The 65,724-nt window shown below is 49.0% G+C and overlaps 3 protein-coding genes across 4 annotated transcripts; 2 read left to right on the forward strand and 1 right to left on the reverse strand.

Annotated features, from left to right (window-relative positions):
- Positions 1-13,112: 13,112 nt before the first annotated feature.
- TRIB3 (tribbles pseudokinase 3) lies at positions 13,113-21,713 on the forward strand. The gene is made up of 3 exons (XM_016200575.2): positions 13,113-13,403; positions 16,642-16,934; positions 20,586-21,713. The coding sequence occupies exons 1-3, from the start codon at positions 13,113-13,115 to the stop codon at positions 21,076-21,078; spliced, it is 1,077 nt and encodes a 358-aa protein (XP_016056061.2). The 3' UTR covers positions 21,079-21,713.
- A 1,403-nt stretch (positions 21,714-23,116) lies between these two features.
- RBCK1 (RANBP2-type and C3HC4-type zinc finger containing 1) lies at positions 23,117-38,272 on the forward strand. Of its 2 annotated transcripts, XM_087818824.1 has the most exons (12): positions 23,117-23,198; positions 24,245-24,389; positions 27,631-27,724; positions 27,832-28,030; positions 29,154-29,278; positions 29,362-29,535; positions 30,649-30,809; positions 31,817-31,928; positions 34,630-34,809; positions 35,433-35,531; positions 35,874-36,017; positions 36,964-38,272. In XM_087818824.1, exons 1-12 carry the CDS (start codon positions 23,177-23,179, stop codon positions 37,042-37,044), a joined length of 1,536 nt encoding a protein of 511 aa, XP_087674950.1. In that variant the 5' UTR covers positions 23,117-23,176; the 3' UTR covers positions 37,045-38,272. The 2 variants fall into 2 exon arrangements, with proteins under 2 accessions (XP_087674950.1, XP_087674951.1); XM_087818825.1 differs by lacking the exons at positions 23,117-23,198; positions 24,245-24,389; positions 27,631-27,724; positions 30,649-30,809 and having other exon boundaries at positions 27,838-28,030.
- Positions 38,273-40,957: 2,685 nt separating this feature from the next.
- TBC1D20 (TBC1 domain family member 20) lies at positions 40,958-57,507 on the reverse strand. Its single transcript, XM_087818826.1, has 8 exons — positions 57,402-57,507; positions 50,746-50,931; positions 48,275-48,355; positions 46,783-46,969; positions 46,515-46,616; positions 45,272-45,413; positions 44,252-44,439; positions 40,958-43,961 (listed from the first exon to the last, which is right to left on the reverse strand). The coding sequence occupies exons 1-8, from the start codon at positions 57,469-57,471 to the stop codon at positions 43,706-43,708; spliced, it is 1,212 nt and encodes a 403-aa protein (XP_087674952.1). The 5' UTR covers positions 57,472-57,507; the 3' UTR covers positions 40,958-43,705.
- Positions 57,508-65,724: the final 8,217 nt, after the last annotated feature.

Raw genomic sequence — 65,724 nt, forward strand, 5'->3', positions numbered from 1 at the left:
ACAGTGCCTGGCACATAGAAGTGCCCTATAAATGCTAGCTATTGTTATGATGGAGAAATCTGAGGTTCCGAATTAGCAGGCAGTACACAGGTTATAATGAAGGATGACTCAGACATGGCCCTGACCTCCAGGGACTCCCAGTCTAGTGAAAAGGACAGTCCGGTAGAGACAATGGCGATATAATAGGGTGAGAGCTGTAATAGGAGGTCATGTCATATATCACAGAGGACAGAGGTTTAGCACTTGTCTGTGCAGGGCTCTGTAGTCAGTGCTCTTCATATAAACTAGTTCTGTTAGTCTTCAGACCACCATAAGGTGGTTATCATTATCTCCAATTCACAGAATAAGAATTGAGCACAGAATATTTAAGCATCCTGCCAAAGGTTGCATAGGTGAGATTTGAACCCAAACAATCCAGGTTCAGAATGCCCCATACCCCTGGCATCCATAGGTACAGAGGAGATGCGCATCCCCACAGATTCTGCCAACTAACCAACCTGATAAGGGATGGGGTCGCACTCATTCCCCTCACACAGGTTCACGCAGACAGGCAAGCATGTGCATGTCTACCCAGAAAAACACCAATTCCTGCCCAAGACAAGAGCTCAGAAAATCCTCTGGAAAACCACCCTACTAGTGTGATTGTTGGAAAAAAGTAATCAGCCCAAACGGCCTCACAGACACATGCATCCGTATGTAAATTGGTGGGCCCATATACAAGTCCTTGAATAAGCATGTTACATGCATAGGTGTGTGCCAATATAAACTCATATGCACACCAACAGGGGTGTAAATTATGATGATGATGTATGTCTATAGACATACTGATAACTGTGTTTTAGCACTTACTCTGCTATTGATTTTCTTATCGGCTACGTCGGAGCATTTATTATGTGCAAGTAAGTAAAGATAAGGCTCAGAGAAGTGAGGTGGCTTGCCCAATGTCACACAGCTGGTAAATAGGTGGGCTTCAAACCCTGGCCCTGCGACATTAGGAAGTGGAGTCGGTCTCATTGCTGTGTAGTTGTGTTCATGAGTGAACAGATGTGCCACTGTTAGATTTCCACATTGACATTCCCTGTAACCTTGGACACATCACATCCTCTTCGGGGCCACATGCTCACATGTCTGTTCACAGGTGTGCTCCGTGGGTTTGTGGTGATGAAACCAGTGACTCTGGCCACGTTCCAACTCAGCTTGGGTTAGTGTCACTGAGGGCTCTGAGCTTCCTGTCCCAGCCCTGCCAAGCCCCAGAGCACATGACTCAGAGCCAAGCCCTTGTGGCACCGGGCCACCAGGAGCCTGGTGATGTTAGAACTCATAGGATTTCATAAGCATCTGGCCCAGGACATGTAGTCAGAGCAGGGAGAAGAAGGGAGGAAACAGGATGTCCACTGGGGTGTGCACCTGGCAGGATCCAGGAACCAGGTTTGGCAGGGGAAGGGCTGCCAAGACCTGGCATCAAATGGGGCACTCAGCAGATGCAAGCTGTGTGAGGAGGGGAGGGGGGAGAGGGAGGGCTGGGCTGACTGCAGCATTGCCCCATGCTGCTCCTGGAGGCCCTGAGCGAGTGAGAGAGAGAGGAGGGGGTAATACAGTAACGATGGGTAAAGGAAGCGCGTGAATTTTTCTTCTCCATAGATCTTGAGTGCTGCTCTCAGCTCGCCCTGGGCTGGGCTCTGTGGAAGCCTGGTGAGCAGGGTGGACACAGCCCTGCCTTTGCAAATCTGAGAGCTCAAGCGGCGCCAGTGAGGCCGGCTGCAAAATGACTCAGCCAGTGTGAGCAGTCATCACCATGTCTGGGGGATCAAGAGTGTGCAAGGGAGGTCTGTGTGTGCACGCGTGTCCAAACAGCCTGGTGTCTGCCAGTGTGTGTCCCCATGAACACAGGCACAACCTCCTCCTTCCCCGTCCCAGTTTTGGCATTTCAACCTGGACTTGAACCCCTGCTTAGCTTCTAATCAGCAGTGTGACACTGGGCCCGTCACCCTCAGCGAGCATCAGTTCTCGTCTATAAAGTTGGAATGATAATCACGGAGCTGCCTCCTGCCAGCCTTGCCGAGTCATCTCCTTCCACGTTCACCCCATCCCTCGGTTCTAGTCCTTGAACAAACCAAATCCTTCCTGCCCCAGGGCCTTGGCCCTTCCTGTTCCATCTGCCTGGAACTTTTCCTACATCTTCCCAGACTCCTCCTCCTCTTTCAGGTCTCAGGTCAAATGTCACCTCCAGGCTGCCACAGACACACACCTGAGCGATACACACGAATATATGCGCATCAGCACACACTCTGCACGCTGACCCACAGTGAGGGGGTGTGGGCCTGACAGGCACTGAGTGTCAGACTAGCAGAAACAGCCTAAGATTCTGACATTTTCCCTGGTGTCTCAAGAGGCCATATAGGAGGGCCAGATGTCACCTTAGCCCAGCCTTCCAGAAGCTCTGGGCCAAGGGAACTTTAAATGGCACGAAGAGGAAAATGGCCTCCTAAAGATGGGGGTGGGACTCTGGAGTGGCCTGCGGGGCTGCAGAGATGGGGGAGATGACAGCCCATGCGCACATCTGGGAGGAGAGGGCAAGCCAAGAACAGAGGAAGCAGAGCTGCTCTCAGAGGCATAGCCCCTGCCAGGCCAGCCACCTGGCCTCCTCTTACCTCTGCTGAGTCACCTCCCAAGATGGGCTGCTCACTGCCCCCAGGCAGCCTGGGTGGTGCTGACCTTGAGAAGTTCCTCTTCCCCATCTGTCTTCGTGCCTGTAAAATGTGAAAAGATTCATCCATCACAAGAGAAACATATAAAAGCTGCATGGAGACACTTTCGTTTTCCAAATCAGATTAAGAAAGATAAAAAACACTGGAGATATACTGTGAGCCAAACTGGCAGGTGCCCGCCCTAAGGGAGCTTACAGTTTAGTGGGGGAGACAGATACGTATATGTATAATATATGTAATTATATATTATTAATATATAATAATTACATATAATTAAATACATATATAATTGCTAATTATAATGTGTGCTATGAAGGGAAAGGGCAAGGTACTCCTAGAGAGAATCATGGATGAGCGATGGAAAATGGGTGGTAAATGGGTAGATGGAGGTGAGTCGGACTTGAGCTGGGCTGCTTTACCCTAATGGTCTTGCCTGCCACATGCAGCATCCATTTGCAGATCTGGGGGTGCCTCCTCAAGCCCCACCTGCAGCTCCAACCTCAGAGAGACTGTCCTCTGTCCTTGCCCTAACTCAGCACTGCCCTGGCCCATCCCCAGTGGCCCTGGCTGACTCCATACCCAGCTCCCACCCTGCTGAGTCACAGTGTGGGGCTGGTCAGAGGACAGCTCATGGGGCCTCCCCATTCAAACCAGCCCCCTAGCCGTCCTCAACCTGGGAGTGGGTAAAACGACAAGGAGGGAAGCCAGCAGGTGCCAAGCTCTTAACGCCTGTGCCCAAGCACAGCTCTCCTGATTTGTGAGCATAGGGCTGGGGTCAAGGTTAATGAATTAGAACAGTGATTTTCAACCTTTTTCATCCCACAGCACACATAAACTAATTACTGAAATTCTGTGGCACACCAAAAAATATATTTTTTGCCAGTCTGACAAAAAAAAAGGTATAATTTTGATTCATTCACACCTGGCAGCTGTTGCTGTGCTGGCTGTTGTCATCTTTATTTGACAATCTGAGGGAAAAGAGGGCAGTGCCCCTGACTAAATAGTTAGGTGTCACGTGCTTTAAAAATTCTTGCAGCACACCAGGGAAAATCGCTGAATTAGAGCTAAGCGTGTCTGCAGGATTGTAACTCAGCCGGGAACTGGAACTGGACTTTAGGTCAGGGGCCAGCATGGGAAAGGCGTGTGCCCAGGCAGCGACCAAGTCAGCGCTCAGGCTGGGCACAGGGGTCAGGATTTAGCCATGGCTAGGGGCAGTGATCAGGGCTCAGCGGCCAAGCTGTGTCCAAGGTTTCAGGTGAGAGACCAGTTGGAGTCCAAAATCAGGGAATAAGGCTCAGTCTGTGCCAAGTCAAGGATCAAGGCTCAGGCAGTGTCCAGAGCACCGGCCTGGCCTCCTCTTTCCCTGGAGCGGGACTGAGCCGGTGGGTTGAGTCTGGACTCCTTGACGAGCACCTTTCAGCCTAAAGTTCTGTCCCCCAAGCAGATGAGCAGCACCTGCCCCAAACCCTCTCCCCCATCCCCTGGCCATCCCCAGGCCACTCCCTGAGGACCAGGCCTGGGTCGGTGTTCCCTACAAGGCCTAACAGTCCCTACTCTGGTATCTCAGGGGACCAGGGTGGGGGCGAGGGCTATGGGGCGCCTTGCGCAAGGTGTTCTGATGCAACTGACTGCTGGCTGAACACCTCGGCACCCCCTCCTACTCCCTACCCCACCCTGCAGTCTTTTCTCAGAAAGGGAAGGGCTGGGCAGTGGCCTGGAGTGAACCACAGAATCCCTTTCCTTCCCTAGCCCAAAGGAGTTCAGAACCCCCAGGAGGCAGGCAGGAAGGAAGGGATCAGATGACAGCAATTCAGGGCAAGGCCCCTATTAGGAGGGGGTGGATCTGAGGCTCCCTCCTCCTCCCAGCTGGAAGGTAACAAGAGAATCAGGACCCCTGGAAGTTTGGAGAGCCCCACCCCTGACACACATAGCAGTAATTGTGTGGGTGAGGCCAGGGAGGGACTGGTGGCTGCCCAAGGTCACCCAACTGTCAGAGGCAAGGTCAGAACCAACTCTCCTCTCACGTGCGGTTTCTAGCTGCTCCCACCACAGGTTAGGAGAGGGTCCCTCACGATGAGCACTGCCCTGGCCCATCCCCAGTGGCCCTGGCTGATGCCATACCCAGCTCCCACCCTGCTGAGTCACAGTGTGGGGCTGGTCAGAGGACAGCTCATGGGGCCTCCCCATTCAAACCAGCCCCCTAGCCGTCCTCAACCTGGGAGTGGGTAAAACGACAAGGAGGGAAGCCAGCAGGTGCCAAGCTCTTGATGCCTGTGCCCAAGCATAGCTCTCCTGATTTGTGAGCATATCTCTGAGCAGGCCTAGGCTAGAGTTGGCCCTGACCTCCAGGGACTCCCATGAGGAGGGCATGGGGTCAAGGGGAGAGGTGGAAGCCTGGGCTCTGTGGAAATAAGATTAGCCACGTATCATCAGTTGTTTACCACATACTAGGGACTTTTCTAAACACTTTGCCTGTATTAACTCATTTAACTTCCATGTAATCCAGTAACAGTTACGAATAACAATAAGCAGTTCAATAACCCTATCAGGAGGATACCGTTCTCAATCCCATTTTACAGATGTAGGCTCTGGGTCTCAGGGTAGCTGAGTGACTTGCTCAGCGTCATACAACTAGTTCAGGTCAAGGAGGTGGCATAAAGCAGTAGGCAAAGACCACCCAGGCTTTGAGCCAGACCGACTGGCTTCTACTCTCACTGCCCCCCTTCCTCCTTAGAGCAGTGATGCCACCTCTCTGAGCCCCAGTTTCCTCATCTTCCTCCAGGGGTGAAAACAACAACTCAGTGGGGAGGCTGGGGGATGCAGTGGGATGATGTAAGGGAAGCACCCACACAGGGCCATGCTCCATCCAAAGGCAGAAGAATTATGTTCTTTGCAAAGAAAACCCGGGCTTACTGGGCAGACAGAGCAAGATCACCCAGCAGGGCTGTGGCTGCCACTGAGTTGATGCTGCCCGGGCACTGGCCTGCTGTCTTTCCCGGGGCCCAGCCTGAGCCAGGTTCAGGTGATGAAGGATTTCTGCAAAGCCCCTGGGAGACCCAGAGAAGGCGTGGTGCCCAGTCTCCCATTAAGGGCTCCCCAAGAGGAGCACAAGCTAAAGCTGTAGCTCTTGAAACACCCACCATCTTTCCCAAGTCGACTGGCCCAAATCCATTTATTAGTTCTATAATGTTTTTCTTTCAATCAACACATTTTTTAAAAGTTTATTTAAAATGGAAAAGTACTGCCCGGCCAGGCTTGGCTCAGCTGTTGAGCATCGACCTAGGATCCAGGAGATCGTCGTTTGTTCGATTCCTGGTCAGGGCACAGGCCAGGGTTGTGGGCTCGATCCCCAGTCGGGGGAGTGCAGGAGGCAGTGGATCAATGCCTCTCTCATCATTGATGTTTCTCTCCCTCTCCCTTCCTCTCTCTGAAATCAATGAAGATATATTTAAAATAAATAAATAACAAAATAAAATGGAAAAGTACTGACCTCGAATGGAAAGCCACTATCATTTACCATGAAGGTGAAGCAACCTTCAAATTAAATACCAGGAAAACAGCAAGATTTTAAAATTCTAGTTAAATCCCATTTCTTGCTGACAGCTCTGAGCTGAGTCCTGCTTTCTCTTCCTTAACAAGTGAAGCATTAAGACACAGGAACTGTTAAATGGGATTTCCTGCCCCAGGAACTGGAGGGTTAGGGAGAAACCAAAGGGAAATGTGTGTGTTATGGTATGACTCCCTGTTATGTAGTAACAGCTGGAGACCCCAAAACAGCCTGGCATCCACCATTGCTGTGCTTACCGTATTTCAGAACACACTGAGCGAATCCAGCTCTCTCTTCCTGTTTTACAGATGAGAAAACTAAGGGCCCAAAAATAGAGACGATTTTCCCAGGATCTCACAGGGCCACTGGTTTCAGCCAGATCTAACACCTAACCAGAACTCTTTCCAAGGCATCATTTTGCTTTAGCGGGGAGAACTCATAAAGATGCAAGTTTAAGGACACCAGTGGTGGGATTTCAGGCATCTAGCAGTCAGTAGCGACACCTGAGTGGAATGGAAGGAGGCAGGCGTGGCTCTATCCTAGCAGTTCAGAGGCCCCCACCCCCATCCCCACCCCCACCCCCACCCTCCCCTGCGGTGCAGCCCTCCCGCTTCCTGCCCTCACCCTGGAGGGTCAGAGTCTGGGCTCATGAGAACTACAGCAAATAGAAATGAAGCTACGTGGCTCCGACACCTGGGTAGAGGGTGTTCTAAGCCCAGAGAGAATCGAATTTATGAAAGCAGAACTCTCTCTCCAAGAAAGTGCACATTTTTGCATTTAATTTTTGTGTGTGTTGGGGGGTTGTTGGTCACCATTTATTTTCTCACTTTTTAGCAAATGCTTATATAGCATTTATATTCAGGCACTTCAGAAATATCAAGTCATTTAATACACATGACAAACCAATGAAGTAGGCACTATTCCTATCCCCGTTTTACAGATAAGGAAACAGAAACACAGAGAGCTTAATTAATTTACCCAAAATAACACCACTTGGAATGGGTAAGATTTGAACCCAGGAAATGTGGTTCAACTGTAACACTCAGCTGCCTCAATGCATTTCATCCTTAGGACTAATGCAAAGGAGGTATAATTAACTGCATTTTATGGATGCAGAAACTGTGGCTCAAGGCTATTTGGCATTTAAGTTGCAGATTCAACAGACTGTTTACTTCTTTGCTATGCACCCTGGATCATGTGTCAGGAATTCTTGGTCTAGGGTTGTACTACTCAATATGGCACATGTGGCTATTGCACACTGAAAATTTGACTAATGTGACCAAGGAACTGAATTTTACATTCTATTGGATTTTACTTTTACAACAGGTAAAATATTTTTTCCAATTAATACAACTAAATTGTTTTGGTAGGACAGCATTTCATTTTAACCACTGACAATTTAGCTTCCATGCTGGTTCGTGTCCAAGCTAAGTGTAAAATACACACCAAAATGTGAAGACATTAGTATGAAAAATTAGATTATCTTATTATTTTTATTATCTGTTGAACTGGTAATATGCTTAGATATATTGAGTTAAGTAGAATATATTATTAAAATTAATTTCACCTGTTTCTTTTTAGTCTTCTTTAATGCATGACTAGAAAATTCGAAACTACATATGTGGTTCATGTTATGTTCTATTGGCAAGTGCCAATCCAGAGAATTGGGACTTGACCCCCCCAACTGTGACATTGGCCTCAAACTTGGGAGCCAAGCCCAGGGTGTTCCAGAGAACATACCCACAAGTGTGGTGGAGGCTGCTGGTTTGCAAAGATTGTGAAATGCCCCTTGCCAGTGTGGGCACTGCAGTCAGCAGCTCCAGCTTCAAATCTAAATCCACCTCATAAAATGAGCTAAGTGGTCTTGGGTAAGTCCCTCACCTTGACTCATCTGTAGAATGGAGGTGATAGCACCCATTTCACAGTTCCTTAAATGCCTCAGGACCTTTGCACTTACTTTTTCCTGTCTCCCCCTCACATCTTTTCACTGTCATCCCTTTTCTTCCTTAAGGTCCTACTTTAAGCACACCATCCTGATGATTCCTACTGAAAATATCTACTCCTCAGCCATATCTAATAGAAAACAAATCTATCCAATTCTATTCAAGAAAATACTTATAATCTATTTTAAATTATCTTAGTTTATTGACTTTATTTTCTTGATAATGGTCTGTCTCCCCACTGATTTATAGAATCTGTGAGGACGGATAGGTCAGTCTTGTCACTGATAAGTCCCCTGCATTCAGAACATGACACAGCATGAAACAAAGTTGGGAATGCATGAATTAACCCAGCAGAGTGCTGGCTTCATAGATGTGCTCAGAAGACAACCGTCCTGCCTTTCTTTGCCCCTTATAGCTGTGGGGCCTTCCAATCTGAGTCTAGGTGTCCTGGTGTAGGAAGTGAATTTATTTATCCCTCCCAGGCAGGGGAAGTCTCCAGGGTTAAATGAGATCCCTGAATCCCCCACTGTGCCCTGAAGGCTCTGAGACACTGGAGAGCTGATCCCTGAGGTTCTGGAACCAGGGAAACAAAGGTGACTCCCTTCACCTCCCATTCAACCTCTGCCTGGGGAGTTGTTTTTGACACTGCTATATTCTGACATCAATACCTAAAAAGGACTTCCACTGAAAGGTGCTGGATGCTGGGCACAGGAATGCTTCACCAAACAGCAAGTGCCGCTGGGGCCTGCCAGGCTAGGGGCGCAAAACCTATTATAGGTGCCTTCCCCTCTCTGAGCCTCCATTGTGTCCACTCTTCCTATTGAGCATCTTTCTATTGAGCACCTGCGGAGTGCCACACTATTCTAAGCATTTTACATATTAATTTAATTCAAGCAACAGCCCTGTGAAGTAAGTGCTGAACTATTTATAAGCTCATTCTATAGAGGAGGAAACTGAAGGAGGGTTTTTAATTTTACTTTTTACGATTTTTTATTGATTATTAGAGAGAGAGGAAGGGAGAGGAAGAGAAACTTCTATTGGCTGCTTCCTGCACACAGGCTGAGGGCGACGGAGCCGGCAACCAAGGCCATGCTCTGACTGGGAGTCCAACCAGCAACCTTTCAGTGCACCCGGGCCACGCCCAACCCACTGAGCACCCCTGCCAGGGCTGAAGCGGGTTTTAAATAGCTTTCCTGAGGTAGCACAGTGGGTCTGGGCAGCGGTGGGCGCACTCTCAGGCAGGCTGCTTTGAGGTGCTTGCTCTTAACCACGAGGCTGCGCTGCCTCTAGCAAATGACTGCTGTGAAGCCCACCCAACTTCAGGCCTCTCCAGGGCACACCGGGGCCCTTTTGAGCCTGGAATCAGCTCCTATAAGCCTGGTTTTGCAAAGTTCCTGGGCCGCTTTCCCCTGGCTGCGCCTCCAGCTGCACCTCAGGAGAATGGGGATCCGGGAGCTTCCTGCCCGCCGCGGGTTCTCTAAAGGCGTAATAACGCAGTGGTGGGAAAGCGCTTTATAAACGGGAAGCACCCGGGAGACTGTCAGGATTTGCTCTTTTCTCCTCAGCACCATCTTGAGAAGCAAAGACGTTCTGTCCATTTCACAGAGGGGGAAACTGAGGCTCAGAAAAGCAAAAATGCGTTTTCTGAGATAACAGGGAGAGTCAGTGCTGGTGTCTACACTCAAACTTAAGGCGCGGGGCGGGGGCGAAGGGGCTGGCGACGAGACACCCTGAAAGGTCGCCCAGGCTGGTGGAGCCCAGGCCGGTGCGGGAGTGGGGGGGCGGGGCGTGCTCGCGCTTGACCCCGGGGGGCGGAGCACCCGGGGTGGATGGTGCAATACCCAGCCCGAGCGCATCAGGCGGCGGCCGATTAGCTCAGGTTTACATCACCCGGGCGGAGCGCAGCCGGGCGCCCCGCGTCTCCGAGACACTTGCAGCGGCGGCGGCAGCGGCTCCGCGCGCGTGGGGCTGTGGGGGCCCGAGGCCAGAGCTCCAGCGGACCCGGAGCGCAGCGGAGCGGACCCCAGTCCACCCGGGCTGCCCAGGCGACTCTGAGCTCGGGCGGCGGCCGGGGCCCGCGCGCGAGGGCAAGGTGCCCGGCGGAGGGCCAGGGTAGGTTGGAGGGGCCACCCGGTGGGGGCTGCGGGCCGCCGCGCGTTAGACAGACAGACAGACACACACACACACTCACCTTTTAACAAACCCGCCGTCGGAGGTGGGAGGGTGACCTGGGTCGAGTGTCCCCGCGGGGCTTGAGGTCGCTAGAGTGTGGGCAACTCCGACGGGGGAGAGGGTGCGTCCCCCGCCCCGCGTGCGGCAGCTGTGCCCCGGGGACGGAGGGAGCCGGGCACGGAGGTGTCCGAGTGTCGCCCGGAGAGAGGTGCTCGGTTGTGTGTGTTTTGGGTGAGTGTGGGGCGGGAGAGTCGTGTGGTCTGGTGCGGGGCGGTCTGTGTGTGAGGGACGGGGGGGGCACGGGGGGCTGGGGGACTGTGTAGGGTCTGTGTCACTGTGGGGTTCGCTTGAGCCTGTGGGGTCTTGAGTGGGGCTGTGTCTCGGGGCTCTGTCTCCGTGGACGGTGCGCGCTGCGATGGCCGAGCACCTGGTGGCAGGAGTTGGCTGTGCGGGGACACGGCCGGGGCTGGGCTGCCTTGGGGGTCGCGGGACCCGTGCAGGGCGCGTGGGAGCGCGGGTGCAGCACTGGTTGAGTGCGGGGCGTCGCCGCAGGCGCGTGCCCAGAGGTGCGGCCCCCGCTCGCCCGCGCCCTGTGCGCGGTGTGTCCTGTTCCTACAGAATGTGCGCGTTGTACCTACAGACTCGGGGGGAGACCAGGGCTAGGCCGCCCCCTCCCCCAGCCCTGGGGCCCAGTCTCCTTCCCTTTGCCTGCTCCGGGCGGGGTCTCCCCGCTTCCGCCGGCCAGCAGCCCCTCGGTTTCCTGGAAACCTGTTGCCCCGGGACACCCGCGGCCGCCGCTTCCGCTCCCGGGGGAGGAGCCCCGCTGCGGGAGGCGGGCCCGGGGGCGGGGCGGGCGGACTGCGGCCTTTGGGTGTCGGCGGTGCAGTCGTGAGTGTGCCAGGTGGGAGAGCTGTGTGTGTGTGTGTCCGTGGGGGCAGACGTGTGTGTCACTTAATGATGTGTGTGCCCCTCTCGCTGTGGATGTGTGTCTGGGCTGGCTGGCTTGGACAGTGTGTTTTTGAGGGGCATGTGCACACCTGCCTGTAAGTGTGTGTTTGGTATGACCCGTGCTTATCCCCCACCCCAGGGTGTCAGGGATTAAGGGCTGCCCCCATCCGACAGCGGAGATCCCTCATTGTTGCCTGCAAAATCCCTTGTTCATCTATAGACTCAGATACTGCCTTCCAATGGGATGGGGTGTCCCAGGCCCCACCTGGCTCTGAGGCATGGATAGGGTCAAATAAGCCTGAAGGCAGCCCATTCCCGGTGGGAGCAGGATGATTGGAGAGGTGGACTGCACTCTGAGAACTGACTCTGAGTGATGTTTCCCCATTAACGGTGCCTCAGGCTGTTGGGAAGGTGTTTAATCGGGCTGAAGTCCCTCCCCCTCTAACCTCATACCTGGGCCTTCTTGTCCCTCATTCAGGAATCTGAATGGGTGGGCAGAGGGGCTCTGGAGAGACCCTTTCTGCCCTGACATGCCATTGCATGTTCCTCCACCCACTACACACAGTGACACAGCTGCAAGAGTGGTGGCTCCCTCCACCTCTGAATGAATGAAATCTTGAGCCTTTGAGAGACCTCCCCTCCCTGCCTCACTTCTCACCTAATGATGAAAATGAGCTGGCAGTGGATGAACAGTGTGTGTGGACCCTGTGATTCTGGTAGCTCTTCGGCTATCAGGCAATCGTAGGTAAAGTTCACAATTGGAAAAAAGCAATCCACTCTATCTGTTTTGAAGTACTCAAGCAATAAATGAATATAGAATCTTTACTTTAAAATATTGAAATAAAAAATTTACTTGCCTCATGACCAAATCCCTTCTTCTCCTAGAGGTCTCCCAGGAGGCCAGGAGCTACTGTGTGGCCAGTTTAGTCTGGGCCCTTCCAGACCTTTCCTGTGCATTTCCACATCTGTATCTATGTAAATATGGAGATATATCATAGTATATGCTGCTGGGGTATTTTACAGAACTGAGATCATCTTAGGTGTATTGTTTGGCAGCTCGCTTTCTTCACTTGACAATATATCCATTCCATACCTCATTCATATGTACATACCTCATTCATTCACCAACCTTCATCATCCTTCCTTCTTCCCTCTCTTTCATAGGTACTAGCTGCCTACCCTATAATACTCAGTAGATACCCTGCAAAGTCTCTCTTCCTCTCACCAACTACCAAGTCCATCTTTCCACTTTACTTTTGTTTTTCACCTAATAATTCACTCTGGAGATCTTTTTAATTAGCAATAAGGAGTTTTCTCAATCTTTTAAATAGATACAATTGTTCCATGTATGGATGAAATATCATTTATGTAACCAGTTCCCTAATAATGGACATTCAATTGTTCCTATCACATGGGCTGCAGGAATAACCTTGTACTTGTATCATTACATCAGTCCTTTTTCAGAACTGTGTAGTATTCCACTATATGGCTATACCATGCTGTTTTAACCAGCCCACTACTGCTGGACATTTGGGAGTGTTTTCTGCCTTTTGCTCTTAGACACGAAGTTCTGATGAGAAGAGTTTTACATATTTAATTTTTTGGGGAGCATTTTAATTGGAGCATAAATCCCCAAAGTGGGACACCCAGACCAGGGTGTGTGCAGCTGTCAGTTTAATGCACACTGCCAAATCACCCTCTGTACAGGTTGTGCCCATGTGCCCTCCCACCAGCAGGGGAAGACAGGGGTCCCCAGACAGTCTCACTTTGGTGCCTTTCTCTCCTCCTTTCTAGATGCGATCCACCCCTCTGGCAGCTCCTGTGGGTACTCCCTCCAGGAAGAAGCAGTTGAAGTTGGATGATGACCTAGATACCGAGTGTCCCACCCGGAAACAAGCTCGAAGTGGACCCCAGCCCAGGCTGCCCCCCTGCCCTCTGTCCCTGAGACCAGCCCCTGCTCCAGTCCGTGCCCCTGCTGTGACCACTGCCTCCCAGCTTGGGCCCTATGTCCTCCTGGAGCCTGAGGAGGGTGGCAAGGGCTACCGGGCCCTGCACTGCCCCACAGGCACTGAATACACCTGCCAGGTATGTGCCCCAGGGGCCCTCCTCCAGCATCACAGGGGACCTGGAAAGAGCCCTGCCTGCAGAGGATTGCCCGTTGAGCAGTCCTTATATTAATTTAGTCTTGTGTTTACTAGGGAAGCAGCCAGTGAGCCCCCCAACTCTCTGTCAAGACCCAGGCTGGACTGAGACCACAGAAGTAAACCAGGTGGTCCAGACCTGGGGAATTCATAGCTTTGACCCCCATAGTGGGTACATGATGCAGGGTTGGAGCTTAGGGACCATGAGAGCAGAGGGGAGAAGCCTCTAATGTATTCAAGGGGGTGTCAGAAAAGACTGAGGGATTAGCCAGGGAGGAGCAGGAAAAGGGAGGTCCAGGCAGGGAAACAGCTGTGCAGAGAGGCCTAGAGGAATGAAAGCATGGCACTTCAGAGAATTAACAGCACTTCACAATGGCCCAGTGGAGAGGGTGTGCAGCCAGGGGCAGGAGATAGGGGCTGACAGCCACTGGGCATGAAAGCACTAGAAAGGACCTCCACTAAGCTGTGGGGAGCCACTGAAGATGTTCACACAAAATAAGGATGAGATATGGTAGGAAGCAGAACCCCTGGGATCCTGGAGGTCATTGTGCCCAACCTATGGCCATTTTACAAATACAAAGACTGAGGTCAAGAGAGGAGGAGGGTTTATGCATGAATCCATGACCCCTGGCTTCCTAGGGCAAGGTCCAAGGTTCTTGGCCAAGATCAGGAACTGGGCAGGGCCAAGGCCCCTGAGGGTCAGGCCCACACAGGACATTGGCAGGTCACAGCCCAAAGGGACAGAGATGAGAAAGTATAAAACAGGTATTTAGTATGCAGATGGTTTAGTGTGCATAATCTCTTCTAATCCTCACATGATCTATGAGATAGTTGCTATTATTGGGCCCATTTTATAGATAAAGGACACTGAGGCTCAAAAAAATGTGGTTGCTTATCACATCACAGAGCCAGAAGGTGTCAGAGCTGAGAACGGGCCCTGGCAGGCTGAGTCCAGAGCTGATGCCCCATGCTGGGACAAGTGGTTCAGATACAGGCAGGGTAGATTTGCTCCTGGTAGGCAGGGGTATGGAAGATAGAAGAGACCCAGGTACATAAGGGAGGGGCAAAAGGGGGCCTGGATTCCTTGGGAATGCTCAAGAAGCGAAAGGACTTAAGCCTGCAACTGGAAACAGCAGCAGCTGGCTCTGGCTTCTGCTGATGGGGGTGCCGTGGACAGGGACACAGATCTGGACATGTGGTCCAGCCATCAGCTTTACCAGGGCTCTGAGCTGCCTGATGCAGGTGCCCAGTGCTCTGCCCCAGATATTCTAAGGAACCCCTGAACTGGGGGTCCCCTTCCTGCAGTATCACAGGTTTTTGACTGTTCCCACTGTGGAGAAAGTCCATGCTGAGGGGAGTGACCAAAGTAAGCTGAGATGAGAAGCTGCATGCTTTCACATGGCCCAATTATTTAAAAACATTTATGGGAGTCTTCTAATGTGCTTGCCCCCATACCAGCATGAACTCTGGGGCCTGACCTGTCATTTCCACTTGTTTTTGGTCAGTGTGTAGAAAGATCACCAACCTGTCTTTGTAGATTATCGCCTAATTCATTAATAAACAAACCAGTGAGCACCTTCGAGCACCAAGCTGTGGTTCAAAAATAGACAAAGTTCTGCTTTTATCAAGCTGACCCTCTAGTGAGGGACACGGACAATAAACAAGCGAATAAATAAAATTTATGTCAGGGGATCGTAAGGGCTATGGTCAAAAGGTTGGGACCTGGGGAAGGGGAAGAGGGAGGGTAGCAGGTGCAGGTGATTTTAGCTAGGGAGGTCCTGGAAGACCTCTTTGAGGAGATGACATTTGAGCAGTGACTGTATAAGTTGGGGGAGCCAGCCCTGTGGGTATCCTAGGGAAGAGCATCCAGGCAGCGGAAAGGCAAGTGCAAATGCACAGAGGCAGGGATGTGCTTACCCTGACTTTAAAAAGTCTCTGTGGGTTATTTCCTCCATGCCACTCAACTTTATTTTTTAAGACATAGGCTTACATTTTTTTCCTGATGGATTAGATATGTATATGCTTTATTTATTTTTATCTTCTGTGTGGCATAGCTAAAATAACATGCAAAGGGTTTAAAGTCAGATGAACCAAAGGGAGTATACCAGCTTGTCTGCCGACTAGCTATATGACTTCCAACAAGCCACCTTCCTTCTCTGAACATCTGAGGCTTCCATCTGATGTCCATAAAGCCTCTAGCACATTTCCTGACAAGCTCAGCCACTTTCACCATGATTCTCCCTTCCAGCCATGCTGATCTTTGGGTGTGTTTCTAGAGCTGATCCAGCTCTTTTGTGTCTCAGGGCCTTTTCACTGTCTGTGCCCCCCACCTGGAAAACTTATCACATGGTCATTTCTGAGTCTTTCAGGTTACTTCCCCAGAGTCCCTTTTGGACCACACTTTATAAAATAGGTGCCCCCTTCCAAAATATTCCATATTCCAACATCCTTCTTAGTTCCTTTGCAACACTTATCAGAATTGTGTTGATTGCTTAGTGTGCATAAATATTTAGCTTTTGGCCTTGTTTTTCAGCTACTGTCTCCTGTGTTGGACTGTGGGCACCAGGAGGGCAGGGACCATGGCTGTCAGTCAAGTTAGATACTCAGTGGCTGGCATACATCAGAATGAATGAAAGGGTGGGCCAGTGTGATTCCTTTTTAAAAAAATATATATATCTTTATTGATTTAAGAGAGAGGAAGGAAGAGGGAAAGAGATAGAAACATTCATGATGAGAGAGTCATCACTGATCAGCTGCCTCCTGCACACCCCAACTGGGCATGTGCCCTGACCGGGAATTGAACTGCAATGTCCTGGATCCTAGGTCAGTGCTCAACCCCCGAGCCACGCCCTGCCTGGCCGGCGGGTGTGATTCTAGAGAATGGAAGTTATGATGATGATGATGATGGTGGTGGGCATAAAGTTACTTCTGCATCATTTCCTCTTTTGGATTTCCCTGCTTTCAGGGTTATTTTTGTTTGGGTTTTTCAATTATCTTAAGATTAAGCCTATATAAAGGTAGCAAGCAGGTTAGGAGCACTAATGGCTGTGTGGCCTCTCAGCTTTGTCGGGGTTGTGTGGCTAGCACCTCGCAGTGCCTAAAGGGTCAGCTGTGACTGTTTGCAAGGCCAGCCTGGGCTCCATGCGGTCCCCACCTGTGCCCACGCCATGCTCTGCCCACAGGTGTACCCAGTCTGCGAGACCCAGGCGGTGCTGGAGCCCTACTTGCGGCTGCCCCCCCACAGACACGTGGCGCGGCCCGCGGAGGTGCTGGCGGGCACACACCACCTTTACGCCTTTTTCCCGCGGCTCCACGGGGACATGCACAGCCTGGTGCGCCGCCGTCGTCGCCTGCCCGAGCCTGAGGCCGCCGGGCTCTTCCGCCAGATGGCAGCCGCTGTGGCGCATTGTCACCAGCATGGTCTAGTCCTGCGAGACCTCAAGCTGCGACGCTTTGTCTTCACCGACCCTGAGAGGTGAGTGTGGCAACAGAGAACCCACCCATAGACACACCCAAGAAGTGGGCCATAATGGGGAAACTGAGGCTTAGGACAGCAAAGTAGCCTGCACAAAAAGTGCAGAAGACTGGACTAGTACCTCTGCCTGGCGCCCAGGAAGGTGGCTCAGTCCTGTTGGAAGCCCCTTGGGGTGGAGCATTGCCTTTGTGACAAGCGCCGGTGATGAAAAGCGTAGCTGCTCCGTGTGACTTGGCCTGGATTCTTACAAATATGAGGTGGACACTGTTATTGTCCCCATATGGCAGATGAGGAAACTGAGACCCAGAGAGGTCAGTAATGCCTAAGACCCCACAGCTGAATAAATAGTAGAGCTGGGATTTGAACCCAGATGTGACACCAGAGCCAGGGTCCTAACTCCCTCTGAACCTGAGAGGTGGGAGGCCTGGCTGGGTTACTTGCTGACTCTGGGTGACCCAGTGTCTCTGGACCTGTTTCCCTGTAAGGATGGGAAAGAACTAGATTGTCAAGATATTTCCAGGATTTCAAATCCACTGGCAACAGCCAAAATATGCCCTGAGTTCCCCACACAGGAACCTTTTCCTGTAAAACTGTAAAGCAGTGGTTTTTAGAGGGGGGGGACAGAAAGGGACCTGGTATCCTGTCCCCTCCCCAAATCCTGGGAGTATGCAGGATGTTTCAGAGAGCTCACCAAGCCTCCAGGTTCATGTGAACATCCATAAAGAACATTAATTTCATGTCAGGATTTTTTTTGGGGGGGAGGGAGGAGGGTGACCCCATTGAACTTTTAAAAAACTTTTTATTTTCAAATACTTTTAGACTTTCAGAAAAGTTGCAAAAGATAGTTCAAAGAGTTTCCATATTTCCTTCACCCAGGTTCCCCTAAGGTTAATGTCTTACATGACCATAGTATAACTACCAAAACCAAGACATTAACCTTGGTTTCATACTACTAACTAAACCACAGATAGGTTCAGATTTCACTAGTTGCCCACTATGTTCTTCATCTGTCCAGGATTCAATCCAGGTCCCCACCCTGCATTCACCAGTCATGTCTCCTTAGTGTCCTCCAGTCTGACACAGGTCTTCAGTCTTTTCTTGTCTTTTTCTTTTTTAAATTAAATTTATTGGGGTAGCATTGGTTAATATGATCATATAGGTTTCAGGTTTGGGTTTCTGTGTTATAAGATCTGTTTATTGCACTGTGTGCCCACCACCCAAAGTCAAATCTTCTCCTGTTACCATATATTAGGACCCCCTTCACCCTCCAGTCCCTTCCCTCTGGCAACCACCACACTGCTGTTTGTGTTCAAGTTTCAGTTTTATATCCCACATATGAGTGAACTCTTAATGTTAACTTTTTCTGACTGACTTATTTCACTTAGCACAATATTCTCAAGGTCCATCCATGCTGTCGCAAATGGCAGTATCTCACCCTTTCTGTAACTGAGTAGTGTTCCATCGTGTACATGTACCACATCTCCTTTATCCAGTTTCCTTGTCTTTCTTGACCTTGGTGCTTTTGAAGAGTACTAGACAGTTATTTTCCAGAACACCCTCAATTAGGATTCAGCTGATGTTTTTATCATGGTTACACTGAGTTTATACGTCTTTGGCAAGAATATCACAGAAGCCCTGGCTAGGTGGCTCAGTTGGTTGGAGTGTCGTCCTGTACACCAAAAGGTTGCAGGTTTGATTTCTGGTCAGGGCATATACCTAGTTTTGGGTTTGATCCCTGATCAATGTTTCTCTCTTCCTTCCTTCCTCTCTAAAAATCAATAAATATATCCTCAGGTGAGGATTTCAAAAAAAAGAATATCACAGAGGTGATAGGCCCTTCTCAGTGTGTGATTTCAGGAAGCACATGACAGTGGTGTGTATTACTGTGATTTTAACTTTGATCGTTGGCTAGCGTGGCATCTGCCAAGTGCTTTCACTGTAAGGTTCCCAATTTACTCTTTGTAATTAATAAATGCCTTGAGTAATACCTTGTCATTAATAAGTACCTCCAGGTGCTTTGAGGCTATGTGTGTAAATATACTGTTTCTCCTCAAACTTTTGCCCACTAATTTTAGTAGCTGTCTTCCTTGTAGCAGTTATAGTGTGATGTTTGTCTAAGGGTGACTTTGTATTTCCTCCTGTTTTTTTTTTAAAACATATCTTTATTGATTTCAGAGAGAGGAAAAGAGGGGGAGAGAGAGTGATAGAAACATCAATGCTGAGAGAGTCATTGATCAGCTGCCTAGCCCGCAACGTGGGCATGTGCCCTGATCGGGAATCGAACCCTGATCGCCTGGATCCTAGGTTGATGCTCAACCGCTGTTCCATGTGTGGCCGGGCTCCTTCTCTGTTTTATACTAAAAAAAAATGTCTTTATTAAGAAGTGGAATATAAAATTTGTAATGATTTTTAAGCTAATGCACAACTTCAATCATTTGGAGCTTAGGGTAGATACAACACACACCTGTGACCTCCCAGAGGCGAGAAAGCGCTCCTTTCTCTTTTCAAGGCAATAGTTTGAGAAGTACTGTTGGTAGAAGAGGGGCGGTGGAGTCAGACCTGGGTTCAAATCCTGATTCTACTTTTTAACCTGTTCTTTGGCCTTGAGCAATGGCTTCACCTGCCTAAGCCTTGATTTCTGCAGCTGTAAAACGGACCAGTAATGCTGACACTAACCCCCACACCCCCGTGCTGTAAGTCACAGGATTGATCAACGTTGGTGAAATGCCAGCAGGCACCCAGGACGTGGCGCCATAGGATAAGATGAATAGCAGTGGGAACAGAATGGTTATTGTGAAAATAATCTAGAATGCTCCGTGGGAGTTGTTTAAAGCAGAAGTTGTAAATGGAGGGCTTCATAGTTGTTGTTTTTTTGGCTCCCACATACAGGTTAGTTTTCAACTGAAATAGGTTGCTGACATTTCAAAAACGGACTTTTTTGTTGAAATATGATTTCTGGCTTCTCTTGGAGAAAAATGAGAATTTTTCTCAGGCTTGCGGGCATCCTGCTCAGGCAAGGTGGTGGGTGCCTGGAGCCTGGGCGTGGCACTCTTCACCACATGGGGCCCCTTGGGAGCTGTGCGAACAGTTCCTAGCACTGGCAGTGGTGGGTGAGAGCCAGGGTTCACATCCCAGCCCCATGCCCTGTGGATGTGAAATGGTGTCCTTCTCACAGGTTGTATGAGGATGCAATGAGATGCATCAGGTACCGAGCTTAGCTCAGGGCCGGACACCCGGTGGACAGTTCATAAATATTGACTGTACTGTTGTTAATGTTACCTTTTTAGGCAGGGTTTGTGCTGAGATATTTGGCACAAAATGTTTCTCTCATTTTATTATCTGCCTGGACCCTAAGTTTGCATCTGTTTTACGAGAGGCCTATGCCCTCAGTCCCCTCCCTCAGGGACTGTTGGAAAATGTGCCCTACTTAAAACTTAATTGCTCTGTGACCTTGAGCAATTGCTTAACCTCTCTGAGCCTGGGCTTCCTCATCTGTAAAATGGGCTCAATCATCCAGCTACACAGGACTGGCTCATGTCTGCCAATGGCAGCAGGCACTCAGGAAGCGGGTAACATTCAGGGTGATAGCGTGCGGGTGTGGCTTGGGAGTTCCAGCAGGAGCTGACCCCTCTGTCTCTCTCCTTGCCACAGGACAAAGCTGGTGCTGGAAAACCTGGAGGACGCCTACGTGCTGACTGGGCCAGATGATTCCCTGTGGGACAAGCAGGCGTGCCCGGCCTACGTGGGACCTGAGATCCTCAGCTCGCGGGCATCCTACTCAGGCAAGGCGGCAGATGTCTGGAGCTTGGGTGTGGCGCTCTTCACCATGCTGGCCGGCCACTACCCCTTCCAGGACTCAGAGCCTGCCCTGCTCTTTGGCAAGATCCTCCGGGGGGCCTATGCCCTGCCTCAGGGCCTCTCAGCACCGGCCCGCTGCCTGGTCCGGTGCCTGCTTCGACGGGAGCCAGCTGAGAGGCTCACGGCCTCGGGCATCCTGCTGCACCCCTGGCTGCGAGAGAACCTGATCCCCTCAGTCCCATCTCGAGCCCACCTCTGGGAGGCTGACCAGGTGGTCCCTGAAGGGCCAGGGCTAGAGGAAGTCGAGGAAGAGGAGGGGGCAAGGGAAGTGGGCCTGTATGGCTAGGGCTACCCCACCAGACTCTCAACTGTGAACTTGGATTGAGTTTGGGACGTCCCCAAACTCTCTCCTGCCTCTTTGAACTGAGACAAACCTTAAGTGCCTTCTAGTAGGGAGAAAATAGGAGGGGTGTGTGGTGTGCTGTGGGCACACCTGTGTGGTTCACACACCTGTGCACATAAGCTCATGCATGCGACAAGTCTTTCTTGGGGCTCTCTCTGTGTGCCTTGTTGTAGGTGCTGAGAATACAGCTGTGAACACAAGACAAAACTCAGAGCCGACAGTACCTTTCTATACCCATAGGCCAGTGTCTGCACTGGACTGGGTACACTTAGAGCAGGTGACGGCATCCACTGGTGCTAGCACCCCGGCACCTCCGTCATGGGACAGTCCCTTTCACAATCAACCCAGCTGCCTTTGTATGTTGCATCCTGTGCCAAAGGCTTCAGGCCTCTCCCCTGCAGCTTAGGGCCCCAGAGCCCAGGCCCTGCTGGGAATTCTGCCCCAGCAGCTGTGTCCCCTTGGCCAGAGGACTCTTTGTCCAGGCCTGAGCCAAGGATTTGAGCTGGAAGATCAAGTATCCAAATCGTGAGGCGGGTCCTCATCTAGCTCGAGGAGAGGTTTGGAATGAGGGTCCAGGCCTGTTCTCCTCAGCAGCCCCTGACCGGAGCAGGAGTTGGAGAACAGGATTAGGTGGGGTCTGCCCCCTGGCCCCTGGGAACGTCAACCCAGTTCTGAGGACACTTGGGGTCAGGACCCCACATCATCACTATAGGTTTTGGATGTCATGAGTATATATTTTTACCTTGTGCCTAATAAAGGAGTTACGAAATACTTTTATTTCTCCAGGACATTTCTTCTGTCCTCTCATCAGTTTTCCCAAACCCGCCCCACCGTGAGTCCTTGGCACTCCCTCTCTTTCTTCTGGAGGCTATGGTGTCTCATCTGGGGTAATTCTGCAAGTAACTGGAACCCTGAGTCAAAGTAGCCTTAAGAAGGAGGAAATGTATTTCACACAAAGCAAGAAGTCAACAGGTGGGGTGGGTTCCAGGGCTGGTTGATTGGAGCAGGAACCCATCGTGGAGGAGGTGAGAGGCGACAGATTCTGGATCTATTCTGCAGGTGGATCCCACAGGACCTGATGATCTATGGGATGAGGGATGGGAGGAAAATTAAGGGGTAGGCTGCAAGGGGATGCAAAGGACTTCCAGCCTGCGGAGAGCAAATGCAAACTGCATTAGCGACCAATAAGGGGTGGAGAGTGATGGCGAGAGGAGGCAGCCTGGCTGGCTGAGGGCGGGTTCCCGAGCCTGCCAGGCGCGGATTCAAATCCGACTCTGGCCTCGGCCGGTCTTCAGCTGAGTTTCGTTTCCTCGTCTGCAAACTAAGCTGCGGGCCGCGTCTGCCCACCCGGGTGCCGTTGGCTCCGCAGAGCTGCGGCCGGCCCCGCCCCCAATGCTCCCCCCGCTCCCCGCCCCCTCCCCTCCCCCAGCACCCGCGGGGCGGGGCGGGGCCGGGAGAGGGTCCGAGTCGGGAGCCCTCCGGGGGTGGCGCGGGGCCGCCCGGGGCAGGCGGCCTGAGCGGGCGACGTCCCCCGGGGACGGCCTGGGGTGGCCCGGATCTGGCAACAACTTCCCGCCCCACTTCCGGGGCCGCCACTTTCACTTTCTCTTCCGCCGAAACTGCTCCCCTTCTCCGACTGAGGGCCGGAAGGCAGGGGTTTGGCTGAAACCCGGGGCGCTCGCAGCAGTGGAGTCGGGGCCTGGCCGGGGCCTCCCAGCGCCCGCCGCGCGGAGCCGCCCCCCCTCCCCCCCCCGCGTGTCCCGCCCTCGCCGCCGCCGCGGGCTCCGCTCGGCGCCTCCGGCCTTTCTCCTCACGCGGGGTCGCGGCTCGTCCCGCCCCAGGCCCGGCCCGGCTCGCGGGCTGTGTGATGCCCGCCGACCACTGCGGGGGGCGGCGAGGCACAGAGAGGGCGCGCGCCGCGCCCGAGGCCCCTGGCCGGGGCGCCGCTGCCCCCGGCGCTCGCCCTGCCCCCGGCGGCCCGGGGACGGCGCTTCCCGCGAGCCGCGGCCGCCGCCTCGGGTGATGGGAGCAGCTGCGCCGGATGGACGAGAAGACCAAGAAAGGTGGGCACGGCCCGAGGCGGCTGGGGAGCTTCCGGGGTCGGCGGCCGGGACGGGCCTGGGGGCGTTGAACCCCAGCCTCCTCTGCCACTTGCCCTTCAGTTTCCTCCCTCGGGGCCCCGGGGACGCCAGGTGCCCTGTCGTTCCCTGCGGTGCCCCCGAGGCCCCGTGCGCCAGCCCCGAGCCGGGCGGAGCTCCCAGGGGACTCGGGAAACCTAGGCTGCGGGGGGGGGGCTCCCTGACGCGCACCCCGCGGGCCCCTGCCCCCCGCCCGGCCCCCGCCCCGCAGAGCGCCTGTCAGGTCGCGTCAGCGCCCCGCTCCGGACCCTCCGTGCCCCTCAGCGTTCCTGGGACAAAGCCAGGAGCCCTGGGGAGCCCACCTCGCAGTCTTCTCCATTCGCCCTCTTGCGCGTTCTGCGGGAGCCCCGCCGGCTTCTTTCTGATAGAATCCACCCATTTCTTGCTCAAGGCCTTTGCTCTTGCATTTTTCTCTTCCTGAGACACTCTCCCCCACTGGGTCTTGAAATATCCAGCTTTTCCTCTTTTGGGTCTCAGCTTCAATGTCACCTCCTCCTAGAGGCCTTCCCTGATCTCCTTACTCTGATTATTTCCTTGCCAGCATGGATCACAACCTGATTTTTCCTTCTCTTATTGAACTTGTTGTCTGTCTTCTTACCAGGGTGAAAGGTCCATGAGGAGAGGGACCATATTTACTTAATTCACTTGCTGAATCCCAGTTTCTGGGACAGTGGCTGGCACACAATAGGAGCTCAATAAATGCTTGTCAGATAAATGAATGGAAGTATGGGGTACCTGGGAATAGGAAGGGAAAATAGAACCAAACAAGCAGGAAGGGAGACTGGGGAGTATCAGAGAAGGCTTCCTAGAGAAAGGGACTTTGAAGCTGGGTGCTAAAGGATGTGTAGGAGTTCATGAGGAAGACGGAGGAAGCAGCATGTATAAAGGATCGCCTCCTGTCTCACCCACTCACCCCCAGCTCCTGAGAAATAAAACCTGTGTTATCTTGCTTCCACTGTGTTGAATTTTAGCCGAGGAGACGGCCCTGAGACTCAGCCGAGCAGTGGCAGGCGGGGATGAACAGGTCGCTATGGAATGTGCCATCTGGCTGGCAGAGCAACGGATACCCCTAAATGTGCAATTGAAGCCTGAGGTCTCCCCATCACAGGACATCAGGTGAGGAGTGCATGGCTGGCCAGGAACATAGGGCTTACTGAGCCCTAGTGGGCCATAATATATTCTTGCCAATACAACAGGTTTTTTTCCCACAGAATTTATTTTATACCTATTTTACCAAACAGCATTTTAAACACATAGAAAACTCCCTTGGAAGATAAAGCAAAGACAAAAGCGTTTATCTTATGAGAAACGAGATACACCACCCATCACTTGTAGTCCTCAAATATTATTGCATTTTAACATTCATAATCTGACAATACATTCGTGAAACAACCTGCAGACAACTAGTTTTAGCAAATTAAGAACACTTTTTAGCAGACATGACTGTCCTAAATTGTTTATTAGGTGAAAGTTTTTCACATGTTACTTATAATAGCAGTAACTGGAGCTGGAGAGTATTGTGCCTTCTCCAAGCTGCACGGCGAGAACCACCAGTAGTGTGGTGGAACCTGTGGCCCTTTCCAAGGCCGCGGCTCTTGTGGCCTGTAGATGTCAGCCCTCGCATCTCCCTGTGCTTGTAGACTGGTTTGGGGATCCATTGAGTGTCAGGATTCCTTCTGATAGCCTTATGGAATGGATCAACGAGGATAATCTCACAGAGTTTGTATGTGGAATCTTCACCAACCCAGTAAGAATTCAGGACTCTCAGAACCCCACTGGAATAGTTATTATTATTTTTTTTATAAAGTAGAACTTTCTCTTCTGTCTTTATTGATTTCAGAGAGAGGAAGGGAGGAGAGAGAGAGACTGAAACATCAATGATGAGAGAGTCATTGGTTAGCTGCCTCCTGCACGCCCCCCCACGGGGCATCGAGCCCGAAACCCAGGTATGTGCCCTGACTGGGAACTGAACCATGATCTCCTGGATCCTAGGTTGATGCTCAACCACTGAGCCTCCCAGGCCAGGCTAGAACAGTTATTCTTAATGGCAGGTTCTGGTGTCAGGAGACCTAGCTCAGACCCCAGCTCTGTCACTAATCAACGGTGAGATCTGGGGCAGATCATTCCACCTCTCAGAGTTTGTTTTTTTCATTTTAAAAATAGAGTAATAATAGCAGCTATCTCATGGGGTTGTTAGGGGGTGTATTAGCATGTTAGGCCTCATATAACTAGAAAAAGCATAAGAACAGTGCCGTAACCAAGTTGGATGGCAGGCAGTCCAGATGTGGAGGCCCTGCTCCCGTAGTCCTGAGTCTCATGCTTCCTGTCTTCTTGTTCTGCCATTCATGGCCTCCGTTCTGAGGTTCCCATCATGTCCCGGAATGGTTACTCCAGCTTCAGTCATCACGTCAGCATTCTTTCTTTTTAACTGAATTTATTGGGGTGACATTGGTTAATCACATCAGCATACTTATGCACAGGAAGGAGGAAGGGGAGAAAGGCAGCCCCTCCACACTCCTTTGAAGAGCATAGCTCAGAAAGTTATACACACTTCTCCCACTTAGTTCCTGTGGACCAGAACTTATTCTTGCAGCAGTACTCAGCTTGAAGGAAGGTTGTGAAATAGAGCCAGGTAGCCAAAAAGAATTCCAGGCTGCTTTTAGCAAGAGAAGCGAGAGAGTCTGTGCCCCAGGAGTCCTAAACTTGGTGTGAAACACAGCACAGTGCCTGGTACACGTTAATCACTCAATATTAACACTGGTGTTTATCTTTTTTCTGCTTTTTCCTAGTGCATTCCATTTGATTTTTTTTTACAGTACTATTGAGATGTGATTGGCATACAATTAAACAATTCAAAGTGTATAGTTTAAGGCTTTTAGTATGTTTAGAGTTGTGCAAACCATCGCCACAGTTAGTTACAGGATAGTCTCATCACCCCGTAAGGGAAGCCCGTACTTGCTAGCAGTCACTCCTTGTCTCCCTACCTTTCCTTGACTCCCCAGCCTTAGGCAGCCAGTAATCTACTTTCTCTTCCTCAGGATTTGCCTATTCTGGAAATTTCATATAAATGGAATCATGCAATATATGGCCTTTTGTGTTTGGTTTCTTTCACTTAGCATCATGTTTTCTAGATTTATCATGTTGTAACGTGTATCAGAACTTCATTCCTTCGTTACTGAATAATAGCCAGTTGTGTGGATATATTGTGTTTTCTTTATCTGTCAGTCAGTTGGATATTTAGGGTTCCACTCTTTGGCTAATGTGAATAATGCCTCTTTGAACAATCGTGTTGAAGTTTTTATATAGGCACATAGACCTCTGACTTACAGCCAGCTGGTCAGAAGTACACATAACAGTCTGGACTTGCAACTGGCGTCTGAAATCCAAGGAGGGGCTGGTTGGAACCCCCAATTTACATCATGAACTGAGCCCTTAACCTGTGGGAGCTGACGCTATCTCCAGGTAGATAGTGCCAGGATTGAGTTGAATTGTAGGGTGCCCTGGTGGTATCTGAGAATTGCTTGGTGTTCTGTGGGAAGCTCCCCGCCCCTTCTCCACATGTTGGAAGTTGTCTCTCAGAACCATTTTAGGTATAAGACATGATTTTATATATATATGTTGGCCATAAGAAGTTAACGTCCATTGCCCCACATAGTTAAAGTGATTTTTTCTTGTGATGACAACTTTTAAGATTTACTCTTTTTAAATTTAACTTATTTATATTTTTATTGCTTTTTTAGAGAGAGAGGAAGGGAGAGAGAGAGAAACATGGATGTAAGAGCAGAACATCAATTGGCTGCCGCCTGCATGCCCCCTATTGGGGATTGACTCCACAACCTGGGCATGTGCCCTGACCAGGAATCGAACTGGCAACCTCCTGATGCATGGGATGGTGCTCAGCCAACTGAGCCTCATTGGCTGGGCCAGGGCTTGTGTTTTTATCTGTAAAATAGAGATAACAGAACCTGCCTCGAGGGTTTGTTGAGAAGATTAGTGAGTTAATACAAGTCGAGTGCTTTGCGGACTCGCAAATAAATAATAACTGTGGGTGGCTTGGCTAAGGAGCAAGGGAGAGAATGATTGGAGAAGTGGGGAGGGGCCAGATCACAGAGGCCCCGGTGTGCACCGCGAGTGTGGATTTTATTCTAGGAGCAGTGTGGAGCCACTTGAAGGACTTAAGCAGCGGGTTCTGATAAAGAAGGAAGCACAGAGGTGTGGGAATCCACGAGAGGCCTCTCACACAGACTGGGGTTTGTGTGTATATGTGTACACGTGTGCTCGCATGTCCATGATTATAGCTGGTGGCTGAGGTTGGACCTGCAGCCAGAGCCCTTGTTACCACCCCTGTTCTCTGCAGGCTGTGGGTGAGTGTGGAGGATGCTCAGTTGCACACTGTCACCATCTGGCTCACAGTGCGCCCTGACATGACGGTAGCTTCCCTCAAGGACATGGTGAGTGAGGAGACTGAGGGGAGACATCAGGGTGGAGGCTCCCCATTTTGCTCTGACTCTAGCCTGGTCCCCTTTCCCACTCCCCCTCTCTCCATTTCCCCCTCCAGGTGTTCCTGGACTATGGCTTCCCGCCAGCCCTGCAGCAGTGGGTGATTGGGCAGCGGTTGGCCCGGGACCAGGAGACCCTGCACTCCCATGGGGTGCGGCGGAATGGCGACAGTGCCTACCTCTACCTGCTGTCAGCCCGCAACACCTCGCTCAACCCTCAGGAGCTGCAGCGGCAGCGCCAGCTGCGGATGCTCGAAGGTGAGGCTCTGCTCCCGAGTGACGGGGCCTCATCTGCAGTCGTGGGGCTCTTGGGAGCAGAGCCCATGGACTCTTGGTCAGGTCACCTGGAGGATCTTTCCCATAGTGGGGAAGAGAAGACAAAGGACACCCCAGGAGGGAGTCATTTCAGGATCCATTTTGGGAACAGCGGCCTAGGGGAGGGGCTGGGTTCAGTCCTGGCTCTGGCATTTATCAGCTGTGTGGGCTTGGGTAAGGCCCTTCCTGTCTGTGCTTGTTAGTTTTCTAAATCTGTAAATCAGCTAAGATGATCATTGCTAGTGTTTAAATCTTAAAATATTTTTAAATATTTCAGACCCACAGAAAAGTTACAGAATTGTACAAAGGATTGTATAGCAAATTCCCATGGACCTTCTGTGTGGATTCCCCAGATATTAACATTTTACCATATTTGCTCTGCTGTATCATTCTGTCTATAAAATCATTTATAAAATTATTTGTATGCGTATAAATGATTTTTTCTGAGCTGTTTTGAGTAAGTTGCAGACATGATGGCCCTTTCCCTAAATACTTACCTGTGTATTTCCTTGAAAAAAAAAAAAAGATTAATTTTTCCACATACAGCTATCAAGTTTAGGAAATTAACATTGATACAGCACTTTTATGTACTAATATCCTTTATAACAAAAGCCCTGGCTTTCGGCCACCCTCTCTGTCTCCTTCAGTCTTTGGTCTGCTCAAGTCTTCCCTTGACTCTCCTGATACTGATGTTTTAAGAGTCCAGGTCTGTTTTTGCTTTTTGTCCAGTGTTTCCTTATGAATGGATCAGAGTCAGTATTTTCACAGGACCAGCTCAGGAGCGTTGTTTGTCCCTCTAGCTGCATCACTGCAGGAGCACAGGAGGTCCGTTGTTAGGCAGGATTTTTAAGGTCCCATAGGAGCCCTCATGGGTAGAGCAGGGACTCTGACCCTGTGTGGGCACCAGGACACTCAGCCAGGTCTTGGTCCACTCGGTCCAGCTGGAGACTCTTCCAGGGAGGAGGAAGAGGGTAGGACGGGGCTCAGTGCGGGGTTCCTGGCTGGCTGAGTGGTGTGGATGAAGTGAGTCACACAGATCCACCAGCCTCTTAATCCTCCTTCCCAGATCTGGGCTTCAAGGACCTCACGCTGCAGCCCAGGGGCCCACTGGAGCTGGCACCTCCGAAGCCTGGGCCCCCCCAGGAGCCAGGGCAGGGGCAACCTGACACACCCGCTCCTGAGCCCCCACCGGTAAGCTGCCCCCCCACTTTGCGTCCCTGACTCACCCTGCCCTGGCCCTGCAAAGCTCTGAGCTCATAGCCCTTCTGTCCCAGGTGGGCTGGCAGTGCCCTGGCTGTACCTTCATCAACAAGCCCACACGGCCCGGCTGCGAGATGTGCTGCCAGGCGCGGCCTGAGACCTACCAGGTCCCCGCCACGTACCAGCCAGATGCAGAGGAGCGAGCACGCCTGGCAAGTGAAGAGGAGGCGCTGCGCCAGTACCAGCAGGTGGGCAGGGGTGTCCCCAGACAGACACCTGCAGACTGTACTGGGAGGCCAGGAAGGGGGGCTCCTCCACACCTCCGCTCCTGCCCAGTTGCTGCCTTGCCTCCTCAGGATCATACCTTGGGCAGTGACCCTGTACTTGACTGTGACCCTTCCTCTCTTGGAGGTTATCCTGTGGCTGAGACCCTGCTCCTTGGCTGTGACGCCCATCTTGGCTCACATGCTCTGCTTCCTTGTGGGTTATGGCTCCTCTCCTAGCTTTGACATACACACCAATTGTGCATACAAGTGTGCCTGGTTGGGACCCCAACACCCTCGCTGAGAACCTGACCACGCCCCACCTGCCACCCCCTCATCCACCTGTGACCTCACCTTGGGCCTACTATTCCTTTCCACCCGGCCTCTCTGGCTGTAGCCCACCCTGACTTTCTGTGACCCCAGGACCCAACCCCTCACTGCTCCCTGGGAGGTTGACCCCACCCTCAGGCCTGCCCCTCTCAATCGTGACCCAGGCTTTGATTACACAGATACCTGACCCTGAGGGTTCCCCCATTCTGATCTGATGCCCCATCCTCCACCTGAGTTCCCTCGGACCTGGTGCTGCCCTTAACCCACCCCAGCCATCACCTCATGCCTGGTCTCATCTACAACCTTGCCCCGATCCACCGTCTTTCCTGCCTTGTTCTGCTCCCTAACATCACTTCCCCTTCCCATACCTCTGACCTACTCTGTGACCTTGATCTGGCTCCACCTCCACATCCATCCCCTGGCCCTGCCTGCCCAGCTTGGCAGAAATGTGAGCCCTGTTACCTCTGACTCCTCAGACCCTGGACCCCTTCTTTCCCTATCTCCATCACTCCCTTGCCTGGCTTGACCTCTGATTGCAGCCCCAACTTGCCCCTCACTACCCCATCTGGCTCTGCTGCCGGCTTCACCCTTCCCAGGAGTTTTCACTCATGCCCACTACCCAGCCACCCCCACCCCTACCTGGGAATCCTGATACTCCCAGCCTTGTCCCCTTTCGGGGATCTGAGCAGGACCCCTGGTCCTGCCTCCTTCCTGGTCTGACCCACCCTGAGACCCTGACCTACCCCGTGCCCTGCTCCGTGTGCCCAGAGGAAGCAGCAGCAGCAGGAGGGGAACTACCTGGAGCATATCCAGCTGGATCAGAGGAGCCTGGTGCTGAACACCGAGCCCGCTGAGTGCCCCGTGTGCTACTCGGTGCTGGCGCCCGGCGAGGCCGTGGTGCTGCGTGAGTGTCTGCATACCTTCTGCAGGTGCGGGCCCCACCCCCAGCAAAGCAGCATTGATCCTGGCCACCAACTGACCAAGGCAGAAAGGGGGTGGGTCCTGTGCCCTCACATCTCATTAGACACAAAAACCTGTCAGGTAGGCGCTGTCTCCCCATTTTTCAGGGGAGGAATGTGAGGTACAGAGAGGCCAGCAACTTGCTTAAGGCCACACAGCTCAGACATTCTGGCTCCAGAGCTTGTGCCCCTCACTACTCCTGACCCAGGCCCATGCAGGGACATTGAGGCCCTAGCCCTGGCCACATGAGCCAACCTCGCCCTTCACCTGCTGGTGGGCAGTCTGCCCCAATCCAAGGCTCCTCTCCTGGCCCATCCATCCTGGGCTTTGGAGAACACATCCTGACATTTGGTGAGCAGTCCCTGGGTGCCAGGCCTGGGGATCCAGGAGGGATCAAAAAGTTCAGTTACTGCCTTCTGGAGTTGACATTCCAGTGGGGATGCCTATTATTCATCAAATCATCACTGATATGATTGTGAATTTTGACAAATGCCAAGTACCCATGGATTATGATAAAGAACAGGCCCTGCTCCAGCAGCGGGTCAGGGGAGCCCTGGGGGTAACACTGCGTGGGTGTGTGCCTGGCCTGTCTATAGGCACAAGGGGTCAGTGTGGCTGGAGCAGAGGGGTGGACAGAGAGGTGTTAGGGAGGGTGAGTGATGGGGGCACTTATGAGCACAGGGGTTTGGATTTGTTCTGAGCCTGAGTGGGATGGAATGGGAGCCACTGGGGAGGGATGTGGTGGACAAAGGGAGCCCAGGAGGAGGCTACCACACACAGTCTTCTAGACAAGTGGTGATAGAGACCTGGACTGGAGCAGTGGGTTGGGCAGGAGTTGAGGCCATGGTGACAGGTTGGTGGGAAGGAAGGGAGGTATTGAGGAGAAGCTCACCTGGGGTCAGGCTCACCGTGTGAGGGTGAAGTCCCAGCGAGTGGGGTTCAGATGACTCTCACCTCCACTCCATCTCTCCCCCAGGGAGTGTCTGCAAGGCACCATCCGCAACAGCCAGGAGGCAGAGGTCGCCTGCCCCTTCATTGACAACACCTACTCATGCTCGGGCAAGCTGCTGGAGAGGGAGATCCGGGCGGTAAGGCCTGGGGGTGGGGAGGAGCACACCTAGTCCAGGAAGCTGGGCCCTGAGCTGGCAGGTGGGAGCTGGCTTGGGGTGCCCATCTTAGGCAGCATTTATCAAGAGCCTTCTCTGTGTGGGATGCTGGGGGCCCAAGCAGTAAACAGGACAGGAATTGGGGGAGGTAGCTAGTCAAGAAACTACCCTTAAATGAAGGAAAGACAGCCAAGCAGTTAGGAGCGGGCCTGGGTGACCTCCAGGCAGATACTCAGACCTCTCTGTGCTCAGTCTTCTCATTTCAGTGAAGGTCAAAGTTAGCTTGCATTTCAAGGGTTATGAAGATTATAATAGAGGATATGTGTAAAGAATTTAGAGTAGTGCTTAACTCGTGGTAACCCCTGTCAGTTAACTTTTGCTCGTAACAGGTCATTCAGACTTAGTTGCTTAAAACAACCGTTTATTTAGCTCATGAATCTGTAAGTTGGTCATTTCCATTGGGCTTATCTGGACGATTCGTCTGGTCCATGCTGGGTCTGGCTGATCTCATGTGGGCTTAGCTGGTGTGTCAGCTGGCCTGGACTGGCTGATGATGGTCTTCTCTGGGATGGCTGGGATGACTGGGCCTCTTTCCATTTTGGTCTCCCATCTACCAGCAGGCTGGCCAGGCTGCTCACATGGTAGGGCTCTCAGAGTTCCAAGAGCAGCCGGAGGGGAGCCCCAGTGCAGGAGAGGTTTCCTAGTCTGCTCCCTTCACACTTGCTGCTGTTCCACCGGCTAAAGCAAGTCACATGCTCAAGCCCAGATTCTGTGCAGGAGGGGACCACCCACAAGTGTGGAGTCAGGGAAACAAATCGGCACCATTCCTCCAGCAGTTCTCACAGTGCTACCTGTGTCTGCACCTGTGTGTGTGTTTGCTATTGTTATTAATGGTATTATTACCAAGTTCTCTCCCTGACTGCTGATGATCCTGAGCGGTCCTCTCCCTTCTCCATTTCCCCATCTTACAATGGACTGTTGGGCCTGATTTATGGTTTTTAAGCTGCTGGGGAATGGCCTTCTTAGAACTGGGCACCTTCAGATACCCAGCAGAAATGTGAGGCATGGCCCAAGGTGGCTGAGGTCCAAATGGGAGAACACACAGGCCCATACATAAGACTCCTGCTTCTCCCCATCACTCCTGCCTCTCTCCTATGACCATGCTTCTGAGAACGCCCCTGACTTCACCAAGCGTTTCCTTGAGCCCAAGGAGTTCTGCCTTAAGGGTAAAAGGGCAGAAGAGGGGTAGGACTTGGGAACTCCCACCCTTTACCCCAAGAGCAGCCCCATTTTTTATCTCATCTGTGGGTTATCTGAGAAGGGCAGTTCCAGAAGGTTGCCGAGGCCTCCTCTCTGTGGCCTGGAGAGTCAGTCCACATGACCTGTACCCATAGTCGTTCCCCGGAGGTGTGCCCTGTGCAGTCCACCGATGCCAAGGGGCTACAGGGCCCATGCTTGCCTTGAGCCCCTGAGACTTGATGTAAGCCTCAGAATGACTTAAGAATGGTCAAGTGTGGTAGCAAGTAAAAGGAGCAGGGATCAGCAGAGTAATGCAGTGCAGGTGGTTTTTACAAAAACATGTCTAAACCACACAGAACCAGAACAGAAATGAAAGAGAAAAATTACCCACAACCCCACCACCCCTGGTTGCATTTTTCTCCATTAACTTGGGTGTCTTTGAGCAGACATGATATTTTTTCTTTTAAAATCAACTTTATTAAGGTATACTTTGCACACAATAAAATACACCCGTTGTAAGTGTGCAGTTGGGTGAATTTTGACAAATGTATCTTGTAACCACCAGCCCAATCAAAATACAGAACATAGGCATGGTTCTTATTCCACTGTAACCAGTGTAGATACAACAGCCTTTGCTATTTTGCTACAAAACCTTTCTAAAGGTTGTTATCTCAGCGGCATACGTCCTGTTTATACCACTTTTCTTAATAATTCCAGTGTCTCAGTTTGTAAATAATGCTTCAGGGAACATTTTGCATGGTTTCTCTTCTTAATATTATTTTCTTAGGACAAACTTGTAGAAGTGGAGTGAGTCTCAAACGATCAGGAGAGTTTGGGATGGTGAAACGTTATTGCCACGTTGCTTTCTCAGAGTGAAATGTACCAGGATACTAGTTTAACTGCATAGTGTTGCTAGTTATTATTTTTGTCTACATTTTTCTTTTATTGTGGTAAAATATATGTAAAATTTACCATTTTTAACCATTTTTAAATGTACAGTCTGTGGCGTTAAGTATATTCACATTGTTGTGCAACCATCACCATCCATCTCCAGAAGTTTTAATCCACTTTTAACTTATTTAAAAATTTTTTTTTAGAGAGAGGAAGGGAGGGGGGAGAGAGAGAGAGAGAGAGAGAAACATCGATCTGTTGCCTCCCGCATGAGGCCTGACCAGGGATCAAACCCACAACCTGGGTATGTGCCCTGACCAAGAATCGAACCAGCCACCTTTGTGCACAGGAGGATGCTTTAACCACAGAGCAACCCAGCCAGGGCTTAATCCACTTTTTGAATGGAGTTTTTAAATACTGATATGAAGAAAAGAGCCTGGGTCTGGGTTGGACTTTATGGATTGGGAACTTCCAGGAGCATATTTGGTGGCAAGGAAGCCACATATCAGGTGTTCTGAACCCCAGAGACCAAGGCTACATGGTCTGTTGGCAGCTGCTGACCCCTGAGGATTACCAGCGTTTTCTGGACCTGGGTGTCTCCATCGCTGAGAACCGCAGTGCCTTTAGCTACCACTGCAAGACCCCGGACTGCAAGGGCTGGTGCTTCTTTGAGGATGATGTCAATGAGTTCACCTGCCCCGTGTGTTTCCACGTCAACTGCCTGCTCTGCAAGGTGGGGATGGGGACCCATGCTGTCCTACCAGGAGCTCACTGCAGCTCAGTGCTTGTTCTGCGAAGGGCCTGGTCATCATGACTTAGAGCTGCATGTTGCTGACGGGGCCTGGCCTGGGCCCTGAACTGAGCCTAAGCCTTGGACGAAGCCCCAACCCTGGACTGAACCTTGACCCCACACTGAGCCCCAACCCCTGCCCTATACTGCGTCTTGACCCCAAACCCGGGCCCTTCCCTGCTGCCATCATCTCAACAGTTGATCATTAAAGAGACTGGTGAAGAGTAGATGGGTCTGAGCCTAGTTGCCCCAAGGCAGGCTTCATCTCAGATTGCTGGGCCTGCAGGGCTGAACCTGGCTAGGCATGAGGGGCCACAGCCTGGGGAAGAGGTGTTCAGGGGTTTCTGTGCCCATCTGGACTTAAATAAATAGGGATATGTTGTTATCACACATGCGACCCTGGCTTCACCTCCCTGGCCTCAGTGTCTTCTGTAAAATGTGTGAATGGCTTACAAAGCGAGGCCTGGTCAGTGACAGCACCTAGAGCATTACGTGTTGAGTGGATGCCTGCTCTGCCCCAGATTCCTCACTGGGGAACCTCACCTCGAGCCCCTCACTCGCTGCAGGCCATCCACGAGAAGATGAACTGTAAGGAGTACCAGGATGACCTGGCCCTGCGGGCTCAGAATGATGTGGCCGCCCGACAGACGACAGAGATGCTGAGGGTGAGGCTGGGGCAGGGCGGAGGGCCTGGGGATTTGAGTTCTGGGAGTCTGTAGGGGGTGGGAGCTTCTCAGAAAGGCTGTGGTTCATAGGGCCCTGGAGGCTCTGACCTCTCTGCTGGCGTCACTCCCATGTAGAGCTGAGACTTGGGGCAAGTGCTCAGGGTACCAGCAGCAGGAAGTGTCTGGGTGGAGGGAGAAGACCTAAGAAACAAGGAGCTCGATTCCACAACTGGAGGGCAACTCACAACTCCAGCAGGCGCCAGTTTTCCTCTATAGTTGGGAGGGGGCGAGGTGGGGCAGGTGCCCTGCTTGGCCCCAACGTCAGCCCCTGCTCTGCCCCAGTCCATGCTGCAGCAGGGCGAGGCCATGCACTGCCCGCAGTGCCAGATCGTGGTGCAGAAGAAGGACGGCTGTGACTGGATCCGCTGCACTGTTTGCCACACGGAGATCTGCTGGGTCACCAAGGGCCCACGCTGGGGCCCGGGGGTAAGTCTTTAGGGAGCAGAGACTCAGGAGAGGTGTGGGGAGGGGGCCCTCATTGGCCTTGTGCAGGAGTGGGGATTGGAAAACTACAGCCCACGGGCCTAATCCAACCCCCCACCTGTATTTGTACAGCTTATGAAGTAAGAACATTTTTACATTTTTTAAAATGGTTAAAAAATATCAAAAGAATATTTTGTGACATGTAAACATTATATGAAATCCAAATTTTAGTGTCCATAAGTGAAGTTTTAGGGGAGCACAGCCGTGCTCATTCATTTATATACGGTCTGTGGCTGCTTTTGTGCTACGGAGGCAGAGACCGTGTGGCCTGCAAAGCCGAGGGTAACTGTGGCTCTTCACAGAGAAAGGTTGCAACCCTTGCCCTGGAGGACGGCGGTGAAGGGTTCAGTCTGCAGTCAGAGGTGGCGTGGGCCCTTGGCTCCTGCACACGCGCTGTGTGGTTTAGGCTGTTGCTCCCTTCTCCGAGCCTCAGTTTCTTCATCTCAGGCTTATTGTCAGAATCAAATGAAAAGGTGTAAAAAGTGCTTAGCAGGGTGCCTATCATATTGCAAGCACTTCATATGTGGTAGGTGTCATATTAGGGGTGTTCCTGGGACTGGGGGATCACTTTTGTTACATACAGGCTTTGAGACAGATGGAGGCAGAGGAGGCAGCCCTTTCTCATGCTGCCAATGCGCTGACCCTCCCAGGATACGCAAAGACCCATCACCTCCTTCCTTGCCTGGGTCTTGGGATAGGCAGATTGAGGCCATGTAATTTGGGTGCCCAGAAACTCCTCCATCAGGTCACTGAGGCTGAGGGCCAGCTTAGAAGCAGGGGACCGGCCCAAGCAAAGGCCTGGAGTGGAGTGTACACTGATTTTTGGTGTGAGGGAATATTGGGGGGCACTGTTGTCCCTGCCCTGACCTTCTCTTCCCCCATCTTCTAGGGCCCTGGAGATACTAGCGGGGGCTGCCGCTGTCGGGTAAATGGGATTCCCTGCCACCCCAGCTGTCAGAACTGCCACTGAGCTGAAGATGGCCCCGCCCCCATGCTGACCCAGCCCCTCATCCACAAGTTGCTGTGGGACAGGGCAGGTGCTCTGGCTCGGATTTCTGGCCTGGGAGGTCCCTTCGCGCTTGGCCAAGGCCTCTGAGCTGCATGGACAGCCTAGTTTGCTGTGGGTGTGGCAAGGGCCCCGCCTGAGCTGGCAGTTGTCCATAGCTCCCTCTGCCCTAGTGCCTTTGCCCTTCCCCTGGGGCTTGCTGGCCAGACCTTTCAGTTCCTTTGCCACTCCCACCTTTGCCTGAGCCAGCCTTAAACACAGCCCTGGGCAGAAGCCTTGCTGGATAGAGCCTCTTGAGTCCTGTGTGAGTCCACCCCTGCCACCCCCCATCCACCACCCTTGTCTCCTGAACATGGAGCATTCACAGCCTCCCACTTCCCCTGTCGGCTTTCTGGGGCAGACTTTTCTGTGGCTTTGCTGATGGAGCCTGAGCCTCTTAGAACTGCTGCTAATCCTGTTCAGAGCCAAGAGGGAGAACTGGCAGTTTCTAAAGCACAGCCCATCTGGTCCAGCTCCCATGTCTCCCTCTTTGCCACTGGCGTAAGCTAATTAAAATGGTTTTCCAGGAAGGGATGAGTGTGATATCTGAGGGGGAGTGAGAGGGACATGGGTTGGGACTCTGCAGAAACTACAGCAGGAAGTGTATATATGAGGCGCTTGGCACCCCTGTGCCCAGCTTGAGGGGGCAGGATGCTCTTGGGTCATTTGCCTTGGCAGGCGGAGTTTGCAGTGTGTTTAGAGTCCACAAAGCAGGGTCTACAAATCCTTCGGGCTTGAGGGGCAGGGAGGGGCCCAGGCAGTGGGTGCAGGCTGGCAGGAAAGACCTGCTGCTCCCTCTGCCGCTCAGTGGGTGTCCAAACATTTCAGGATCAGGTGAACCTGCTGCCATTGAGGGGGAGAGACTGTCCATCCTAATTTTAGCATCTCAGGCAAGACGTCACAGTGTTGGGCCAGCAATATTTATCAGTCCCCTTTTTGTGCAGGTCAGGGAGGGATTAATAAAACACAGTTCTGGTGTCCATTCTGTAAGGTTTACTGCCTTCTCAGAACCCACCCTCTTCCCTGGTGAGATCTGGTATTCGGTCTCAACATGACTGAGCCATGCCGCGGATCGTCATTACAGCAGGCAGAGCGTGCCCTTGCTGTTTGAGGCCTGGAATGCAGGCTCCAGAAGTTGGGGCATGTGGTTTTGGAGGAACGCTCTGCCACCCTGTCCTTGGATGCCAAGACAAAAAGAGTTGACCACAGGCGCTGTGGGCAGAGCTGTCAGAGAACACGAGTGCCTTCCTGCTCTGCCAGTGCAGGCTCACAGCAGCTGTCGTAGCTGAAGGGCATGCTCGGGCTGCCTCCCACTCTGGGAGCAACAGTCAGGCAGAGCCACTGACTTGGACACAGAAGCAGTTGAGACCCTGACTGCAGGAGTGAGATGGGGCCCATATCAGGACAGAGCGCTTTCTCTTAACTGCTCCCTTCTCTGCCAGGGCCCATCTTGGCATCCCTCAGGGGCCTGGGCACAAGAGAAAAGCTGAGAACCTTCTCTTGGTTCAGAGGATGCAAACTGGTAACGCCGAGGTCTTTTCAATGTCCTTGTGCTATTCTTTTCCTCGTAAATATTAAAAGGTATTAGGGAAGTATTTCTTTACCTATGGCTGTATCAAAATGGGGTAAGACAGGCAGAATGGGCTTCATTGGCTGCATCTTTCACTCGGCCCACTCCATCCACACCACCAGGCACAGGGAGTTTGTCTGCTGCAGGCAAAAGGAAGGGGGCAGGGCAGCCCCAGGGTTATAGCCTCCAGTGCCATACTCAACTTACCAGCGGGTGAGGGATCAAAGATAGGGTCACCAGTGCTCTCTATTGCAAGGACAAGGGGAGGTGCCGCCCTCTCCCAAGGGGTCACCCAAGGCTGGGGGCCCAGATCTTGAGAACCCACACCACTGGCCAGAGCAGACTTGAAACCAAACCGCATGAGCTTTGGACTCAAACCACCTACCTGAGGAAGCAGCAGGAGGTCCCAAATATACTTGTGTGACAAATCTTTGTCTCTCAGAACAGGAAAAGGCGAGGGGAAGCCCAATGCTTAGATAAAGAGCAGCTGCTGCTGGTGTGGGCAGGAAGTGAAGGATGAGCCCCACGACCAAAGCCAGAGCTAGCACGTGTCTTCCTCTAGTGTCAGGCTGGCACGAAAGCCACTCACTCAAAAGCAGGAAGCTGGAGGCAAGCCCACAACCTTGCTGGCTCACAAAGGCTTCTGGGCAAATTCCAACCATATGTAAGTTTGGAAAAAATACTGCTAGCAAGTAGAGGGCCTTTGTGAAGACAGGAAAAAAGGCAGCAGGAGCCACAGTAGAAAACATGAAGGGGACAGCAGGGCAGGGAAAGCAGATAAAGTCAGGCTGAGCCTCAGGCCCCATCATCTCTTGGCTGGATTTGGCAGAAGCCTGTGGCCTATTCCCTTCTGTCACCACTTAATCCCTGAACGCGCATGGGGCCCCAGTGTGGGCTGGCTAAAGGTATTTATTGATGAATAAATGGTCACCAAAATGGACTCAAAACGCTTGCATGACCATAGTTTGTACAGCATTTCCCCAAACATCATTTCATTAAACTGTCCATGTGAGATGGGACTATCCCTGTCTTAATGTTATTGACAATGAGTCTGAGACATTGAACTTGCAGCAGCTCAAACTGCCAGGAAGTAACACACTTGCCACGATGCCACCAATAATCCTCTTGACCCAGTTCTTGTCATAGCCCATCCTCACCCCCAAATAGCCTAGAGTACCACTGTCCTCCACAGTGCTCAGAGCTGCCCCTGACCTGAACCCTAAGTACCTTCCACTGGCATTGCCCTCTCCATCTCCACAGACCCCAAACTCCGGGCCTCCTGGGCTTTGCTGTCTACAAAACACCCACACTTCTAATTCAGCTATTATTTTTACACTACTTTTCCTTCAGCCTTGCATATTGTGTGGTATTTCCTGACACCACTTCTCCAATTCTCCAGCACCAACTGGGTGTCCAACAATTAAATTCTGACACTACCTGGAGTTAACAGATCCCACAAGTTAAAGGGCTTAGTCCCGCAGGACTGCCCCATTTCAGATGCCAGCTGCAGACAGGGTTCCCCTGCTACCCACACTTCCACCTAGCCAACTTCAAATTCAGGGTTTTCTACAACTGCCCTTCAGGTTCAATAATTTGCTAGTAGGGCTCACAGGACTCAGGAACACTGATGTGTACCAATTTTTAATAAAGGACACAACTCAGAAACGGCTCAATGGAGGCAATGAATAGAGCAGGGTGTGGGGAGAGGGTGCAGACCTCCCAAGGGCACCGAGTCCACCCTCCCAGCATGTTGATGCTCACCCCAGAAGCGCTCAGAATCGGGATTGAGTTCATAGAGTTCAAGCTCCAGCCCTCCCTCTCCTCCCAAGGTCAGGCGAGGGGCCAAAAGTTCCCACTCTAATCACCTGGCCTTTCTGGGGACCTGCCCCATTTTGAGGCCACCTCATTAGCATAAACTCAGGTGGGATAGAAAGGGAATCATTATGAAGAACAAAAGATACTCCTATCAGGAAATCCCAAGAATTTTAGGTTAACTGGAGAGAAAAAACACATACAAATATTTCTCATGCCACATACACCTTCAATGTTCCAATTTTCAAAATTCTACTTTTTACACTCATCAATTCCTATAAAACTGCCAGTGAGTCTGCCACTCAAAATGAATTGTCCCTTCAACGCAGCTCTGGTGTGAGCTCCCAGAGGCAGGGCAGTATCCTGGCCAGCCCTGTGTTCTCCGAGTCAGATGCTGGCCTATGGTGGTGGGACAAGGTCAGGGGGCTGTGATGCCAGCTCAGCCTTGGGCGCTCTCCCCTCTGGGCCAGGGAAACATTAATAAGCATCCCAGACAACATGGGTTCTTGCCTCCATGACTGGCCTACCCTCAGGATGAAGGCAACAGGTACATGGTACTGTTCTGGGCTCGCAATAACCAACAGCAGGGAGTGTTATGATGATGTTGGAAAAGCCTGGCAAGAAAAAGCTCTCAAAGCTCCTTTGGGACAGAAATTATATGTGGAGGCAAAGTTACGTTCACATCAGGCTTTGGTTACGTTCTAAACCCCAATGTCAGCCTTTGGAAACAGGCATCCCCGGAATAGTGTGAAAAATAGTCAAGATCACCCCAAACGAATCTCCCACACCACTTGTGCTGCTTAACTGGCCAGGGCCACCTGGCAGCAGCTGGAATGTGTGCCGTACTTATTGCAGGTGAAACAGAAATAGGACTGCAGGTATTATCCCAGCTCTCCAGGCCAGTCAAGGCTGAGCAGCAGTCCACAGACCACAGCACAGTCCCAGGCCAGGGTGGAAGGCAGGGAGCACCAAGGCCATTTGTCTAAGACCAGAGTCCACTCCTAACAAGTGGTGGACAGGACAGAATGACAGAAGAGGAGATTAGTAACCACATATGGCTGTGTATTTCATACAGGGCTCTGTACAAAATATTTACACATATTCTTTACAGAATAGTAAACCACCTGAAGATGAAAATAGTTTCTTCTCACTGACAAGGCGAATCCTGATGTCAGCAAAGCTATCAAACAAGTGAACTTGCTCCTTCTTAGGCCACAACAGAAGCAAATGCCACTTGCTTCCTGGGTTCCAAAAAGCTGTGGCCTTGGGACCCTGGTCATGTGCACCTCCTTTCCTCTCCCCATCAGTTCCTTCAGTATTTACAGACAGGCTCCAGTGCTCGTGGTGGGAGATGCCGCTGCTGCTGTCCATTCGTAGCAAGGGGACAAACTTGCTGAGGGAGAAGACTGGGAATACCTGTCATGCCAGCACCTCTGATCCTGAAAAAATTTCCTTTGTCTTGATGTATCTTCCACTCCCTGGGTTAGTCTGTCCACATCACACCCCAGGAGGGACTCCTGCTCTAGAGAATGACCCATCACTGAGCTTTTTTTATCTTTAAAGTGCTGAGTGTAACTTAGTGTAGATGCCTCTCCTAACCTCTCTGGGCTGGCCGGCCGTCTGGCATGCTACCTGCCCTCCACTCTGCACACACTGAGCACACGGGAAGGGTGTGGAGCTCTGGGTATAGCAGGTAGATGCTTCAGGCATGTTCACATTAAAACACTTGTTAAGACAGAACAGTGCTAGAGAGAGACCAGGAAAATGAAAGTACATGGCTGCTTCAAACTACACACCCCAATCCTTTAAAGAAGCAAAAGGCACTTTTTTCAAGCCAGAGTTCATCTAAAACATATCTGGCACTCAGAGGAAACGCTGTCCCAGAAGGACTGGAAGATCCAGCTTGTTCCCTAAGGCCGGGAGAGTCCACAGGCAGCCGAGGGCAGGAGCGGCTGTCTCAGGACTACCACTCTGACTGCTCTGAACATTTCCACGGACACTTCCAACCAGGAAGGAGAGACCAGCAGTTAAGGAGATAAATCGAACCCAAAAAACAAAGCCAAGGAAGTGAGTGGGTGCCCATCTGGGATCAGACAGGTGATCTGAGGAAAACAGGAAAGGCAGACCCGAAGAGGGCACCCTGGGAGTGTGGGGTGTTTACAAACTGCAACTCTGGCTAATGTGAAATGCCAAACTGAGGCAAAGGACACTTCAGGGTCTTTGAAGCTCATCCTTCTGATGAGAACTATATTCTTCTATGAAGGAACTACTGTTTTAAAGTGAGGGTGCTTTACATGTTGGGTGTTATATAATTCTAAAAATGGTAATAAAAGTGTCTTTTTAAAGCAACTTTGTGTGGCTTGTGGGCGAGAATAGGTAGGGGGAAAAAAGCAGGCAAGCCTGGCCGGGTGGCTCAGCTGGTTGGAGCATTGCCCGTGCACCAAAGGGGCTGCGGGTTCAATCCCCAGTCAGGGCAAGTGAGGGGCAACCTATCGATGTTCCTCTCTCCTCCTAGAGTCAATGAACATACCCTCAGGTGAGGATTAAAAAAGGGGGGACAGGTAAAACCAGTCTATGTTTGAGCCCTAAAACTTAACATTCCTTCCTGTTTGACTGGAAATACCTGGGATTTCTAGGTGGAAAATCAGCAGAAGTTACCCAGTAACCTTGTTCCCATCTGTCTCTCTCTGATTTCTGACCAGCTAACAGAGCTGCTCTCAGGAAGGGCCAGTCTTAACTCCTGGGCTTGCCTCTCTGCCCCTTTGCCTTCAATCCACCATCGGACTTCTTTGGTCAAAGCAGACAGAACAGGAGGAGCTGTGAGGCGGGCATTCAGTGGTCCAGCTTCCTTACTACTAGGCAAATGAAAAGGTCCCCAGTGACCAGGCCCAGTGGGTTCCAAAGGCAGCTGGGAGCTAAAAAAACCCCACTTCCTCCAACACAAGAGGAGGCAGCGGAGAGCACACTCAGAAGCCCACTGTGAGGGAGGAGAGTTCTATGCCCAGGCCCCCAAGTGCCCAGTGTCAGAAAGGCTCTGCTATTGGCCTCTGAAGCAAAGGCAAACCATGGACAAGCAGGGAGGGTGGTAGGAATAGAAAACCCTTGACAGAAACCCTTTTAATAAAGGACATCCCACCCCTCCCCATCCTTCCACGGAAGGGCGAGACCTTAAAGTAATGTCAGAGGAAGAATCTTCTCTGGCATTTAGGGGAAAAGCTGCAGCTGAAACTTAGGGGCCCACTCCAGGGCACTTTTCACCACAGCCAGGGCGGCTGCTCCAAGTGCCACCGTCAGCCCCATCACTGCCAGTTTCACAAAGCGATTGGTTCTTGGTTTGGTCAGGACGTCTTTTGCTCGATCCTCAGTCCGCAGAAGTCCCCGAAACCGCTGCCGCAGCACCATGTCAGGCCTCTGCTGGGCTGATGCCAGCTCAAAGTCTTTGAAGGTAGAAGCTGCCGTTCTGCAGAAAAAGAAGAGACAGAAAGAAGGAAATAATACGAAGAAACAGCGAAGGAAAGAAAAACTAGATTAAATAGGCTGAGGGCAGAGCCATCCATTGCTCAGAAAACTCTGCTTGATAAAGACCCATCAAGACTAAAGTAGGGATTCTGCTGGCATAAGCTTAGATTTCTGGAAACATCCCCCAGCCCTGTCCTGACCAGACATCATCTTTCATTACTTCTGCTCACTAACAAACACCCCCGCCCCCACCCCCTGCCCCAACTCATCCAGTGGCTTGGCCTCACTCACTTCTCCGCTTGCTGTTGAGCAGCTGCCTCCCGAGCAAGTTCAGATGGGGGAAACTGAACAAAGAGGTCTCCGGCTCTACTAATCAGCGTCTCATAGGGTAGGTCCTGAGGGATCTGGGATAACAGGTGGTGGACTGAGGCCATGTCGCAGTCACAATCCAGGACTTCCTGCTCTCGATACAACACGATCTGTGGAGAGCAAAGCCTTGCATCAGGAACCAGAACATGCAAGGCCTTGGCTACGTGCATATCATTCTTAGAGATGAATTTAAACTGGTAACAGACAGGGCTCACCCCAAAAGTTTGGAAAACCATCTAGGAAGTAATAATGTACATATCTGAGTGCTTTTCCTACTGGGCTGGGTGTTCCTGCTAGAGGCAAACTTCTACCTGATGATGTGAAAGACTGACCAATTAAATGAGGGAGAGATTCTTTTAGAAGGAAGAAGAGGAGGGATTACTGGAAGATTCCTGGAGCTCCAGCACAGAAAAAAATGGTTCAAAACAGTAGAAAGAATGGCCTTGGTCTCTTTAAAGAGCACTGAAGAGTGCCTGTGAGCCCACACCTTCACCCCCACCCTCAATGATTCAGGCCCTCTAATAACTGGAGCACCCCCAAACCATCTCAATTTTCTATCATAATACCACATCCCTTCCTTTCTTAAGCCCAAAGTTGGCAGTTTATATTCATTCCAAATGTCAACAAGAACACCTAATTCACAATGGCAGCTTGCATTTCAAATGTTCAGACGGATCATGCAATAAACAAATCCGTTTATTTTTGTTTAACCAGCATTTCCCAAACTTATTTTTACAGAGAACATTTTTTGTTTTGTTTTTTGTTTCCAGAATTTTTTCCATGACATTCACCATTACCGTTGCACAGAATGGTGTCCAGGCACACTAGCGGGAAATGTTGTCTTTTGTATCTTTCCATAATCACCAGGTTTCCCTTCAGGGGAAATGATCACCCTGAAATGGGTGATAAGAACCTAGCTGCTGGCTCACAGCCTGTACCTACCACAGCTGCGAAGTAAATGGGCATCAGGGGGTGGCAGGCCAGGAAGAAGTCGTATAACCGCACCACGTGCCTGAAGTCAGACAGGACGTGCCCAAACCAGGTGATGAGCCAGCTGAGGGCAAAGATGGTCCCCACCTCGGCACTAGGAGCAAGGAAATCCAGATGTTAGGTTCCCTGCTGAGTCATCCCTTCCCTTTTTCTGGGCCTTCTTTGCCCTCAGTGCTCTGAGAAGAAAGCATTTGGGAAATAGACTTTCTGGAAAATTCAGCCACCTAGAAATTCAGCATTTTCTCTTCAAAAGAAACAAAGTTCTTAAAATGTACCCACCATCATGACGTTAAGACTACAATAGGGTCCTGCTTGCCTTATTTCACTAGGTGCTTTCCTAATGGCCAATAAATGTCTATTCCAGGAATAAGAAGTACCTATTTACAGAAAACTTTACCATAATTTCTCTTCTGAGAAAGTCATACTCTTTTGGGGGGGGCACAGGCACATATTCTCAGGCTTGAAAACACAACTCTGTTAATTTTTTAGTTAACATGAGATGACTGAAACATCTTAAGACATAGCTATTACTTGGGGGGAAAAAGGCCCTGGCCACGTTGCTCAGCTGGTGAGAGTGTTGTGCTGATACACCAAAGCTGCAGGTTCGATCCCTGGTCACGGCACAAAAATGAAAGCATAAATAAGTGGAACAACAAATCAATGTTTCTCTCTCTAAAAATCAATCAATCAATAATTTTTTTTCTTAGAGTCAGGCATTGGCCAATGACACATTTCCAACTAAACAGAAGAGAAATAAAAAACATATGATATTCACAAAGATATATTTCTTCTCCTAGGTACTTGGTGAATACCACCACACACAGACAGCCCCGCCTTTCTTACCTCTGGATCCTATAGGACTCTGAACTCTTATGGCAGTAACCTCAAAGTCTACCTTGGCATACTTAACTTGTCCACCTCCTCCCACTAGATGTAAACTCCTCAAGGGATTGGCTGTCACATCTCTTAGATCCCCAAAAGAGCAGAGCACTCAAAAAGTGCTCCAAGACTCTATATAGAACTGAATTATCCAGATCGCTGGTTAACTAGAAAGGACAACTCAGAAGAACTTAACACTAATCAATATAAGATGATGATAAGCTAGACGTGCGAGGAAGAAATAAACGCTAGAAAGTTGAAGGGGTGTGTGTGTGTGTGTGTGTATACACATAAATGTAGACACATAGATACCTACCTCTGCATGAAGTCATGGAGTTCTGGATTCACCCGGTCAATGATAGGCATCAGATAGTTTAATATATGTTTGGTGTTGTCCATTGTTCGATCCATGAAATCCCTGGAGGGAGACAGTTCTGTGAGCACGACTGGACCAAATACTGAGATCAGGGCGGGGGTGGAACGAGGCTCAAACCACTGAAAACACTGATTGGAAAATGGGCTGAGGAGTTACCCTGGGGTATGGGGAATGATACTCAGTCTCTTATGTTCCTCTGAGCTGGTACCTGAGGTGGTGGGTAGATAATTTTTCTACCAGGGATGTTGCCAGGCTCTCTCCTACCACCAGCAGAAATGTGACCACGATGTCATGGTAGCCCTGGTAGTAATGCAGCTGAGGGTTGCGCTCCAAGACGAGGAGGATGATGTCGATCAGTTCTTCTTGGAGTCCTTCCCTCTGTTCTCTTGGCATGCCTGGGGCAGGGAGGAGAGATGCACTTGAACATGGCAAGCAGCCTAGTAACACAGAGGTTAGGAAGATGGACAGCAATAGATTTTCAGAAAAGTACTTAATAAAAGGAAATTTGCATCTTGGTAACACATAACAAAATCCACACACATACAGGAAATATGTGACATATAGAAAAGAGCCACCGACTAGCAACCTTACAGTGGGAGCTGAGACACCTTAACCAAGTCACAACAGTTTACATTGCTAGTAGTATGACTATCTGACAGCATGTTGCCTGGAGGTTAGGATGAACAGCTGTAGAAGTGAGGAGAGGAAAAAGAAAGGTCATGGAATGGATACTGAAGTGTGCCACATGTTGAACTCAATGAACCCTTGTCTATCTCAAAGCTCAAGGTATAGTTCTCAAACATGGTGGGGACATGACTCCCAAGGTAGGCGTCCTTGGCAAACACCTGAAGGAGTGGTGTCTTGCCGCATTCCCCATGGCCTCCACTGCCAAGATGGTGCAGCAGCAGGTCTGCCCCAACATGGTCCTGGCTACCTGCTGAGCCGCCCAGTGCAGCCCCACCTCCCGGTCTCACTGCAGACACGGGCATCCTGGCATCTCGAGGCCTGCGCCGACACCCCACACAGGGCTACAGTGCCCCCTGCTCCATCTCAGCCCCTTAAAAATTCTTGCAGCACACTGGTGTGCCATGGCAACCAATTTTTTCTTTAGCAAGTCTCCTCTCTTCATGGGCCTAAAGGTAGAGTTGCCAAAAGAAGAGAAATAGATCATAAACATGAGCCAAGTTCCTTCACTGTGAAAGTGGAAACAATGGTCATTCTTCTCATTCTTCCTGGAATGGGGAGGCAATTTTAGGAATAGCCTCTTTAAACATGCAGGAAATGGCCTCCCTTCTAGTTCAAAGAATTCAATATAATGTATATGTGCAAGATATCACTATTTATAAATCGGATCAAACAAGATATTAACAGTTCTTAGTGCCCACTTTCAAACCAATCTGCTCTTTAAAGCCAGCCTCATGGCTCTAGCAATCCCTAAGAAGTCTCTTCTGTGGCTCTGAAAGGGGGAGAAAAACCTTTCATTTACCACCTCTAGGGAAGAGAAATTACCTTTGGCTCAGGCTTTCAGTGGGGATCTGAGTGTGATGGAATAAATGAATGACTCAGCAGACTGGGGGTACATTTTAAGACACACTGTGTGCTGGGATAGAAACTCCCTAGCACTGGCAAGCATCAACACAAGAAAGTAAGTGCAACTGGGACAGAAGCTTCCATGTAACAAGACGGAGAGAGCTTCTCACCAGGAGGAAACCGCCGTAAGGACCGCCTGACATCCAGCAGCACTTGTTGGTAGTCCTTGCTCATCTGTCGTAAGTCTTTCCCTATTGGAGGAAAAGGAACATGTCACTGTAGGAATGTCTGGGAAGCCAGGTCAGGAGCGAAACATTGTGGTTTCACACACTCCTTCATTTTCCTGACGAGAACATGACTCAAAATACAACATTTGGAGAGGAATCCAGAGTTTAGTCCCAAACGTTGTTTCACACAAGTCTGGATGACCTAAGAGGGAAGACAGAATTGTTCAGGAGGCAGCAAAGTCAGGTGGAAAGAGCAGGAGAGCAGTAGTCAGGAGGCCAGGGAACCTCTGTGGAGTCACTGGGGTACTGCTCCGAATTTCAAAGTCCACGTCTGTAAAATGGGAATATTCCCTTCCATAATGGACCTCTCAGGTTACTGTAAGGACCAAACAAGATCATGAATGTGGAAGCCATAGGCCACTGAAAAAACTCTAACATCTGTAACATCTAGGAAGCACTGAGCTATTCAGAAAGGAGTATTAAGATAAACTCATATAAAGAAGAACCTGCCCGGCTGGGTGTGGCTCAGTGGTTGAGCATCGACCTAGGATCCAGCAGATTGCAGTTCAATTCCTAGTCTGGGCCCAGGCCCAGGTTGTGGGCTCCATCCCCAACAGGCAATGTGCAGGAGACAGCCAATCAATGACGACTCTCTCATCATTGATGTTTCTATCTCTCTTTCCCTTCCTCTCTCTGAAATCAATAAAGATATATTTTTTTAAAAAAAGAAAAAAACAGCCCGGCTGGGCGTGGCTCTGTGGTTGAGCGTTGACCTAGGATCCAGGTGATCTGGGTTCGAGTCCCGGTCAGGGCACATGCCCAGGTTGGGGGCTTGATCAATGACTCTTCTCATCATTGATGTTTCTATCTCTCCCTCTCCCTCTCCTTTCCTTTCTCTGAAATCAATAAAGATATATTTTAAAAAAAAAGAAAAGAAAAGAAAGAAAAGAAAAGAAAAGAAAAGAAAAAAGAAAAAAACAGAAGAACCTAACTTCTCAACCCAGAAATTCTAAAACTAACACACTGCAAATAGGAGATAGTACTTGTGTTTAGGTGATAAGCCCAATACAGTGTGAAAGTAAGGAGGCAGTCTCTAGCTGATATATATATATATGCACCAGATCAGGAGCAAAACATGCATATATATATTTATACGTATATAAATATATACATTTATATAACAAGTGTACATTGCCTCAACCCAAACCGAGTGTTGTATAACAAGTCTACATTTCCTTCACAAAGCAAAATCAAAAGCTACCAGAGGAGCCTGTGCAAAACTTCCCCACACAGACTTCATCTTATAAAGATAGAGGAAATCTGGAATCTGATAGAAGAACACCATCTCGGGATTCAGAGTGTGAACATGGCAACGCCTTTTCCTTCCAACAAAAGCTGACTGCTCCGAGGCAGCCAGCTTCAAAGATTAAACAAGTGGCAACTTAACACCTACTCAGCTGCACTATGACACTGTGAACTTTCATTGGAGGAGGCTGTTTTAATCATCTCCAGTATCTGGCACGAAACAAGAGCACAACTAATACCTGCCAAATGAGTGAAAGAATGCCCAATAGCCAGACTTTTGCCAGACATAGCAGGAAAGCAATAAATGTTTGCTGAGCGAATGCATGACAAAGTGAGTTCACTGTTCTGTAGGACTTTCTTCTGTATTCTGCACTGTAGTCCAAGGAACTCCTTTCACTACATGGGACTTGCAGATTATTTAAGTTATAGCTTTTCACAGAATTATAGAATTTTAGACTCTAAAATGATCACAGTATTTCCAAATAAAAATGCTTTTGTGTTTTTTAAAAGTATTATTTCTCCCCATAGCCTAATGTTTCTCAAAATGTAGTCTACCTACATCAGAATTAGGTGGAGTGCTTATTAAAATACAGATTCCTACAACCCTCAGTGAATACAGACTGGAATATGCTTTTTAAAAAACATTTTTTTAAATAGGTCTTTATTGATTTCAGAGAGGAAGGGAGAGAGAGAGAGAGAAACATTAACGATGAGAGAGTCGTCATAGATCAGCTGCCTCCTGCACGCCCCCAACTGGGGATCGAGCCCACAACCCAGGCATGTGCCCTGACTGCGATCTTCTGGATCCTAGGTCGATGCTCAACCACCGAGCCATGCCAGGCTGGGCTGGAATATGCATTTTTAATAAACTCCTCCACCTAGCCAATAGAAGCTCCCTATATACCTACCTAAGCTCATTCCATTTTTGAATAAAATTCTACTTATTAGTTTGGCCTTATTTTCAGAGTTGGCCCAATCATACCCTCGAATGCTTTAGATTTACCCATCTACTCTTGGTTTGACATTAGCATAAAAATCAAAGATTCTGGAATTCTTTTTTCCTTGTCTTCTAAATAAGCTCCCCTCACAGTACTCCTCCCACCCCTTACCTGATATAGGAGGCTGGTCACTGGTGTTGACATTGAGGAGTCTGGGCCACACTTTTCGTCTGATCTCATCAGTCAGGAGCCCTCCTTCACTAATAGCCATGCGTCTAAGGGCAGGCACATCAATGGGATCACTGTTCAGAGCCTGGTATATCTCTGCCACTTTCTTTTTCTTTTTGGCGTTAAAGCCTGCAAAAACAAACAATCAAACAAACAAAACAAACAAACAAACAAAAAAACACTCAGGAGTTAGGGGGTGCATAAGGCACATATTCAGCATATATACAATTTCTGTTCAGGGCTCAATCTCTTTATTTGGTCTGAGGTACAGGTATTTAAAGCCAACCTACAGATATTTAATTAGCACATAATGTGCAAAACACTAAGGAGATATACCATGTAAGTAATCTGCAAGGAATTACAATTAAATAAATGCTCAGTAAATTCAGGCATATCTAACAGTTACTGTTAATGTTTTCCTAATAGAACACCTGTTCTTTCTTAATTCCAAGCTTCAGAGAATATATATCTCTTAATATAATATTTTTCCTGTTGTTTATAGAGGAAAGATGTATATACATGCCACCAAAATTCAATACTACATTTTTAAACAAAACCACAAAAGTTTCCAGTTACTGGTAAAACATCAGCATCACAGAAATATTTTCAAAATCAGAATATCAAAGGGCATACTTGGGTCTCCAGTGTGGGTGGTAAGGGAGGCATGATACTATACACAAAGCAACGGTTTCTTAAAAACCATATTAATTACTGTGATCAGGAAGTAATGTTTTAAGCATCTTACATCCTTATGTGATAGTTTGTTATTTATACATAGGCATTTTACTGTGTTTAAATTTCTTTTTAGGAAATTGGTTGAGAATTTGTGGCTGATGTTTATCATATTATAATTTTTCTATTTAAAATAATGGAGCAATAGGCTCTGAGAGTTCTCATGCAGAATGGCTAATTTTAGGAATGGCAAACACAAGAAAATTTAAACAAGACACCATAAAAGAGATGTCACAAAGAAATGCACTATAATTGCTAAAAAAAGGAATGTGTGGACACTAAGAGCTCAGAGAGTGTTGTGGCTCAAGCTAATCTGAGAGAACATTATTGAAGAGTATAGCTTAAAAAAAAAGGAGGGCCCTGGCCCGGTGGCTCAGATGGTTGGGGCATAGTCCCATACATTGAAAAGCCTCGGGTTAAACTCCAGGTCAGGGCACATACCCAGGTTTCGGGAACCATCCCCAGTAGGCACGTATGGGTGGCAGCCAATCGATGTTTCACTTTCACATCGATGTTTCTCTCTCTCTCTTCATCTTCCTTTCTCTCTCTCTAAAATCTATAAAAGCATGTCCTCAGGTGAGGATTAAAAATAATAATAAAGTTAACATTTAAAAAAAAATAAGGAAAAGGATTTCAAGAGGCTGGGAAGAGAGCTAGAGAGCAGAAAAAAGGCTTGGAGACAGGAAACATACAGCCCTTTTATTTTACAGTAAACAGACTCATTAAAAATATATATGTAGCATATACTAGGTGTAAGGCACTGGAGTTATGTAAGGTGGAAGATAAACACTGGAAGGCAGGTTAGGCTTCAGAGAAGACTAACACTGGAATGTAGATTAGGTTTAGAAGGGACACTAAACAGGTTTCCTCAACAATTTTCTATTCTGAGGCAACAGTCTACAAATTGTTTCCATGACAAAGCCGCACATTATTAACACAAATGCAAGTTGGTACCTAATGGTCCTGCTTACCTACCTATGAGAGCTATGACATATGAACTACCTGGTTTGGAGTCACATGCAATTGGAGGTGCAGACAGGAAAATAACACAGGTTGCTTTTCACCTAGGTAAACCTGTTATCCTGGCTAGGATGTTCTTTTCCCCAGTAACCTAGTAGAATGACCATCTCTTTCAGTTTGAGGGATCCTGGCTCATGCCTATAATTCTGGCATAGTTGTTCATAGCAAACCCCTCCTGCTCTCTGCACTTTCAAAAATGTCCCAGCTTGGATGTTAAATTAAATGGTTACTCTACCTAGAAATCATAAAAATTAAGTCCCAATTTCCTCTGTCAGCATGGCACCTAACTAGTTAACTGTTTGTTTACAAGGTGCTTCAAGCTCTTGGCTTGACTGTCCATCTGTCTGTCCATCCATCTATCCACTTGCCCATTAGTCTATCCATTCATTTATCAGTCCATCATTTAATGAACATCCACTTGTAGTAAGCACTGTACTGGGGATAAAAAGATTAATTTGATTCCCTCCCAGCACTTGAGAGGCTCACGGTAGGGAGGGAGACAATTATTATATGTGATATAACTGAATCATGAAGAATTATGAAACTCTAGAGGAAAGAATGACTACTTCTCATGCAATCAGGAAAGGCTTCACCAAGAATATACTCTGGTACCTTCCTAAAGAAAACTGCACATGGAAGAGTGGTTGAAGGGAGAGTATTCCAGGGAGAGGAGTATGTGCAAAGACTTTGTCATATGAAAGAAATATCATGTCCAGAAAACACAGAGATAATTCTGTGAGGCTGAAGTGTTAGGTAAAGGAAGAGGGAAGAGGCCTGGAGGACTGCAATAAATGTAGCTTATGGAAGATGCTGGGCTGAATTTATCCTGCTGAGGTGTCTGGGATTTATCCTACACTCAAGGAAAGACAGGGAGGGATTTTACTTTGGGTTGAAGGGCCATCCTTTGGAAGAAAAGGCTGTATGTTTTCAAAGAAGGATCACAGACAAACAGGACACAGAGAAGACTTTTTATTTAACAGACAGAGACAAAATATGAGCAGGAATTGAATTAAGTTCCAACAAAGAATATAAAGTACCAGATAGCCTGTAATTTTCTTTTACTTAAGAGTTTCCTTGTACTTTCTACACATCACAACACTTAAATGGTAATATGAATACTGTTTGAGATAAACTGACATTTAGAAATCTTGTTAACCTACTTGCTAAGAATGTGGAAAATGTTCCTCCATTTGTTTAGACATATATCCACCCTGCCCCTCTTTCCAAGTAAGCTATTCAGCAATCTGGGGGAAAGGAAAATCCTTGCTCGTATCTTGAAGAAAATAACACTGCTTTGCAATCTGCTGGATTTCCATTAGGTTCTGGTAAATAATCTGCCAGAAGTTTTACTAATTTTGAACCCAAACCACAGCTCTAGTACTCAGTTCTCTTAACACACTGTTCCAATTCTATTTTTAACCCTGAATTACAAAATTTACTATCTTCTTGTTTTTGGTGCTCTGTGGGAACACAATAAATAGGTACAGACTAGAGTAAGAAGTTAGTTTAGCTACTGTTCCTTTGGAAACACTGGCCTATAATAAATCATATTATTTTGTCCATACTGCTATGCTCACTGCACAACTCTAAACAGTCATGAGCTGCTTAACAATAGGAATACATTCCGAGAAATGTGTTGTTAGGTAATTTCTTTGTTGTGCATCACAGAGTGCACTTACACAAATCTAGATGGTACAGTCCACTGTGCACCTAGACTACATGGTATACCATCTTCGCATATGCGGTCCATCATCGACTGAAACGTCACGTGGCACATGACTGTAGAATTGTAGGTTCTTTTTTTTAAAAAAATATATCTTTTTGATTTCAGAAAGAGGAAGGGAGAGGGAGAGAGAGAGAGATAGAAATATCAATGATGAGAGAGAGTCATTGATTGGCTGCCTCCTGCACACCCCCTGCTGGGATCGAGCCTGCATCCGGGCATCTGCCCCTCTGGGAATCAAACTGTGATCTCTTGGATCCTAGGTCGATGCTCAACTGCTGAGCCACACCCGGCTGGGCAGATTTGTAGATTCTTTGGTCTTTTTCTAAAGCTACTGGTACTTCTCAGAGTAGGATGCTACTCAAATGTGGATTTAGCTGCTGTCTGTTCAGGCCCCAATATCACCTTCTTGAATCGCACAGTTGAGTGATTAAGTATTAATGGCAGATGAGGAAGGCACTCCTAAGTGTGCCAGCACCCCACACACAAGTATTTATTATACCTAATATATAAGCTCTCATTGTGACATAAAAAGGGAGGAGACAACAGAAAACTCAAGCGAGCTAGAGATATATAAATTACAAAGTGATAAGGTCAACTGCTAGATTATACAGTGAGGAAAAAAGGGTTAGCAGTGTCGCGATTAAAACTAATTTACACATACCCTCTTCATCTCAGAGGAAAACCATAGAGATACTCTTGGGATGCTCAGGAAAATAATTAAAATGAATGCCTACATCTACTTTAAGATAATGCTGATATTGGGCTTGGGATAAAAGCCCATATTTCTTCAGGAAGTAGCATAAACATAATCCCAATCCCCCGAATCCTTTCTTCTCCAATTTCCTTTTGCCTCACTTATAAGAGAGATGTATTACATATTCCAAAGTTGATACCTTCCAAATTCCTTCTTGGCTATCGTAACCATGACATAATGAAATGATTATCCTACAGCTGGCTGCAAAATATAAGACACTGCTATAAATAAATCCTTGATGCCTGAAAAGCAATTCACTCAACACAGGAGAAAAATGATACAGGTGCTACTTGGCCTGCTCTCCATTAAAATGATCATTTTAATAAGGGGCACTGAAGCAGTTCCTAACAGTTCAGATAAGGATGGCTGAGCCCATTATTGTTTCAAATCTTTCCCAACCCTAGCTACAGAACCCAGGTAAAGATTTCTGCCTCCTCAGAGCAACAGGTGTCTCCAAAAGCAGCTGGCTTAGGGAACTGTATATATAGGGAAAGGCAAGGACTAAAGATGAATACTAGCTATGCATCGTCTCAGTTTTTCCATACTAGCAAAATACACATTAATTAATGGCTTACATCAGGTAAAAGATCTACATACTTAATAATGGAATCTTGTGTGAGAGTACAAAATTCCATACTTATTATTTGGTTTAAGCTTGCATATCAAGAAAGCTTTGGAGTCTTTAAATAGCAGTTAAACTCAAACTAAGCAATGTTAGCTTTAATTGAAACAATGAAAGAGCCAGTGAGAGAGACAGACAGAGAGAGCCCCTCAGACGGATGCTGCCCTACCCCACCCCTTGAACTCCTGATGTTAACATTGAAAATTAACTTTAAATTTTATGCTTGATCTTCATATATGTACTGGAGAAAGACAGTGGGAGAGGAAAACCTTACCTTTTTTTGAGTAAGGTTGCTACTAAAAACAAAATAAAACAATGCAGCCTCTGTTTTCGGAGGTCCTATTTAGTTTCAACAAACTGTACTAGAATTAGCAGCGATTCCTTACTTGACACATAAAGACAAGTGGGTATTAAGAGACTGCTTTACCTCAACAATGCAGAAAAATATTCCAGAGTAAACCATGAACTCTACAAACTCTGATCATGAACTCTACAAAGGAGAGCTCCTGGTGTTCGTAACTTGCTCCTTCCATTCACCCAGAGAAGTAAAGTCAAGGACGCTGGGAGGTAAAGCCTCAAAACAACGACAACAGGTCACAGGGCCTGCACCACTTGGGGCATGGACTATTATGCCACAAAGACAGATGTCATACGAACGCCACCAAAGAGTTACAAGGCTAAAGGGCCCAGGGAAGCCATATGCGTGAGCTCCACTTCCATCCAGGGCTAGAACAGCAGAAAAGGGGGGTAACAGAAAATGAGCCCAGACAAACAAGGTGCAGATACCAGGTGCAGATACCAGGTGCTTCACCACAGTAAGTGGGTTGAACATGTCAACTGGCTCTATTATGGACGTGGTGTCCATCAGAAGATGAAAAAGTGGGAAAGCTACTTTAATCTTCCCCAGAGGAAAAAAAGATTATTTTACGTGGTACGGAGTAAACATTAATAGTTTTAACTGCCATACCTTAATGATATGTAAAACATATTTGAAAACAGTGCACAACGAAACCGTGATTTCATAGAAATAATTGTTTAGTATGAAACAGTATAAAAATAGGAAATCGCTTTTTGTACCATTAAATAACATTAAAATAGGCGGGACGGGGCTGAGGCATAAAGTAGCCTAGTGCCTGCCAGGAACCGTGGGGACTGGGGAGCGATGGGCTTTCTCTCCGGAATATTAATACTCGGGAATTAGCGGCGATGATCGCACAACCTGTGAAAGAACTAAGGACCACGGAGCCGTAGGCTTTAAAAGAGCTGGATTTCATGGCAATTAAGGGAAATATGCGGTCCCTCACAGCACGCAAACCAGGCCGGCGCGAGAGGAAGTTCGGGAACCTGCCTCACAACTAGGGAGGCGGCGCGAGTCCGCGGACGTGGCCGACAGCCGGCGGCCGGGGGTGAGCCTGAGCCTGTCTCAGGCCCACTCTCCCCTTCGGACCCGCCGGGCCGGGCGGGGTCCCCGCCCCGTCCTTCCACGGGGGATGCGCCCCTGTCACCGCGGTTGCTCCGGTCCCCCCGGCATCCGTGGACCCGACTCTAGGCTTCCTGTCCCTTCAGCCTTTTCCTCTCCCGCCGTCCCGACCGGGCCCGCGGCGATGGGCGCGCCCCAGGCCGCCCGCCGGGCGCCGCGGACGCCGGGACCCGCTCCTCCGAGCGGTCCCCGTCTCCTAGGGCTGCCCCTGTCCCTCCGGCCGTCCTCGCAGGCCGCCCATCGGCGCCCCGGCCGCCTTCCGTACCTGCAGTCTCCTGGCCGTCGTCCCAGCGGCTGGCCGTGGGGCCGTCGCCCTGCGCAGTTCGGGAGGCCATGTCCCGGGGGCCCGGGCCCGGGCCCGAGCCCCGGCTGGTGGCGGAGCCGAGGGAAGACGCGCCCGCACCGCCAGGCAGGCTCGGCTCGGACGCCCTGCGCGCAGGCGCGTAGGCCCCCAGCACGGGCCCCGCCCCCGCGCCGGCACCTGACCAGTCGGCGTGCGGGGACGAGCGGCGGGCCCTGGGCACGCGCGCAGGCGCCCTAGACAGACAGACGGAGGTGGGGGGAGAGCGCGGGGAGCCGCCAGCTCCGCCAGAAGCTGGCGCGGAGCGTGGCGCTCTAAGGCAAGTGTGTTGCGGCCCAAGTTTTGTCACTTATTTTGCTTTCCTTCTTTGTAAAGCGATACTGATCGTAATAAAAGTACTGAACTCAGAGTTGTTGGGAAGCAGAGTGACTACCTCACGATTAAAAGCTATCCTTTTTGTTCCGCAAGGATTTCACCTACCCACGCGCTCCTGCCGTCATACCCGGCGACTTCAGGGTTTCGTCAGAACCAGGTGCTGTGGTTCAGCAGGTGGCTCACTGCACGGCGCCGGAAGGCGCCGTTCCCACAGACGAATGGGTGACCGGTGTCCCCCTTCGAGTCGTACAAAGCGGCCACGCGTCCCAGGTGAGCGTCTCGCCGGGTCTTTGACCACCTCGTCGCCAGGGACAGTGCTTTCTCGCCAGTCGGCCGCGCGTTCCTTCGGTCACACCCCTATTGCTGAGGCCGAACGCGCCCGCCCCCTCGGGGTCCCCGGGTTCTGGCTGTTGGATGACCCCCACCCGAAACAGGCCTTCATGCTCCCGAGTACCCAGCCCGCCGGGTTGACTACTGGCCCCCTTGGTTTCATGCCCATCCTGTCCAATCCAAGTTCCACGGCCTAGCTACCTTTACATTGTAAGTCCCCTTTAAAAACGTCCTCTGAGTAGCTTTCATGAGCAGAAAAGATTACTTTGAGGTTAATTTGATTTTTAAAACTAATATTCAGTTTAGTAAAATTAGAAATCCCCAAATCGAGTTTTAATTTCAACTGACAAAAATTTTACAATTCCATTCATAAATGTAGTCAGTTTTAACAATCACATATTTGGTCCCATTAATAAACTTGGTTAAATTCCTTTTCAAGATTTGAAATTGCATTTATAAATTTAATAATTCACATTCCTTTTTTAAGTATCACAATTTTCTAACAAAGCCTTTTGAGTTCTCATGTAATTCTTATAAATTAATCTGTCATCATGAGTTCTTTTAAATGTGTCAATATAAATTTAATAAGCCTTTAACTTAAAATCACAAGTCATATTTATTACTCAAATACACATTTGTAATCAGTACAAGAATCTGTTAGAAAATTCCCCAAATTATCTTAAATATTGTAAGAATTTAAAGCATCACGTTTTTGCATAAATTGCTTAATGCAAAAATATTAGCCCTGTGACTTCAAAACATTTTTAGACTTGATTCTAAATTGTAGTTGAGTTTAGAAGATGCTTATTAGCCTGGCCAGTGTGGTTCAGTGATTGAGCATGAACCCATGAACCAGGAGGTCATAGTTCGATTCCCGTCAGGGTACATGCCTGGGTGGTGGGTTCTATCCCCAGTAGGGGGCGTGCAGGAGGCAGCCGATCAATGATTCTCTCTCATCATTGATGTGTCTCTCTCTCCCTCTCCCTTCCTATCTCTGAAGTCAATAAAAACATTTAAAAAAAAAAATGCTTATTGCCCTAAAGAATTGTCATCCCAATTTGGGAGTAATATACTCAAGCAATTTGGGTATTTATTCCCTTGTTACTGTGCTGGCCTGTGGATTCTTGCCCGTGGTAGTGACTGAACAGTGACCCGCTCCCCTCCCCATCATCACAGCTGTAGGGCTAAGCAGTGTTGTTTTTGTGAGGCTTGGGCTAGCTCTCATCCTCTGTACAACAAGGAAGTGGCTGGCTCTCAGGGAAGAGAGAGGGTCAAACTACTGCCAAGTAAGTGCTCAGCAAGATGAACAAGGTGCTCCACAGAGATAACCAGTTCCTGTCCCAGGCTGATACCCCATCTTCTGGGCAGCACATTGTCTGGTTGCAGTTCATCACCATGGAGCTCTATATGTCAGTGTGATCAGGAATGCCAGTCATTTTGCCTTGTCATTCCTAACGTTCACTCTCTTTGAAAGGAGCTCTAGGTGGCAGATGAGAATTTTTAAAAAGCTTTCCTGGGTCAACAGAAACGAGCCTATGATTCACACATTGTGATGGTCATGCCCATTGCCCTGTTGCATGAACTTGGAGCCTGTAGGTGAACCAGAGATTGCTGGGCTGGTCTGCCATGGGGCCCAGGACACCAGAGAGCATAAACATCTCAGAAGACCCCAAATCACATGTAGATTACTGAATCCATTTGTTTGCTCAATAAATATTCATGGACCTTAACCAGTCCAGGCCAGTGCTGGGACCCAACATAATGAAGCTTTATTCTCTGGCTTCATGGACAGCTCAGGTTGGCAGGGAGATGGACTCTGCAACTTACAAGAGGTGACCAGTTCTAGGAAGGGGGAAGAAGCTTAGTGTTGTAGAACCCCAAACCACACACAGGGGTAGGAGGATTAAGGAAAATGCCCTCAGTAGTGATTTCTAAGCTTATCTAGAGGGATGGGAGCAGTCAGTCAGTTGGTGTAGGGAAGAGCACTCTAGGCTGAGAAAAGAGCACAGGCACTGTCATGATGCTAAGAGAAAGCAAATCAGTCTAGAAACTGTAAGCGCTTTAGTGTTCTTTTAGCACAGTATGAAAGAGAAAGTGGACTCTGACACTAGTGAGGGCAGAGAAGTGTGCAGGGGCAGGTCAGGCAGGACCTCTCAGGAGTTTGGCCTGGATGGAGACAGCAGGGTAGAATACTTCTAGCACTGAATGTGGTCTTTGATATAATATAGATTAATCTTCACTTCCAGTATAAGAATAACCTCCACTTATAACAACTGTTTAAGGAGCACCAAACCTGTGCCAGGCTGTGACAAATGTTGAATCGCTCAGTTTCTAATGGATATGAGTAAGGCCAAGCAAACAAGAGACAGGGGACAACCTGTCAAGTCTGGAAGAAAATGGAAAATCCCAGAAACCAAGAGATTCATAATTGAGTGTAGGGAACAGGGGCATCAGTTAGGTCCCTGTGGTAGGTGGAATTCTGAGATGGTCCCAAAGACTCCCACTCCACGGTGTACATGCCTGCATTATCTCTTCCCCTGGAGTGTGGGCAGCACTTGTGAACATGATGGGATTTCACTCCTGTGATTAGGTGATGTTATAAGGCAAAGATGAAGGGGTCCTGCAGATGTAATCAGGGTCCCATCAGTTGACTCTGAGGTCAAAAGGGAGCTTGACCTGCATAGACAATCTAGTGAGTCCTTTAAAAGAAGTTGTGAGACTTCTCCTTAAAGAAGTGAACTTCCATGCTGGGGAAAAGGCCAGATGACAGGGTATAGCAGGCAGCCTCTAGGAGTGGAGAGCCTCAGTCCTACACCAAAAGAAACTGAATTTGGCCAACAGTAGGCTTGGAAGAGGGGATGAAGTCTCAGTCAAGATCACAGCCTTGCCTGACAACTTGACTTTAGCCTGGTGAGACCCTGAGTAAAGGATCTGGCAACCCCACACTTGGATACCTGCACTGCAAAAACAGATAATTAAATTTGTGGTATTTTGTTACACAGCAAGTGACTGAAAATCTCATCCCCCCAAAGCTCAAAGATTTATTGGCTCACATAACAAGTTTTTGTTCTTCTGCATCTCCTATCTCCATCTCTCAGCTGCCCACTTCTTCATGTTGACTGAATTGCAACCCTACATAGGCTTTGGGGGTCATAACATGACTCTTGACAGCTCCCCATCTCACCATATGTTCTACACCTGACTGCGAATACCTTAAATTCTTTGTCTCAGCATTTCCAAGAAATATGTTGACATGTCTTAATGGCTGACTCTGTCACCTGCCTAGGCCTGAAGTCACCATGTGCCACTTGGTTAGGGCCGAGTCTTATGCTCCACCATTGAGCCAGGGGTGGAGCGCTGTCCAAAACCCTGGGACTGAGGGGAAAAGAGGTGTAAGATTTTAATGACTGCCCTTGGATTTACAACACACATCTTTAATTAACCAGTTTGCCTTCAAATAACATCCTGCTTCAGGTGGAATAAGTCTAAAGACCTTACAACAGTAGATTCCCACTTCCTTCTATTCATGCTATTGTCATACTTCTATTTTCTTCAAAAATCCCCTCTCCCCCATCTCCTCCCATTGCCCGCCCTGCCCCACACTTACAACCACTTTACTATGTTTTGTGGCTATAGTTTGCATTTTCTAGAATTTTAAATGGATGGAATCATACAGTATGTAGTCTTTTTGGTATGGCTTTCAGTCGGCAAAATTATTTTAAGACTAATCCATGTTGTTGCATGTATCAAGTTTATTTCTTTTTATTGCTCAACATTTCATCATATGGTTATACAATTCATTTATCCATATGCTATAAACACATAATTCATTGCTAATATTTTTGCTTTAGCAAAGGATTAGCAAAGGATGATCCATTCGCAAGCCAAAACCAGCCCAATACTTTATTTTGCATGGCCTTTTACAATTTTAAATGATTGGCGGGGAAAAAAAAAAATCAAAATTACTGGCACATAAAATATGAAATTTAAATCTCAGCCCATAAAGTTTTATTGAGATACAGCCATGCTCATTTGCCTATTGTCTAATACTGCTTTCATCATGACCCGTAAAACCTAAAATACTTATTTGCTCCTATACAGTTTGTTGACCTCCTACTTTGGACTTGTTAAAGGTGATTAACAATTATTTCGTTTACTCCACTTCCAGTATTAATTCTGTTGTGTAGATCTAAATATCTGGTATCATATTCCTTTGCCTGGAGAACTTCCTTAGTATTTCTTGTAGGTCTTCTGGCAATGTTATTTCCTCAGTTTTTGTCTAAAAAAGGCTTTCTTTCTCCTTTATTTTGTAAGATACTTTCGCTGGGTATAGGATTCTGGGTTGACAGGTTTCTTTGTTCTTTCAGCACTGAAGTCATTCCATTGTCTTCTCATTTGAATGGTTCCTGGTTAATTCTGCTTCCTCTGCAGTTGTCACTTTATTCCCTGAGCTGCCTGTTAAGACTTTGTTTTAGCATTTTGAATGTGCTATGCCTTATGTGTGTAAATTTATTCTGCTTGGTGTTGAGTTTCTTGGATCTATGGCATGGTATCTGTCAATTTTGGAAAATTCCCAACCTTTATTTCTTCAAATATTTCTTTGTGTGTGTGATTTCATTTGGCCCCTTGTGCTCCAGCAATCCACAAGCACATGCCTTGGACCTTGGCCGGGTGGCTCAGTTGGTTGGAGCATTGTCCTGTACACCAAAAGGTTGCAGGTTTGATCCCCACTTGGGGTGCGTAGGGGAGGCAACTGATCAGTTTCTCACAATGATGTTTCTCTCTCTAAAGAGCAACAGAAACATATCCTCGGGTGAGGATTTAAAATAAAAGCATGCCTTGGGCAGCTGCTGCAACTTCAGCATGGGACCCAAAAGGAGCCACCACATGGAACAAACCCAAATCCAATCACCATAGTTGCCCAGCCAATCTTTAATCTGAAGTAGAGCTGTTTGGATGAGCCCAGTTAAGATCAGATGAACCTGGGCCAGTTGACCTACAGATCTGTATGAGGATAAATTTTTTTGTTCAGGACTGAGTCAGGAGACATGGGTTCTAATCTCAGGTGCTGGCCCTGGCAGACTGAACTGGCTAAGGGTGGGTCTCTTCCTGGCCAGCTCCAGCAGCCCCTCCTCTGGGAACGCTTCTGTGACCATTTTCCCTTTGCCTAAGAGCTCAGGACTCCTTTCTTCCTACTGTTTTTCTGTGACATCTATCTTAACCTCAACCCCCAGAGGCAACTACAGTTAATACTGTTTTCTTACAATCTTTTTTTCTAGAAGCAGCCTTTTCAAGTGCCTGGGGATTATTTCACTTTCTACCTTGAAAGGCCCTGAGGTTACGTCCTACCTCCCTAGGGGCATTCTAACACTAGCCCTAAAGCCCATCTGTATCCAAGCCTGGTGTTTGGGGGCCACAGTGACTTCAATACCCACTTACCTTCAGGATGAATTCTGTCTTCCTTTCTGCCACCTAGGAATTTCCATTTCTTTCCTTGAAATTGGCTAAAGTAAATTATCATTTTAGTCAGCATCCTCATGTATTTGGTGCAGTAGTTAGCTGTCTACCATTCTGACTGGGCAACCTGATTTTTTTCCCTGGAGAACTTAATTTTTTTACAGTTGAAATGATTCCAAATGCAGTTTCATTTCCTGCTTTTGTATTTGAAGAGAACACATTTCCCCATGGGCTTGCACCTCATCTCTCTCAATCTCCAGTGATTAGCACAGGGCTAGGCTCATGGACACCAACAAATGTTTGCTGAAGGGCATGTTACATAAACAAATGAACTCTAGTCAGAAAGGTGGGTGCATAAGGAACCCTGGGTTCAGAGGACGAAGCTGAGTGGGTGAAGGGGAACAGAACGAGGTCCACATCAGATGTGGAGAGCTGTGGCCATTTGGACTTCTTCACAGAACTACTCAATACACAGAAGCAAGGTGCCGTCTTTCGAGATAAGTCTACAAATATTTGACTCTGACCCCCAGGGTGGGATCAGGAAACCACTTACCGGCTGCCGTTGCTTTTTCTTTTTAGAGGAGCCAAGAAAACGCTGCCAAAGCAGGTGATGCAAGAATGAAGCAGACTCAGAAATACCCAATCCCTTTAGGAACTTCTCCAATAAACAGACTGGCCATCCCATAAACTCCCATCTGGAGGTACCTGGTGGGAGAGCTGCTTACATTAAGGCCAGTAAGAATCCCTGGTATGACCAGAGAGAGGCAAATCCAGATAGTAATTTGCTACAGTGCAAAAATATTTGGCTTTTAGTAGAGAAATGAAAAACTCAGAGACAGAGTAATAAAATCTTAAGAGATAAATCTTGAAGGGTGGGAACAAGGCAATGCAAATTAGAAACTTGACCTGCATCTGTTGAAAACCTGTCATATTTAATGCATGCACTTCCCTCCTTCTAGAGTAGGATACTTTATGTCCATCTATGTAAAATTGTTAAAATAAATGCCACAAGTGTACAGCATTCCTATAGATGTGGCATCTTTTTCTGCACATTATCGGGTGAGGATCACTGTTTAGCCTTCAGTCACTTATAATTTCACCAAGGACTCATTAAACAAACATTTTCTTATCATGTTAATTCAGTCTGGGGCTTGTGGCTTATAATTACAGTTGTAAGCCTAAGGACAAGTTTCTACCGATCTTGAGATGCTCTTTATGCAACAGTACATCTATTAACTTACTGTGTAGTGGGGAGGGGTAAGGTGGAAGTGGGAATAGATGATGAAATTACCATTTATTGAGCATCTATTATGAGTCTGGTGTGGTGCTAAGCATTGTCCTTGTGCTACTCCATTCAGTCCTCTTCAGTCCTGAGGGATACTGGCCCACTTAAAAAAAAAAAAGGTTTTTATAATGACGCACAGATTAGTAAGATATACAAGGTAATCAGTGAGTTTATATGCAGGTGGGGAGACAATAAATAAATCAACAAAATAATACCATAAAAGTTCAGGTGTTTCCCAGTGGTTAGAACGCAGGTCCATGCACCAACCAAAGGGTCTTGGGCACATACCTGGGTTGCAGGTTAAAACCCAGACCCTGGTAGAGCCTTGTGTGGGAGGCAACCAATTAATGTCTCCCTCTCACATCCATGCCCCCACCTCCTTCACTCTCTAAAAAGCAATGGAAAAAAATATCCTAGGGTGAGGTTTAAAAAAAAAAGTTAGGTGTTAAGAAAAAAGGGCAATAGGATAGTGGTAGTGAAGGCAGTGGGCGAAGCAGGGAGACATTTATTAAATATATCTTTATTGACTTCAGAGAGAAGGGAGAGTGAGAGAGAGTTGAAACACCAATGATGAGAGTCATTGATCAGCTGCCTCATGCACGCCCCCAGCTGGGGATGTAGCCCACAACCCGGGCATGTGCCCTGACCGGGAATTGAACCGTGATCTCCTGGATCCTAGGTTGATGCTCAACTGCTGAGCCACGGCCAGCTGGGCAAGGAGACACTTTAGATAGGGTGGAGCATCAGCTGACATCAAGGCTTTCAGACTCATTTTGAGGAAGGAAGTGGAGACTTTACTTCAAAGCCTTTTGGCTAATTTTTTCCTCAAGAAGGAAAAGG

Source organism: Miniopterus natalensis, chromosome 7 (genome assembly GCF_054644295.1).
Source record: "Miniopterus natalensis isolate mMinNat1 chromosome 7, mMinNat1.hap1, whole genome shotgun sequence".
NCBI classification, from domain to species: Eukaryota; Metazoa; Chordata; class Mammalia; order Chiroptera; family Miniopteridae; genus Miniopterus; species Miniopterus natalensis.

Bases quoted from the DNA above. Each gene is read 5' to 3' on its own strand.
- TRIB3 (XM_016200575.2), top strand. From the start codon at position 13,113: ATGCGATCCACCCCTCTGGCAGCTCCTGTGGGTACTCCCTCCAGGAAG. The intron at 13,404-16,641 runs GTATGTGCCCCA...CTCTGCCCACAG, and splicing joins GCACTGAATACACCTGCCAG to GTGTACCCAGTCTGCGAGAC. The intron at 16,935-20,585 runs GTGAGTGTGGCA...TCCTTGCCACAG, and splicing joins GTCTTCACCGACCCTGAGAG to GACAAAGCTGGTGCTGGAAA.
- RBCK1 (XM_087818824.1), top strand. From the start codon at position 23,177: ATGGACGAGAAGACCAAGAAAG. The intron at 24,390-27,630 runs GTGAGGAGTGCA...TGTTCTCTGCAG, and splicing joins TCCCCATCACAGGACATCAG to GCTGTGGGTGAGTGTGGAGG. The intron at 35,532-35,873 runs GTGAGGCTGGGG...GCTCTGCCCCAG, and splicing joins AGACGACAGAGATGCTGAGG to TCCATGCTGCAGCAGGGCGA.
- TBC1D20 (XM_087818826.1), bottom strand. From the start codon at position 57,471: ATGGCCTCCCGAACTGCGCAGGGCGACGGCCCCACGGCCAGCCGCTGG. The intron at 48,356-50,745 runs GTAAGGGGTGGG...TTCCTCCAATAG, and splicing joins TGACCAGCCTCCTATATCAG to GGAAAGACTTACGACAGATG. The intron at 43,962-44,251 runs GTGAGTGAGGCC...CTTTTTCTGCAG, and splicing joins GCTCAACAGCAAGCGGAGAA to AACGGCAGCTTCTACCTTCA.